At 42.5% G+C, this 60948-nt stretch overlaps 1 protein-coding gene across 2 annotated transcripts; it reads right to left on the bottom strand.

Moving 5' to 3' along the window:
• Positions 1-25035: 25035 nt before the first annotated feature.
• Positions 25036-56647, bottom strand: LOC137421946 (gap junction beta-2 protein). Of its 2 annotated transcripts, none has more exons than XM_068108546.2 (3): positions 56571-56647; positions 46360-46740; positions 25036-27085 (listed from the first exon to the last, which is right to left on the bottom strand). In XM_068108546.2, the coding sequence occupies exons 2-3, from the start codon at positions 46681-46683 to the stop codon at positions 26621-26623; spliced, it is 789 nt and encodes a 262-aa protein (XP_067964647.2). In that variant the 5' UTR covers positions 46684-46740; positions 56571-56647; the 3' UTR covers positions 25036-26620. The 2 variants fall into 2 exon arrangements, with proteins under 2 accessions (XP_067964647.2, XP_067964648.2); XM_068108547.2 differs by having other exon boundaries at positions 56537-56593.
• Positions 56648-60948: the final 4301 nt, after the last annotated feature.

The following is a 60948-nucleotide window of genomic DNA, read 5'->3' on the forward strand; positions in this document are numbered from 1 at the left end:
TTTTTCAAGTATATTGGTCGGTTGTGTTTGTGACTGTCTGTCTGTTTGTTTGTTTGCTTGTTTGTTTGTCACCGGCCTACAGGTTACAATTTTCAACCGATGTTCACCAAACTTCACCAAGTGGTAGAGTTGGTCAAATGCCAGAAGCCTATTGTTTTTGGGGTCAATAGGTCAAAACGTCAACATAGGCCAAAGATCACCAACTTTGCTAAATTTCTAAAATCCTCAATTTTCATCCGATTGACTTGAAATTTGAAGACCACTTGCATATCTGGTCATTGAATTCAACCACCAAGAATTTTTGAAGTCAACATAGGCCAAATGGTCAACATAGGCCAAATTTCTAAAATCCTCAATTTTCATCCAATTGACTTGAAATTTGGAGAGGACTTGCACATCAAGTCACTAAATAGGGAAACTAACTATTTTTGAGGTCAAAAGGTCAAAGGTCAACTCAAGGTCAACCTTCCAAGATCATTTTTCATCTGAAAAATCGTCAATTTTCATCCTGTTGACCCGAGCTTTGATCAAGATTGTAAATTTTAATCTTCATGAAATGGACAATTTGCTGTATCAATGGGAAACTTTTTGGGGGGGGGGGGGGCGGATTTTGCAAGTATCGTGCTACGCATGACGTCTTCTTGTTACTTGCAAAATCGAAGATTTTTCAAGTATATTGGTCGGTTGTGTTTGTGACTCTTTGTTTGTTTGCTTGTTTGTTTGTTTGTCACCGGCCTACAGGTCACAATTTTCAACCGATCTTCACCAAACTTCACCAAGTGGTAGAGTTGGTCAAATGCCAGAAGCCTATTGTTTTTGGGGTCAATAGGTCAAAAGGTCAACATAGGCCAAAGGTCACCAACTTTGCTAAATTTCTAAAATCCTCAATTTTCATCCGATTGACTTGAAATTTGAAGACCACCTGCATATCTGGTCACTGAATTCAACCACCAAGCATTTTTGAGGTCAACATAGGCCAAATGGTCAACATAGGCCAAATTTCTAAAATCCTCAATTTTCATCCAATTGACTTGAAATTTGGAGAGGACTTGCATTGAATTCAACCACCAAGTGTTCTTGAGGTCAACATAGGCCAAATGGTCAACATAGGCCAAATTTCTAAAATCCTCAATTTTCATCCAATTGACTTGAAATTTGAAGAGGACTTGCATATCTGGTCACTGAATTCAACCACCAAGTATCTTTGAGGTCAACATAGGTCAAAAGGTCAACATAGGCCAAATTTCTAAACTCCTCAATTTTCATCCAATTGACATGAAATTTGAAGAGGACTTGCATATCTGGTCACTGAATTCAACCACCAAGTATTTTTGAGGTCATCATAGGCCATCATGTCACATTGAAAACTTTTGGGGGAGGGCGTATTTTGCAAGTATCGTGCTACGCATGACGTTTTCTTGTTTGTTTGTTTGTTTGTCACCGGCCTACAGGTCACAATTTTCAACCGATCTTCACCAAACTTTACCAAGTTGTAGAGTTGGTCAAATGCCAGAAGCCTATTGTTTTTGGGGTCAATAGGTCAAAAGGTCAACATAGGCCAAAGGTCACCAACTTTGCTAAATTTCTAAAATCCTCAATTTTCATCCGATTCACTTGAAATTTGAAGACCACTTGCATATCTGGTCATTGAATTCAACCACCAAGAATTTTTGAGGTCAACATAGGCCAAATGGTCAACATAGGCCAAATTTCTAAAATCCTCAATTTTCATCCAATTGACATGAAATTTGGAGAGGACTTGCATTGAATTCAACCACCAAGTATTCTTGAGGTCAACATAGGCCAAATGGTCAACATAGGCCAAATTTCTAAAATCCTCAATTTTCATCCAATTGACTTGAAATTTGAAAAGGACTTGCATATCTCATCACTGAATTCAACCACAAATTATATTTTAGGTGAACATAGGTCAAAAGGTCAACATAGGCCAAATTTCTAAAACCTCAATTTTCATCCAATTGACTTGAAATTTGAAGAGGACTTGCATATCTGGTCACTGAATTCAACCACCAAGTATCTTTGAGGTCAACATAGGCCAAAAGGTCAACATAGGCCAAATTTCTAAAATCCTCAATTTTCATCCAATTGACATGAAATTTGAAGAGGACTTGCATATCTGGTCACGGAATTCAACCACCAAGTATTTTTGAGGTCACCATAGGCCATCATGTCACATTGAAAACTTTTGGGGGAGGGCGTATTTTGCAAGTATCGTGCTACGCATGACGTTTTCTTGTTTGTTTGTTTGTCACCGGCCTACAGGTCACAATTTTCAACCGATCTTCACCAAACTTCAACAAGTGGTAGAGTTGGTCAAATGCCAGAAGCCTATTGTTTTTGGGGTCAATAGGTCAAAAGGTCAACATAGGCCAAAGGTCACCAACTTTGCTAAATTTCTAAAATCCTCAATTTTCATCCGATTGACTTGAAATTTGAAGACCACTTGCATATCTGGTCGTTGAATTCAACCACCAAGAATTTTTGAGGTCAACATAGGCCAAATGGTCAACATAGGCCAAATTTCTAAAATCCTCAATTTTCATCCAATTGACTTGAAATTTGGAGAGGACTTGCACATCTGGTCACTGAATTCAACCACCAAGTATTCTTGAGGTCAACATAGGCCAAATGGTCAACATAGGCCAAATTTCTAAAATCCTCAAATTTCATCCAATTGACTTGAAATTTGAAAAGGACTTGCATATCTGGTCACTGAATTCAACCACCAAGTATTCTTGCTCAACTTAGGCCAAAAGGTCAACATAGGCCAAATTTCTAAAATCCTCAATTTTCATCCAATTGACTTGAAATTTGAAGACCACTTGCATATCTGGTCAGTGAATTCAACCACCAAGTATTTTTGCGGTCAACATAGGCCAAATTTCTAAAATCCTCAATTTTCATCCAATTGACTTGAAATTTGAAGAGGACTTGCATATCTGGTCACTGACTTCAACCACCACATGTTCTTGAGGTCAACATAGGCCAAAAGGTCAACATGGGCCAAATTTCTAAAATCGTCACTTTACATCCTGTTGACCCGAGCTTTGATCAAGATTGTAAATTTAAATCTTCATGAAATGGACAATTTGCTGTATCAATGGTAAACTTTTGGGGGAGGGCGTATTTTGCAAGTATCGTGCTACGCATGACGTTTTCTTGTTTGCTTGTTACTTGCAAAATCGAAGATTTTTCAAGTATATTGGTCGGTTGTGTTTGTGACTCTGTTAGTTTGTCACCGGCCTACAGGTCACAATTTTCAACCGATCTTCACCAAACTTCACCAAGTGGTAGAGTTGGTCAAATGCCAGAAGCCTATTGTTTTGGGGTCAATAGGTCAAAAGGTCAACATAGGCCAAAGGTCACCAACTTTGCTAAATTTCTAAAATCCTCAATTTTCATCCGATTGACTTGAAATTTGAAGACCACTTGCATATCTGGTCATTGAATTCAACCACCAAGAATTTTTGAAGTCAACATTGGCCAAATGGTCAACATAGGCCAAATTTCTAAAATCCTCAATTTTCATCCAATTGACTTGAAATTTGGAGAGGACTTGCACATCTGGTCACTGAATTCAACCACCAACTATTCTTGAGGTCAACATAGGCCAAATGGTCAACATAGGCCAAATTTCTAAAATCCTCAAATTTCATCCAATTGACTTGAAATTTGAAAAGGACGTGCATATCTCGTCACTGAATTCAACCACAAATTATATTTTAGGTGAACATAGGCCAAAAGGTCAACATAGGCCATATTTCTAAAATCCTCAATTTTCATCCAATTGACTTGAAATTTAAAGACGACTTGCATATCTGGTCACTGAATTCAACCACCAAGTACCTTTCAGGTCAACATAGGCCAAAAGGTCAACATAGGCCAAATTTCTAAAATCCTCAATTTTCATCCAATTGACTTGAAATTTGAAGAGGACTTGCATATCTGGTCACTGAATTCAACCACAAACTATATTTGATGTCAACATAGGCCAAAAGGTCAACATAGGCCAAATGGTCAACATTGGCCAAATTCTAAAATCCTCAATTTTCATCCGATTGACTTGAAATTTGAAGAGGACTTGCATATCTCGTCACTGAATTCAACCACCTAGTATATTTGAGGTCAGCATCGGAAGGTCAACATAGGCCACATTTCTAAAATCCTAAATTTTCATCTCATTGATGTGAAATTTGAAGAGGACTTGCATATCTGGTTGCTGAATTCAACCACCAAGTATTTTTGAGGTCAGCATAGGCCAAAAGGTCAACATAGGCCATCATGTATCATTGGAAAACTTTTGGGGGAGGGTGGATTTTGCAAGTATCGTGCTACGCATGACGTCTTCTTGTTTGTTTGTTTGTTTGTCACCGGCCTACAGGTCACAATTTTCAACCGATCTTCACCAAACTTCACAAAATGGTAGAGTTGGTCAAAAGCCAGAAGCCTATTGTTTTGGGGGTCAATAGGTCAAAAGGTCAACATAGGCCAAAGGTCACTAAATTTGCTAAATTTCTAAAAGCCTCAATTTTCATCCAATTGACTTGAAATTTGAAGAGGACTTGCATATCTGGTCACTGAATACAACCACCAATTATTTTTGAGGTCAACATAGGTCAAAAGGTGAACATAGGCCAAATTTATTAAATCCTCCATTTTCCTCTGATTGACTGGAAATTTGAAGAGCATTTGCATATCTGGTCACTGAGTTCGACCAACAAGTATTTTTTGAGGTCAACATTGGCCAAAAGGTCAACATAGGCCAGATTTCTAAAATCATCAATTTTCATCCGATTGACTTAAAATTCTAAGAGGATTTGCATATGTGGTCACTGAATTCAACCACCAGCTATTTTTGAGGTCAACATAGGCCAAAAGGTCAACATAGGCCAAGTTTCAAAAATCCTTAATTTTCATCCGATTGATTTGAAAATTGAACAGCATTTGCACATTGAGTCACTAAAAAGGGAAAGTAACTATTTGAGGTGAAAAGGTCAAAGGTCAATTCAAGGTCAACCTTTGAAAATCATCATTTTTCATCTGAAAAATCATCACTTTTCATCCGGTTGACCCAAGCTTTGATCAAGATCGTCAATTTTAATCTTGATGAAATGGACAATTTGCTGTATCAATGGAAAACTTTGGGGGGGGGGGGGTTGGGGGGGGTTGGGGGGGGGGAGTAGAAATTTATTGAGTATGATCTGTTTGTCTGTCTGTATGTCAGTCGCCTACAGGTCACAATTTTGAACCGATCTTCACGAAACTTCACCAAATGGGAGATTTGGTCATAAGCAACCTCAGAATCAGCTTCATCGTGGGAGATGCCAATGATTCTGAAAGCTTTTGTTTCTAAAGCGTGAAGCCGAGCTAGGTGTGAGGCAGCAGTACCAGCCCAGAGGGGACAGCAGTGTTCCATTGAGCTACGGATTAAAGCTTTGTATGTGTTGAGGAGCTCAGAAGTACCCAGAATGGGGTATTTTTATTGAGTGAGTAGCTGAGTACTCCTGTACATTTCTAATGATAATTATGACGTCATAGGTCACGTGGTAAGGCGCCATCTTGGAAAAATCGAAAAACGTTGCACCTCGATATATCTGAATCCGCTCCATGGAAAAAATTCAAACATGGCTCATTGTCAAGTACTCAGCATGGGGAATAAGTATGTTAATGATGATGTCATCAGTACCTTTATGGCTATTGAAGGTGGATGTTGGAAATTGGACAAGTTGGACAAGTACAACACTTGATTCAATCAGTATGAATTTTGTTTTCTCTGAAATTCTTGGTCCGATTGACACGAAACTTTCACCATAGAAGCGCTTCCTCCTGTAGAATATTTTAATGCTAATTATGACGTCATAGGTCACGTGGTAAAAGCCTGGCGTTGGCTTAATGGTTAGGGTGCTGGCTTGGGATCTTACAATCCTGAGTTCAAAATCCCGGTTGATCGCTGAATTAACGCCAGGGGGGTTGACTCAACCTGTCATCCTTCCGAGGTCGGCAAATTTGAGTACCAGCTTGCTGGGATGAATGATCCCGGTGTGTACCCCGATTTAGAATGGGTACACCGTATCCCTGCACATCATAAGAGGCGACCTAGGGTTGGCATTGTGGAAGTGTAACTCAGTGTAACTTATTAATTGGCACTGGTAACTTATTAATTAACCTGGTAACAAAGCAGATACATTTTACATGCAAACTCTGTGAAAGACGAGTTTGTAAATGAGTGTCAGGAATGCGCCCGAACATGATAATCTCTTGTCCACCTGGTCACAGCCCCTGGCTGAAGCACCCCCCTATCGTTTGGTAAACGGAACTCACAACAGGAGGGGAGCGAGCTGATACCAGGACTTGGTACATGCATGACCTCGGGGCATTAGCGGAGAGGGGATTAAGTCCAGTTTGTCCATATAAACGAGAGCAAACGTGGAGTCGACAGAACTTGCTACCAGAAGCTCTGACCAACGGGAGTGGCGGAGGAACATCAGCCGAACGAGAAGGACCATGCGAAAAGAGTTAACCTGATCCATTATATTATGCGGTATTATTTGGTAAATGGAATGAAGTGAATAACCAGTTAATAAACCAGACCTTTTGTAAACCTGTGTCCGGTCATTGGAGTCTTGAGTCCCCCACTACAAATTCCCCTACAATTTGGAGGCACCGCTGACATCAATTGTACGAACAAGTCTTTAAAAAAAGGTGAGTGTGTCTTGTTTTGTCCAATATGATTACGAACTTGGAAATAGTTTTGTACATACATGGGGAAGGAGGTGGTTCTGGGGGTTCCGTGCGCACCAATGCCGCGATAGGTGGCGTGAGCCATCACGAATGGTACTTCGATAAACGACTGTAGCAATTTATTCGTGTTTTTTTTTTTTTTTCTAAATGATTTCTGTAAATACGTATTTTTGCGCTGGTCATTAAGGGTCTTACTGTGACCTGGGAGCAAACGGAGCAAGCGTGCACCTTGCGACCATTTGCTTCCAGGACGTGTAAGGCCGGTACACTCGTTTACACACCCGTACACGTATAAAGTACTTCTTTTTTTTGCACTTGCTCAAAGCACTCGACTTGCTCGGCGAGCGACGGAACCGGGAAAGGGAATTATATTTTTATAAATATTTTTACCTCATTCCAATTTATGGTATTGCGACAAAAAGGCTTATATCTTTGGAACGACTGGTCGGATTTAGACAAATTAAAACTCGTTCGATCAACAAATAAATTCATGACAGACAATCCCACCTCATGCCGGTCCAGAATTACTGTGAAAGATGGCGATTGGATAAAAATTGCATACCAACACTCCCTCACTGTCCCTCATTGTCCCTCATGTCCATTCCGGCACCCTGTCTCTTCCTCCCGCTCCTTTTCCCTCCCTTTACTTCCCATTGGCGGACGTTTTGCGAGAAGCAAAGCGTTTTGCAGGACGCTTCCAGGAAATAAAACCAGTGCTGTTGTTTTTTTTTGACGAAATTTGCCAGATAAATAGCATGGGTGACACGACGAAATGATTGGATTTTGGTGAAGACCCAGGTGCGAATCCGGCTACGAGAATTGTTTAAAGTGATTCTTCACCATAAAGAGATCGGGTGAAAAGCGATATACATGATATTTAACATAATATACTTATTAATGTTATTATTTTAATATTATTCATATATAAAAATAAAAAAAAGTGACAAAAACACGCCGATTCCATTTTTGGTTCAGGTCCGAATCCAGATCCGGCCTATCAGTGGGATACAAAACATAAACTGTTCACCAAGGCGGAGATATAATAATAATAATAATTCTGTATTATTTAGTTAACCAGTTTGTGTGAAACCTCAACCTAAATATAAAAATTGATCTGCTTGGTGTTAGTTTAAGGGCTGTTCCAAATTTATCCTGATTATGAGAGATAATTACAGGAAATGTGTACTGTTCTTGTTTGGTGATTATGAGACAAAAACAGCAGAGTGGGAATCGGCAGACAATGGAACAGCTAGCGACGAGTGTTTGTGAGTAACAACCACCCTCTGGTCGAGGCTCATAGAAGGGGTGATGCTTACTGATTCGGCACGCTTACAATAGGTGTTAATGGTGGGATGTCAGAGGTTTTGGTGTGGGTTAATGTTCACACTGTTTTGGAAAATAATGCTCGATGCAACATGATCCTAAAAAGAACCCATCCCTACATCGAAAGATCAGGAAGGGAAGGAATGGAAAATTTGTTAAGGTTTGAAATTAATCGGACAAGTGGGTCCCAAGGTATGGTCACCGTACTCGCAAGCCGTTCGCTTTGGCTCTGCGAATGGACCAAACCATTTCATGTAAATAGAAGGGGGGGTTCTGTGGTCGTTCGCTTTGGCTTTGCGAATGGACCAAACCATTGCATGTAAATAGAAGGGGGGTTCTGTGGTCGTTACTGCCACGTGGTTTCAAAGTTTTTGTTGTTGCTTGCACGCATGTTTTTTTTTTTTGCAAGCACGTACGGGCAAGCACGTACGTGCGGGCACGCCCTAGTATATATAAATAGAGGTAATATTGAGTTATGGAATTAATTGCTTTCAACAATGCAAAGGGTGACAAGATATGGGATTTTAATGGGATTTTAATGGGATTTTAATGGGATTGCATTGTGATTCATTGGGATTATCCATTGGGATAATCCACAACGTTTCACTATCGTTGTTGCAACGTTTTGCTCCAACGTTTTGTAAACATTTAAATGTTGGGTTTTGCTGACGTTTCCACAACGTCGCTACAACGTTTTACTTTCGTTGTTGCAACGTTTTGCTCCAACGTTTTGGGAACATTCAAATGTTGGGTTGTGCTAACGTTTCCACAACGTCGCTACAACGTTTCACTTTCGTTGTTGCAACGTTTTGCTCCAACGTTTTGGGGACACTCAAATATTAAATAAATTGGATAAGAATTCACGAGTTATTTAATTATGAGCGATTAATGAAGTACTTATTTAATTAATTACATTTCTTATTAAATTACAGTAATTACAGTTCCGGTAATTACAGTAATTACAGTAATCATTACTCAGGCACCTTTTGAGTAAGGAAGCTGATATTTGGACATGACACTGACCAAGTGATGTGGCTGTCAAGGAAAATATTGATTTATTGATTAATCATTTAATAAATTAACTCGTTGATTTATAAATGACTTATTTAATTAAAAGTCCTCAGAAATACATCTTCGGATGAAATACTTACAGATTGGTTATGCTATGAGCCAATTGATTAAGGAAAATATTTTGTGATGGCCATATTGGCAATTTCGTGGCCATATTCGTGGCAACTCAGTTAGTGCCACTGCACCTTTAAAATGCATCCCTGCGTTCATTTTTCGATCGATTGAGTTGAAATTTTGAACAATCGGATCTGGACTGTCGCTGTTAACGACTCTAGCATGCACTCGTCCAATCAGGATGGAGCGGTATGGTCCCCGGATTATCACTGCTCGCAGTTTTAATTAATTTTACTTTTTCTCTTGGTCATATAATTTTGAAGACATGCATGTCATGATAGAGGAAATGTTTGTTCTGTTAAACGGAATAAATGTTGTTTATTTGTGTGGGTGTGTATTTTTGTGTATTTGGATATATTTTCACGACTAATTCCAGTTATCGTCCTGCAAAATGTCTGCTCGTTCTTTTTCCTTTGAGTCGTAAATTCCTGTTGAATTCTCATTAAAATGCGGAATTAAGTACGCTGTGTGATGATAGAGATCCTTGATGACGAATCAGGAATAGTGAATGAGCAAACAAATATCACGGATGGTACGCCGGATAGGGAAAATGTAGATGAAACCCCTTTTGCTCAGGTGCTGTGCAGCGCTGCACAAAGATCCATATGAGCGGGGCCTGGGTGCTGTGTAATTAGTACACAAAGAACCAATTACTAGGGTGCTGAATAAACACAAAGATCCATTTTTGGAGCTGGTTCTCCCGGTGCTGTGATTTATTCAAAGAACCAAATCTTGTAAGAATTAAGATATGATTTGTCGACATTATAAATACTTTAATATATGTAACGATTTTGTAACGATCATCCTGCAAAAGGTCTGCTCGTTCTTTTTCCTTTGAGTCGTAAATTCCTGTTGAATTCTCATTAAAATGCGGAATTAAGTACGCTGTGTGATGATAGAGATCCTTGATGACGAATCAGGAATAGTGAATGAGCAAACAAAATAACGAATGCTGCGGCTGGAGCAGTGGAAGCGATTTTTGAATTGTTCAATGATTATTCGATATTGTTATGACTTATTGTCAATAGGTATACTAAGTGGCCATGAGGTAGCCTGTTGCTATGTACAGTTTTATTCTATTGTTGATTATACCACATAGCTGTGGTGATAAAGGAAATGTTCGTTTTAAATAGATGATTATGATAGGACCATGACTATAAAATCATGATGATTATTATGAATGATATCATAGGGTTCAAATGCAGAATGCTGCATGAACTTGGGAAAGAACTTTCAAGCCCTATGGGATAAATTGGGTGTTACAAGCGATGGAGTTTCAAAATTTAGCAAGATTGAAGGAATTTTACAGTCTTATTTCAGGAGTTTTACGAAATTTATATTGCCAAGAGATTTGGGTACTATTAAAAGAAAAATGATGAGATATTTTTCCCAAAGAACTTTAATATCTGCCATCCATTTTGGCTGTCTCACGAATGAAGGATGAGTTGCCTTTAGTGGTTGCAAAGAAAATTTGTGGAGACCAGGCAAAATGGGGAAATATGTCAGATATGACCCTAGGACAGGACGGTGATTCATCAATTAACATGAGGTACGAACCAGAGGTGACGGTCAATGGATGGACCTGTCCTGACATCATTGGGGAAAGGGCTTATGCAAGGAGTCATCCAAAATGATTAATTTGATTTATTGATGAATAGTGATGAATTAATTGAAATTGAATAATTGATTGAATTATTAATTGATTGAATCTAATTGATTGAATTTAATTGAATAAATTTAACTGAATAAATTGAACTGAATAAATTGAATTGAATATATTGATTGTTTGATTGATGAAAATGCGGTCTCAAGAAAGAAGCTTTGATATCTTTGCGAGATATTAACAATGTGGAGACAACCTGGGAAAATTGAGCAAGGTGGTGAGTTTATATACAGATATATATGTGCGGTTACCATTGTGTGATTTCCCCGTCAACAGAGCGGACACCTGAGGATTCACCCATTTCATACTGACCCTCCGGCTCATCTGCAAATACTGATCTGTGAGATTGGATTGTGCAAAAGCCACGGCTGAGGGAGATTCTCTGAAAATCACCGTGTGAACAGGTGGAGAGACCCTTCCTGGAGGTACGAGTGAAGCTTTAGAGGAACAAACTACAACACATCCAACGCTACTTTGATAAAAGGCAGAATGGGAAATGGAGCCTGCAAGAATACACAAGGACAACCAGAGATTCCACAAAAAGGTACTTGTACACATCATATGTACGACTGTTATGGTGCAGAAGCTATAAGGCAGGTCGAGAATTGGTATTTGTGGACAAAGGGACATGATGAGGAGTTTCCAAGAGATGGTACATTTGAGCGAAGTCGATTGGAAAGATTGGAACAAAGATTGAAAGCCAGGAAGAGACAGAATCTAACGGTAGACTGGCTTGCATTCCATCTTTGGGATGGTGAATCCAGACAACGGGAACAGCAAGAACGGATAACGGATCTAGAACTTAAAATAAAAAGGATACAGGATACAGTGGAGGAGACAAATGCACAACTGCCCTCGAAATTAGGAATGAAAGTGACGGTTGTCCCATCTGATTTCCAGTTGTCTCCCCAAAAAGGACGGTACAGAGAATTTTTTCGTGTTTCAGGAGACAACGAGAGATTGCAGTGGCAACTCAGGGATGTAGAGATGCAGCCCAGCAATACAAATGCACAGGTGGACAGAGCAGGTAACGACAGAAGCCGGTGCTTCAACTGTGGAGAGATGGGACACTGGATAAGGAGATGCCCATATCTGAGCAGAAGACAATTTCGACAGGGAAACCAAGGACAAAGAAACCAAGGACAAAGAAACCAAGATCAAGGGTACCAGTGCGTACCGGTACCTCAGACAATGATTAGGCCTTCATTGCTGCAAATCCCAAATGATGATTGGCCTCAACAGATTCGATTACTGGACAAACAAGAATAACTGTCGATGATTCTTGGGTCTGAAAAGTTTTCGGAGCAAGAATTATTCATTTTTCTTTTGCTTGTAAGCAAATTAGTAATTAATTGATCACATGCCGAAATTGGATCTTTTATGTTGGGCACACAATTTTAAATTTACAAAGTTGGAACAATTGCTTTGCAAATTTTAAACCAAGGGACAAGGGTCACATGATGATCAGGTGGGAATTTCGGACTATTGTTCCACACGATTGATAAGTCAGTGGTCGACTGACATGTAAATGGATGTGTAGTCAAATTTGGATAAAATATTGTGGGAACTGAAAGGGTAATTTCAATGTGACATCATAGGGGTTTTCTAAGAATAAACTTTTTGGTCCATTTGTGTATTAGCATTTATAAAAAAAAAAATTGAAGGACAAATTTTATGAAATTGAAATAAAATTGACACCCATCTTGATCTGTAAATAATAGTTCCAACGCAAACAAATACGCATAATGCATGTGTGTGTGTATTTTTTGTGTGTCAATGTTAGTGTTTTTTATTGTTTTGTGTATCAATCTTACAAGATTGTTGACACCGACAGTGTGCCTGTCTGGAAATGGATAGTTTTATGTGGATGGGATTGAATATGCAGAGAATCCGTAAAATAAAATAGAAATAAAATTTGATTATGAACATTATCTCTTTTGTCAAGGGAGATGGAATATAAAGATTTGATGTGCTGGGTTATGAGCAGCCATTAATTAATAGTAAAATTGTGAGTAATTTGGGGATTCCATTTTTGATAGAATTTATATGAGAATAACAGCTATTTATGGATATGAGCTTCATAAAAAGAAATGAGGGAGTACAAAATTATCCAAATTTGGGAGAGGTCTTACACTGACTTCCCAGAATACTCTGCTCATGGATTTATATATATATATATAAACTTGAATTTTATCAGCATATAAATTGTGCTGCATGTATGGATGTGTATTAGGCATAGATGATATGGGAAAATAGTAAAGAAAATCTTGCTGATTTGAACTATTGTGAGTTTTAAAACGGAATGCATTGTGCATCTTAAACCAAGGGGCAGACATGAACGCGCTGTTACGTTATTTATACTCAGAACGCGCTGTTACGTGTACCTGCAACATATTTGTTAATCTCGCACACCTATATTGGCATACTGGTGTCAGTAGTACTCACTGGGTGCATAGAAATGGATGAGCAACAGTTAAGGGGGTGTAAAAAAAACACTTACTTGGATATTTTCTACAAAAGTAGGGGTTTCAATAAGTGGTACCATACACATGGGATTCATCAAATTAAGTTTTGGAGTTCAAACAAAGTCACTGGTTAACAGATGGGAATGGATAGTAAATAAATTCTTCGATGCTGGGTAAATGAAGTGAGATATTACAAAGACTTATTAGAGCTATTGTTCTTCCTTGCAGCAGTGGGAGAAAATTTAGATCCAACATAATGAATCTATAAATGAATGTGATAGGGATAATATCCTCAATTTGTACTAATTATTTGATTGTGGGTAAAGGAATTAATTAATCGTAGTGGATTGTTAACAAGCAGCCTGAAATGTCCTGAGAGTGTGCATCCATGTAATCAGAAATCCCAGATTTGTTTTTACAAACAACATTTTGGTAGAGATCTTATGTGGACGAATACTTGCTTGGTAGATAAAAACGGTACTGCATGTTGGCAGCCACTTCAGTGGCCATTTAGGCCGAACAAATAGGGAAAAACTGTAATTGAATATGTAATTTACAGATGAGTATTTGGGAAGTAAAAAGGGAATTTATTGATTTGGGAGACATTTTTCGAAGGTTTATTAAAGTGTTGCAATATGACATTTGGCAAGGAAATTTATTGGATGGGAAAATTAGATCTGTTTATAAAATGAGTTTGTTGACCCATTGAAGTTAATTCTTTGAATTGTTGTTTAATTAGCATTTTGAGTTCAAATTGGAAATAGTTTGGTAGAGCTTTGGTTAAAACCTTTGGTTGCAGTGTTTTGGAACAAATTGATAAACCGTAGGAGGTTGATAAGAATATAAACAAATATGGACCTAAAATAGAAAGATTGTTATGATGATATGAATAAATACTGAGATTAAAAGATTAAATCAAGTGATGTTGCAAATGAAACAGTAGAATTAAGATAATGGCATAACGACAATGTTATGAGTTGCGTCAATTACAATATCAGTGAACTCATATCACCACGAGTGACACACTGTTAGGAAAAAGAGGGAAAAGAAAAAGTGGAGAGGAATTATGGTAATAATACATTATGTTTAATTTGTTGGTTTGGAAAAATTGTTGTTGGGAATTAGGTATTCCCGTTTGTGATTGTAATCATATACAATGCTATTCTTAGTTTAGTAATAAAATACATACCTGATTGAATATTATTTGTGTGACGCATATAAATGAATATAACTTTTGTGTTAAGGAAAAACAACAAATTGTTGAATGTGAAACTGTCGGAAGATATACATGATTATGCTGATTTCATGGTAAGATGTACCCTATCTGATCCAGTGTGTGCGGAAAGCAGATTCAGATGTGACTGAGCATAAGGATAAGACGAGATCACATTTTGGAGGGATTGCTAACGGAATTGGGAAGAAGTTCGAGAAAGAAAATTTGTGGCTAAAAAATGAAGTTAATCGTGGCATACACCCTCTTTCTCAAAGAATGATGAAGACATTCTCCCGTGTAACTTGGAGATGAATGCTTACCTTCACCAAGGAAATTTATGTGACCATTTGCCTGGATCACACTGCAACATATGAAAGAAAGGCGATCACTTACTCTTGTTCGAAGGCTTCGAACATTCACCACATCAGAAGTTGCAGGACAACGACATTTTACCTGCAACCTCTGTGAAATGCGGGGACATATGTTATTACTTCACCAATGTCCGGGGAACCAGCATGGAGCTGCAAAAAACGGCTGTGCCCTTGTCACAACAGCTGTGCACGATTCTGCTGGTTGCTCCTGGTAAGGACCATGAATGACCTGAACACCATGGTCCCAACATCAGTGTGGATGCATCCGGCATCCCTGTTCCACATCTTGCTGGCCAATCAACGTCACACCAATACTTGCTGCCCACTCACAATGAGGGAGGAGGCAAGTCGACTACAACTGGGTGAAGGCCTTGTTCAGGAATTACTATGGTTTACAGCAAAAAGTGGCAAGAATGCTACAAGGAGAGCAGGGTCAGTCTATGACTCCGAAATGTTACCACAACAGCGAAATCCTACACGTAGTAGTGCAGGAGCTATGAAGACATTAGGAGAAAATGTTTCATACCAGGATTCAAACACAAGTGATCAGCCCTTCCTTTCAAACAAAGTCAACATTTGTGTGGAGGCAAACGTTTTTTGCCAGATGGTGCAGATGCTTTATAAAACTTGAAAATGAAGTGAAATTGTTGTATCTTGGTGATGGTGAAGTGTTGTTTTGAAAATATATTTGAGATGCAAATGCAATAGATTGAACGATATGGAAGGAGTCAATGACCAACGAAATGTTTTGTGATTCTTGCAGGATGACGGTGTATGCCCAAGGGAATTTGATTACCAAAGTGATTGATTATTTACTTATACTTGTAATGATGTTTACTTGTAGTGATTGATTGTTTACTTATATTGATGTTTAGATTAATGGTTAATATAAACAAAAAACAAAAAGATGAGGGAATTGTGGAAGTGTAACTCAGTGTAACTTATTAATTGGCACTGGTAACTTATTAATTAACCTGGTAACAAAGCAGATACATTTTACATGCAAACTCTGTGAAAGACGAGTTTGTAAATGAGTGTCAGGAATGCGCCCGAACATGATAATCTCTTGTCCACCTGGTCACAGCCCCTGGCTGAAGCACCCCCCTATCGTTTGGTAAACGGAACTCACAACAGGAGGGGAGCGAGCTGATACCAGGACTTGGTACATGCATGACCTCGGGGCATTAGCGGAGAGGGGATTAAGTCCAGTTTGTCCATATAAACGAGAGCAAACGTGGAGTCGACAGAACTTGCTACCAGAAGCTCTGACCAACGGGAGTGGCGGAGGAACATCAGCCGAACGAGAAGGACCATGCGAAAAGAGTTAACCTGATCCATTATATTATGCGGTATTATTTGGTAAATGGAATGAAGTGAATAACCAGTTAATAAACCAGACCTTTTGTAAACCTGTGTCCGGTCATTGGAGTCTTGAGTCCCCCACTACAAATTCCCCTACAGCATCAAGAAGGGCATCCGGCCATAAAAACGTGTCCTCAAACAGGGAACCATGATTGTCATGGGGTCCACAAGGCTAACCCCTGCTCTAGCGGGGAAAAATGGCCTCAAAATGATCATTCATTCATTCATAGGTCACGTGGTAAGGCGCCATCTTGGAAAAACCGAAAAAAGTTGCACCTCTATTTCTCCAAAACTGCTTCTTGGACAAAATTTAAACATGGCTCATTGTAAAGAACTCCGCATGGGGAATAGGTGTTGTTAACGATGACATCATAATTCGACAGGGAAAACGCTTAGTCTGATCAGTTTGAAATTTATTGAGTATGATCTATGCAACAATTATATTAGAGACTAGAACGGCACTCGGTAGAGTGCATACCTCCGCCAGGCTGAACAGTTTGTTTTGTATCACAAAGATAGGCAGGATCTGGATTCGGACCTGAACCAAAATCGAATCGGCTTGTTATTGTCACCTAACCAACTCATCCACCTAGTTTAGTCATAAGTCATCCGTAACCTTTTTAAAATATCATGTTATATATCGCTTTTCGCCCAATCCCACAATGGTGAAGAATCACTTATGAAATTAAATAATTCTCTATCCGAATCCATATTCAGATCTTAACCAAAATCGTGTCGATTAGTCCTTGTCACACACACAACCTTCCCACCAAGTTTCGTCTAAATCCGTCCACAACTTTTTGAGATATCCTGCTATGTATTGTTTTTGGCCCTATCTTCCAATGGTGAAGAATCACTTTTAAAAAACTAGATGGTATTCATAGAATACTTACCCTGCGCAGTCAACTTGGTGTGAGCTAACTCTTCTGTTTTTGAACGTTTCTTTTTTTTTGATCCAATATGGCTGCCAGACCACGTGAGCGATGACATCATAAATTTATTTTTCCTGTACAATAATTGCGTAGATCATGCTCAATAAATTTCAAACTGATCAGACTAAGCATTGTCCCTGTCGAATTATGACGTCATAATTATGGCACCAATGACGTCATTGTTAACAACACCAATTCCCCATATGGAGTTATTTACAATGAGCCACGTTTCAATTTTTTCCATAGAGTGGTTTTGCAGATATAGAGGTGCAACTTTTTTCGGTTTTTCCAAGATGGCGCCTGTAACACATGACCTATGACGTCATGATTGTCATTAAAATATTCTAAAGGAGGAGGCGCTCCTATTGTGAAAATTTCGTGTCCATCAGATCAACTGTTGCTGAAATTTTTAAAATAATGATTGGATGGATGTGTTGTTTTTGTAGAATTATGACGTCATAACGAAGGCACCGATGACATCATCATAACATATCTTAATCCCCATGGGGAGTTGGTGACAATGAGCCAGGTCTCAATTTTTTCCATGGAGTGGTTTCAGAGATATAGAGGTGCGAAGTTTTTCCAAGATGGCGCCTGTACCACGTGACCTATGACGTCATAATTATCATTGAAATATTCTACAGGAGGAGGCCCTCCTATGGTGAAAAGTTCGTGTCAATCGGACCAAGAATTGCAGAGAAAAAAAATTCATACTGATCGAATCAAGCGTTGTACTTGTCGAATTATGATGTCATAATTAAAGTACCGATGACATCATTAACATATCTTATTCCCCAAGCGGAGTACTTGACAATGAGCCATTTTTCAGTTTTTTTCCATGGAGCGGTTTTGGAGATATAGAGGTGCTACCTTTTTCGATTTTTCCAAGTTGATGCCTGTACCACGTGACATATGACGTCATAATTATCATTTTAAAAATTGCACAGGAGAAGCCGCTCAAATTCTGAAAATTTCGTGCCAATCGGTCTAACAGTTGCAGAGGAATTATTTTTTTTCATACTGATCAGATCAAGTGTTGTACTTGTCGAGTTATGACGTCATAATTAAGGCACCGATTACATCATCATCAACATATCTTATTACCCATGGTGAGTATGAGCCATGTTGACATGTTGACAATGAGCCATGTTTGCATGAGCCATGTTGACAATGAGCCATGTTTGCATTTTTTCCATTGAGCAGTTTGGGAGATATAGAGGTGTAACGTTTTTCCAAGAGGGCGCCTGTACCACGTGAGCTATGACGTCATAATCTATATATATAAAACACAGTTTGTGTCAGACAGGTGTGTGTGTGTGTGTGTGTGTGTGTGTGTGTGTGTGTGTGTGTGTGTGTGTGTGTGTGTGTGTGTGTGTGTGTGTGTGTAATGTTACCGATAGACTCATAAACGGAGAGGCTTACGTGCTTGATATTTGGCATACACATGGCCATTGAGCCTGGGACGAACATGGCCGAACTCAAAATATTTGACGATCCATATTTTTTATTCATATTTACCTCAGCGCATTTCAGCGCACGGAATCAACGGAATCAGAGCAGGTGGGCGCTGATTCGCTCAGAGCGATCACGTGATGACGCTATGACGCTATGAACGCTATGACGCTATGACGCTATGAAAAAAAAAATCGCTATGACCCGCTATGCGCTATGAAACGCTATGAACGCTATGACGCTATGAACGCTATGACGCTATGAAACTATGAAAAAAACAATCGCTATGACGCTATGAGGCTATGAAAAAAAAAATCGCTATGACGCTATGAACGCTATGAACGCTATGACGCTATGAAAAAAAAAATCGCTATGACCCGCTATGCGCTATGAACGCTATGACGCTATGAACGCTATGAACGATATGACGCTATGACGCTATGAAACTATGAAAAAAACAATCGCTATGACGCTATGAACGCTATGAACGCTATGACGCTATGAAAAAAAAAATCGCTATGACGCTATGAACGCTATGAAAAAAAAAATCGCTCGCTTTACCAAGGGGCTCGCTCTCCCCCCGTTCCCCTCCCCTCCCCTTCCCCCTCCCCCTCCCCTCCCCTGCCCGGCAATGCCGGGTACTGCTGCTAGCTGAGAGTATTCACTAAAATATTCTACAGGAGGTGGTCTTCCTAAGGTGAAAATTTCATGTCAATCGGACCAACGTTTGCCGAGAAAATGAATTTTTAAAATGCAGACACGGCACTCACTTTACTTTACTGAAATGCAGACACGTGCGTAGGTAAATGAATGCTGAACCCCGCTTTTCGCTGCGCGAGCGCAGGGTAAAAATAATAAATCTTCATATCAGAATACATATTCAGATCTTCACCACAATCGTGTCCATTAGTCCTTGTCACACACACAACCTGCCCAGCAAGTTTCGTCCAAATCCGTCGACAACTTTTTGAGATATCCTGCTCTGTATCGTTTTTGGCCCTATCTCCCAATGGTGAAGAATCACTTAAAAAAATTATTCTACCCGGAACCGAATCCGGATCTTCACCAAAATCGAATCATTTCGTCCGTATCACATACACCACATCTCTGCCAAATTTCGTCCGAATCCGTCCACAACTTTTTGAGATATCTTGTTCACAGGCAGACAGGCAAACAAACAGACAGACTGGTGAAAACAACCTCCATTCACTTTTGGTGGCGGAGGTAAATATAAAAGTAAGATGTAATCGCTTACGTGGTCTGGCAACCATATTGGATCAAAGAAAAAACAAAAAGTTCAAAAACAGAAGAGTTGGCTCGCAACAAGTTGACTGCGCAGGGTAAGTATTCTATGAATACCATATATTTCTTTATAAGCAGTTTCCAATCATCAAACAACTTCTCAAGCTTTAGCTGGCAGTGTTGGATTGCTCTTGTTGGGATTCTTGCTTTTTCCCAACCTTCTATAACTTTGCCGATCACGAAAGTCGATGCTTCTCTCCTTGTTTTCTTCATATCGAGGTGTTGATAGACGAACAGTCAAAGAGACTGCCTGGATGATGGCAGCTTTGAGCCTGTAATCTCGGAGATCTCACGATCCAGCAAATAGAGTTTAGTTGTATGAGCACGAGTGTGAGTTATCATGAGAAATATAATATATCTCAAACGAGGTACACAATAATATTAAATTACCAATAAAATATAATAACATTTAATAAAGTACTTTTGACACTTTTAAAATATATAAAACAATTAAAGAAAACTACCATACATGTGAATTTGTGTTAATTTTCAGTTTTAGGTTAAACTTTGAGGCTGTTGATCAACCTCTAAATTTTGAGCATATTAATTTTTATTTTACACACATTGTTTTTACACAAAACCTAACTAAATTGAGGGGTGAGAGATAGACATTTTAAAACTTTGAAAATATGTGTCATCCTAAGACCTAAGATATATATATATATATATATATATATATATATATATATATATATATATATATATATATATACTGTATATATATATATATATATATATATATATATATATATATATATATATATATATATATATATACATACATACATACATACATACATACATACAATCATCTACTCTGACATGCACTGTCAACTGTGGGACCTAAAATAGAAAGGTGTGTTTGTTTCTCAATCATGTGCAATCAATTTAATTGGCCACAGGTGCACTCCATTCAAGTTGTAGAGACATCTCAAGGATGATCAAAGGATATTGGATGCACCTGAGCTCAATTTGGAGTGTCATAGCAAAGGGCTTGAATACTTATCGATTCGAGACATTTCAGCTTCACATTTTTCATTATTTGTACAAAATTCAAAAAAGAAATTACACTTTGACATTGTGGGGTATTATGTGTAGATCCATTTTAAATTCAGGCTGTAACACAACAAAATGTGAAAAAGTCAAGGGGTGTGAATACTTTCTGAAGGCACTGTATGTGTGTGCACACAATCATGACTCGTGTGTGTGTGTGTGTGTGTGTGTGTGTGTTTTGTCATCTTGTGGCCCTATCCGGAGTTGCCATCTCCACACACGGGCCCCAAGGCTAAACATAGCCTTCCCAAGCACCCATCTCCACCCCAGCAAGGAGCCATGCATGACTCATGGACCAAGCCGAATTATGTCGAATTATGACGTCATAATTAAGGCACCTATGACAGTATGACATCATCATTAACATATCTTATTCCCCATGGGGTGGACTTGACAATGAGCCATGTTTCAATTTTTGCCATTAAGCGGTTTGGGAGATATAGAGGTGTAACATTTTTCCAAGATGGCGTCCGTACCACGTGACCTATGACGTCATAATTATCAGCAAAAAAAATCTACAGGCAGAGGCGATCCTACGGTAAAAATTCATATCAATCGGACCAACGGTTGCTGAGAAAATGGATTTTTAAAATGCAGACACGGCACACGTGTGGCACATGCACGCACACGATTTAGGCTATGAGCCAAGGGGGTTGGTCGGTACCATACAGATGGAGTAAGGCTCATTGTGATTTTTAGCAAGATATATGTCCCTAGATATGAAAAAAAAGTGATAGCAGTGTATAACTCTCGGCCATCTCTGTGTTATCACCCGAAATATTATTATAGGCTATGAGCCAAGGGGGTTGCCCGGTACCATACAGATGGAGTAAGGCTCATTGTGATTTTTAGCAAGATATATGTCCCTAGATATGAAAAAAAAGTGATAGCAGTGTATAACTCTCGGCCATCTCTGTGTTATCACCCGAAATATTATTATACGCCCGCTTCGCTTCGCCAAAAAATGTGATATTTGCTAAAATTGGAATAAATATGTTTTTAAGGACCACAGAAGTGCCAATAATTTGCATACTGGATGCCAACTAATATAGTAATATAAATATAGAACATTTGTGGGGGTTATTTATCAAAATTTTGATATAATGACAAAAAATATGTTAAATTTAGTGAAAAAGTGGTCGAAATCGCTTCGAGTTCAGAATTCACATTGTACATTTTTGTCAATATTTCAAAAATGAAAACTCCCAGAGTAACATTTGACCCCTCAAAATCTTCGCAAGGAACCACTGCATTGGAATATATCATTACTTTGTAATATGGTGGTTGTTTGGGGCACATATTTTGGCAAAGTTCAAAATATGTTCAACCGTACCCCCTAATTTTGATATTTTGGAACGAAACATAGCTTTTGAACATTTTAGGTTTATTCGTCTACTACTTTTGGTATCTCAGTGTAATTTTTGGTATTAGCTAGTATCCTAAAGTAGGTTTGTAACATCAGCTACATTATATTTCACAATGCATGCAAACTTGCTCCACACTCTAGGTTTATCATGATCTCTCGAACAAATACGATCTCGATCTCGATCTCGGCACTCTGTGGTCCTTAAAAACATATTTATTCCAATTTTAGCAAATATCACATTTTTTGGCGAAGCGAAGCGGGCGTATAATAATATTTCGGGTGATAACACAGAGATGGCCGAGAGTTATACACTGCTATCACTTTTTTTTTCATATCTAGGGACATATATCTTGCTAAAAATCACAATGAGCCTTACTCAATCTGTATGGTTACCGACCGGTCAATTTGGGGGGTCTGGCTCATAGCCTAATTGCTGAACCCCGCTTTTTACTTCGTGAGCGCAGGGTAAGTAAATCACCAGCACGATTTAATAAATAATTATAGAAATGAATGAATCAGGGATTCAGAATGAAGGAAGTGAATAATGCATGTCATGTAAAATCACCGACATGTAAAGCTTCTTTGTTATTTAAATGCTTGTGATTATGTTTGATCCGCATTGGAAAATCACTCTTTGGTGATTGGCGATTAACTTTGAACGGATGATCATCGCACGATTAGTGATTGTACACATGTCTAACTCTTAAACGCCTTTCCAAAATTCGGCCCACGATCTTCTCATCATGCCACTCAAATACAAAAATGGAAATAGTTTATTTACCATCGAAGCAACAATGAATTTGAATTGAAACAAAAAAACATGGGGGCAATACCCCTGGCGCTCACCTGGTAGAATAAACAGTATACTGCACTGACTAAATGTAGTTTTAAACCAATTCCAATGGTTCCTAGAAGACAGGGCAGCATGTAGAATCATACATAATCATAAGACTATCATACATATCATACATAATCATACATAATTATCATAATCATAAGACAAAGAAATAAAAAAAATACCCTATTTTGGGGGCAATCTCCCCGCCTCCCCCAAACTCCAATACATCCTCAGACCCCAATTTTCTTAGTGCAGTGAACAAACATTGGTCCATCACGGGTGATGAAGGTTGTGGTCAAGTTTTCATCAAAATCGTGCGTACTTTCTGAGAAAAAAAGCAAATACCTATTTTTGGGGTGTCAAACCTGACCCCACTCTGACCCCCTCACCCCCCCCCCCCCCCCCCCCACCCTGTCAACCCCCTTAGACTTAGATTTTCTTAGTGCAGTGAACAAACTTAGGTACATCACGGGTGATGAAGGTTGTGGTCAAGTTTCATCAAAATCGTGCGTACTTTCTGAGAAAAAAAGCAAATACCTATTTTTGGGGTGTCAAACCTGGACCCACTCTGACCCCCCCTCACACCCCCCCCCCCCCCCCCACCCTGTCAACCCCCTTAGACTTAGATTTTCTTAGTGCAGTGAACAAACTTAGGTACATCACGGGTGATGAAGGTTGTGGTCAAGTTTCATCAAAATCGTGCGTAGTTTCTGAGAAAAAAAGCAAATACCTATTTTTGGGGGGTCAAACCTGGACCAACTCTGACCCCCCCCCCTACCCCCCGTCAACCCCCTTAGACTTAGATTTCCTTAGTGCAGTGAACAAACTTTGGTACATCATGGGTGATGAAGATTGTGGTGAAGTTTCATCAAAATCGTGCGTAGTTTCAGAGGAAAAAGCAAAAATCCTATTTTGGGGGGGTCATACCTGGACACACTCTGACCCCAGTAAACCCCTTTAGACCCCGATTTTTTTTAATGCCGCAAACAAACTTTAGTCACAACACAACAAATATAATTTGTGCCAAGTTTGGTCACAATCTCTTGAGCGGTTTCGGAGAAGTCACAAGTGTTTATGGACGGACTGACGGATTGACGGACAGACGACGCGCCATCGCATAAGCTCACCTGAACTTCGTTCCAGGTGAGCTAATAATGATTGAAACATTTGGATGATGTTTCACCCCTCTGTCTGTCTGTTTGTGAACAAAAATATCTACAAAATATCTATAATATCTCAAAACGTTGTGGACGGATTCGGATTAAATTTGGCAGAGATATAGCATATGTGACAAGGACGAAATGATTCGATTTTGGTGAAGACCCGGATTCGGATCCGGCTACGAGAATTATTAAAGTGATTCTTCACCATTGGGAGATAGGGCCAAAAACGATACATAGCAGGATATCTCAAAAAGTTATGGATGGATTTGGACAAAACTTGTTGGACAGGTTGGGTGTGGACAAGGAAGAATTGATTCAATTTTGGTGAAGATCCGGATCCGGCTCGTAGAAGTTTTAAAGTGATTCTTCACCATTTGAGGGATGTGGCTAAAACGAGGGGATACATCAGGTTATGAAAGACTGGACCTATGGTGATTCCTGTGATTGATTTTGATTAATTGTGATTCTGTATTGTGATTTTCTGGTCTACTCTGATATACAAAACGTAAACTGTTCACCAGGTGGAGGTATGCTCTCAACTGAGTGTCGTTCTAGTTTGAACTTGAATCGGAAAACGTTGAATCGAAACTGAATTTTTTATTATAATATCGAGGATCATGTAATTGTAAAAACGAGGTGACAGAGGGTAAAAAAAAAAAGCAGTGTGCAGGTCGTGGTACAACAGGTGGATGCATGAAGCAAGGAAATGTTCTTCTGCTTTCGTGTATGCAGCAGAAGGCAACGAGTAGCATTATTGGCTCGGGGTGCAACTGTGCCGCTGATGCAGTGGCCCCCTGTAGGTTGGAGCAAGCATTTGTAATTTGTTCATGGTGCCGGCGATAGCTCGCCTACTCTTCGCGAAGCACACCATGGGATTTTTAACGTCCACCAACTGATGCCGGACAGACGGGACGCCCAGTCGTCCAATGGGGAGACGCCGAACACCTTGATGAATCACCGTGCATGTGAAACACATTGGATGGTGCGGGAGGGGTTCACATTAGAAGGTGCTGTATCACCTTCTTCCCGTGAATGAAAGGTATAATCGATATTATAAAAGGAGCCGTGTCTGTCTGTCTGTCTGTCTGTCTGTCTGTTTGTCGTGTTATAACTTGAGAACGGATTAACGGATTTCAATAAATCCAACTTCGGTGGATTCGGGTAACTCCCGGGAATGTTTGTGATCCCAAAAATATATATTATAAAAGGAGCCGTGTCTGTCTGTCGGTCTGTCTGTCTGTTTGTTTGTTTGTTTGTCGTGTTATAACTTGAGAACGGATTAACGGATTTCAATAAATCCAACTTCGGTGGATTCGGGTAACTCCCGGGAATGTTTGTGATCCCAAAAATATATATTATAAAAGGAGCAGTGTCTGTCTGTCTGTTTGTTTGTTTGTTTGTCGTGTTATAACTTGAGAACGGATTAACGGATTTCAATAAATCCAACTTCGGTGGATTCGGGTAACTCCCGGGAATGTTTGTGATCCCAAAAATATATATTATAAAAGGAGCAGTGTCTGTCTGTCTGTTTGTTTGTTTGTTTGTCGTGTTATAACTTGAGAACGGATTAACGGATTTCAATAAATCCAACTTCGGTGGATTCGGGTAACTCCCGGGAATGTTTGTGATCCCAAAAATATATATTATAAAAGGAGCCGTGTCTGTCTGTCTGTTCGTTTGTCGTTTTATAACTTGAGAACGGATTAAAGGATTTCAATGAATCCAACTACGGAAATACATAAAACAATTATGATGCAATAAAGGTTTAAAACAAACTCGAGAGAAGAAAATGTGTTTCATGGAAAAACTCTCAGAATCAAGAGTTGTGTGATTTGAAGGATCGATGATGTGTAAAGACATTAGGCCTTTATAAAACAACAAGGAGCTGATACTCTAGGTCCCCCGCCTTTTGGGTCGTTCAGTCGGTCTGTCGGTTAGTCGGTTGGACAGAGCTCATTTTAATGTCCCCTATATCCGACCTTGTCGGAGCGGCGGGGGACAACTACAGAGTTCATAGAACACCTTACCCTGCGCAATCTTTTCAACTCTTTCTTTGTGTTTCTAAGCACAATCTACATTTCCTAGGAGCTGCAATTTCGTCTGAATCCCGCTGTCCCCCAACACTTGGAGTGACAATTGTTGTCACTTGTCTTGCGACAATGGATCCAACTTAGAGATTGTCTAGTCTGCAAATCGAGTTTAACCTGTTCTGACGAGAGGTTGTCATGAAAGTATCGATATCTTCTAAACCGCGAAAGAAACACCGCTTAATAAACAAGTAGAGGAACTCTATTAGATTGAGGAAAAGGCAAATGGCCGAAGATGAAAGCATGAAAACTGACAATATGGTTTTCTCCGTCGGCCTAGCGACAAAACACTCGACGACTTGCGGGCATGGTGAAACGTCACACTCGAGCTTCCTTGGCATGTGATGACTGTGGTAGAGTGCATAGTAGACATAAATGAAAACAACTTCAAGAGCCATTCGGACCGTGATACTAAGTAGATAGGTTAAGAGCAGGCCTCCGTAGATACGACCCAACTTCTTCTTTTCGCTCTCCCCACAGAGATTGGTCATGTCCACCTCTTTGGAGTTAGTCACTTCTGCATTTCTCTTGTGCCAGTAGCTCACAAACTACGGGAGAAAGAGGTGTGCACAAGATTAGAAAGGTCGCTAAAAGCCCACTTCAAATGTACATAACATGCAATTATTGTGAAAACTTGTATTCAATATGGAGGAAATGATTGAACCGAAACTGAAAACCAAGACCACCATGCTTCAGTCATTTCAACAGCAACAATGGCTTCTGTGTGGCAGGCATTCAACATCTACTTATTAGCCCATCCCCTGTGCAGCAGGAGACGGGGTTTTGCAATTACTTACGTGTGTCTGTCTGTGTGTGTGTCTGTCCGGGGTGTAACTTTATTACCATTTGAGCTGTCATCAAATTTCCAACAAAGCTTTATTATTTTCAACAAAGCAAGCACATCCGTAAAGTAAATAACTAAATAAACCTAAATTGATATCTAGCAGCAGGTCAGTAATGTTTACATATAATCATCAAGCTTCTATTTATTATGTACCTACTACGAAGCAATGTGTGTGTAAGCATATCCTAAGTAAGCACATGTAAGCATATTGGGTTATGTGTAAGCACGTGTAAGCTTATTTTAGGTGTGTAAGCACATGTACCCTTATGTATGTAAGCATGGGTAAGCTTATGTTTATGTGTGTAAACACGTGGAAACTTATGTTTGTGTGTAAGCACTTGTGAGCTTATGTGTATGTGTGTAAGCACACGCAAGCCTATGTTTGTGTATAAGCACATGTAAGCTTATGTTGGTGTGTGTAAGCACATGTAAGGTTATGTGTATGTGTGTAAGCACTTGCAAGACTATACTTATGTAAATACATGTAAGCACACATGTGTACGCATGTGTAAGGTTATGTTTATTTGTGCAAGCACATGTAAGCTTATGGTTGTGTAAGCACATGCAAGCTTATGTTTATGTGTGTAAGCACATGTTTGTGTAAGCACATGAACACCTGTGTTTGTGTGTGTAAGCACATGCAAGCTCATGTTTGTGTAAACATGTGTAAGCCTATGTTGTGTGTGTAAGCACGTGCAAGCTTATGTTTGTGTAAGCACATTGTGTATTGTGTACTTCACACATTGTGTATACGTATATATATAACGTGTATATATATATATAGTATATAATATATATATATATATATATATATATATATATATATACATATATATATATATATATATATATACATACATATATATATATATATACATATATATATATATATATATATACATACATATATATATATATATATATATATATATATATATATATATATATATATATATATATATATATACAGACTTGGCATTTAATATGGAATATTTTTTTTTGGGGATGAACTTACTTTTCAAGATGTCTTAGAACCAAAAGTTCATTGGAATTATGTTGAAATTATTCTAGATTTTGTTAATGTTACATTTAAAAGAAACAAAAACCATATTTGACATTTCGAAACAAATAAGTTGATCCTTGAAAATGATGTAAACTGATATCGAACTCAATTCATGGACAGTACAGTGTTAAACTTCTGTACGTTTTCCAGAAGTATCTCTTTATTTTTCACATTAGCCAAAAAAAAATTTCACAAAAACAAAAGTGAAATTACGTCTGGGATTACAGACAGTAAACTTACAGTTCAGTACTTCGTGTAACCCCCACGAACATTCAGGAGAGCACGTACACGTTGAGGCATGCTGTTCACGAGATTTGCCTTGGTTTGGACAGGAATCGCTTGCCATGCAGTGACAATAGCCTGCTGCAATTCACGCACAGAGGTCGGCTGCTGGTCCAAGTGGTCGATTTGACGTGATAATTCTGCCCACAAGTTCTCTATCGGATTCATATCCAGGCACATAGCCGGCCACTCTATATGCTCTACACCACGGTCAGCAAGAAAGTGTTGGATCATGCGAGCACGATGAGGCCGTGCATTGTCATCTTGGAAGACAAAGTTTCCTCGAAAGGCTGCACGAGCAAATGGAAACAATATTTCTTCCAGAATGGCCCTGTACTTGAACTGGTTCAGGTTTCCATTCAGAACAACCAGGTCAGTTTTGCCCCCTGCATGAAAAGCAGCCCAAACGGTCACCCCACCACCTCCAGCCTGGACTCTTGGCACTATACAATCTTTGTTGTAGGCTTCATGCACTTGTCTGCGCACTCGGACGTGGCCATCTTGATGATAGACCAGAAATCTAGACTCGTCACTGAATATCACGTGATTCCAGTGTCCTGGCTGCCATTGACGGTGCTCTCTGGCCCACTGCAATCGGCGCTAGCGGTGTTGTCTGGTCAGGCGTGGCTTTCTCAGGGGATGCCTGGCACAATAGCCTGCTTGAACCAGTTGTTGGTTGACTAGCCTTCTGGATACAGGCACATTTGTCAGTTGCTGCCACTCAGCCCGAAGTCGATTAGCTGACTTGGTACGGTCATTGCGGACTAACCGGTGCAGCTGGCGATCATCCCTCCTTATGGTTCTGCGGGGACGTCCTGGCCTCGGTATTGGAGTAGGGACACCCCTCTGAGCATTTCGTTTCAGGATCTTTGACACCTGACCTTGAGTGATGCCATACTGCCGAGCAATAGCACGCTGTTTCATGCCGTAATTTCGCAAAGCCACCACTCCATGACAAACAGCATTGTCGAGTTGACGGACCATCTCCAGAGGAAGCGGCAATAACTTTTGGAGACGTGCAGCAGTTGTTTTCCACTAATACAGAACGCAACAACCCTTGTATACTCGACTGTGAAGCCAATCATCAAATGCACCTGTCCGTACATTTTGCCACGCCACCTGTGATATAATCCTGTTGTTGACTTCTTGCTGCGACAGACAATCATTGACATGGTTCTTTTAACAAATAAATCACCAAAGTGTAAAAGAAACTCACCAGATTGATATACTGAGTTAAGAAAGTAAACCCAAGTCAAGAAAAAATATATATTCCATATTAAATGCCAAGTCTGTATATATATATATATATATATATATATATATATATATATATATATATATATATATATATATATATATATATACAGTGAAACCTTGACTTACGAGTTTAATTCGTTCTGTGACCGAGCTCGTAACTCAATTTGCTCGTTTCTCAAATTAAATTTCCCCATTAAAAGGCATTGAAATGCTATTAATCCGTTCCAGCCCCCAAAAAACCACACCAATTTTTTTTGTTACGTGTTTTTAAATAACAAAAATGTACTTTATAAAAAACAAATAATGTATAAACAAGCACGACCTCGTATATACTGTTCATAATAAAAGAGAATGTTGTAGCGACCCATGGGTCCCCCAAGCAAGACCGGCATCAGAATCTCCTTGCTCCAGCCGGTAACGTCACCGGTCACGTGACCGCCAAAGCGTCCCGCGCGTGCGGGTATAATGAGCTACACCTGTGGATCACGTGACCACCGAAGCACGCCTCGCTTGAGAGGCGTGGCTTTCGGTTTCGGTTTGGGTTTTTGGTTTTGCTTTATAAGGCAGCCCGATAAACTGGCTTTTTAGTGTTCCCGAGTTGGTTTTACGAATAAACATCTTCTCGGACGAGTTTGTGCCTTGCCAACCTTTTATCCGTATTCTGCTGGAGTCCAGATTCCTTCAATGTAAAGAAATAAACTGGTTTTATTAAGTGTTGTGGCGGACACGAAAGCACTGACGTGGTGACATCACCCCACACACCAAGTGGGGGTGGGCCACGCCGGGCAGAGAGGCGTGGCCTCAGGATATAGACGGGGCGCGCAGCCTTGAGCAGCTTAGTGCTGCAGTTTGAATAAAGACTTGTATGAACCGCGTTGTCCGCTTGCTCCTTGCGTAAGCATTAGCGCGCGCAGCATCGCGCTACAGTGTATTTACCTTGAAGATCAGACGAAGATGCTGGCGGAGGTGGAGGAGATAACTTTTGCCCTTTTCGCCACACTTTCCTCGCTTTCACTTGCAGGGCGTTTCAATAAAAACCTGTCCAACGAGGTTTGTTTCTTCCTCCCTTTCAAAATGTTTCGAAAATTCTCCATCTCTTCATGGATAGAGGTCCGGAGCTTTGAAATAATCGTAACGCCCTTGGCTGGCGTTATAGCCTTTATCGACTCCTTCTGCTTCAAAATCGTACATATCGTAGAAGTACTACGATCGTACTGCCTCGCCAAGTCGACAACACGCACACCTCGCTCATATTTTTCGACGATTGCGTGTTTTATATCCAAGCACATCATCCTCTTCTTCTTCTCAGTACTGCCCTTGGCACTCAATGTCTTAGGACCCATGGTTAAAACTAAGAAATTTTCCAAAATAACCAACATGCGAAAACAAAGCAGCAGCGATATACGGCAGAGATGCTTGCACGGCAAGATAACCACGTGACCGGAACGCTCGTTGGGCCACCTAGTGGCGGGTGGCGTAAGCTCGTAACTCAGATCTCGGCTCGCATCTCAAAGCAAAAAACCGCCCGAGCGACGGCTCGTATCTCGGAAAACTCGTAAGTTGGTGCACTCGTAAGTCAAGGTTTCACTGTACATATATATAAATATATATATATACAAATACATAAATATATATATCATACAGTATATATATATACAGCATAACATACAGTATAGGGTGCCGGCTTAGGATCCTAGGATCCTGGGTTCGAATCCCAGTAGATCGCTGAATTAACGCCAGGGGGGTTGACTCAGCCTGTCATTCCTTCCGAGGTCGGCTAATTGAGTACCAGTTCACTGGTAATTCCCTGGTTGTCGTTAAAGGCGGCAAAAAGGGTTGGCGTCAGGAAGGGCATCCGGCCGTAAAACATTGCTTCAAAAAGGGGCCCAAAAAACAACAACAACCACGGTTCCCGAAAAAGGCCAACCCCCGCTTTGCGGGGTAAAATGGCCTCTAAAGGTGGTTATATATATATAATATATAATATATTTTATATATATATATGTATATAATATATAATATATAATATATAATATATTTTATATATATATATTGTAATATAATATATATATATATATATATATATATTTATATATATATATATATATATATATATATATTGTTGCGGATCTCCCGAAGCCCGTTCCACATTAGAAAGGGGGGATTAAACCCCTTTTTCCCCTTGGGTCTTCATGTCCACGAGGCTGAATCGCCACTTCCGCAGCAAGCGTGAAAAAGGGTATCGGGTCGACGCCGCTCGTACCTTTGACTCACGCTGCCACAAAAGCAGGGACCGGACCTTGCACAAGCCACGCTTAAGCGAGTACGCCTGAGCGGTATGTGTATCATGTGACTCGTGTCGTTACTTTTATGGAACCCGATTCGAGCGGTTCTATTCGTACCATGCGAGGCCAATTAATGGAAGGGACGGGAACGTTGGTGTTGGGCTAGCCCTGGTACAACACCTACCCTGGTGTTGGGCTAGCGGCTAGGGTGCCGGCTTAGGATCCTAGGATCCTGGGTTCGAATCCCGGTCGATCGCTGAATTAACGCCAGGGTGGTTGACTCAGCCTGTCATCCTTCCGAGGTCGGCTAATTGAGTACCAGTTCACTGGTAATTCCCTGTTTGTCGTTAAAGGCGGCAAAAAGGGTTGGTGTCAGGAAGGGCATCCGGCCATAAAACATTGCTTCAAAAAGGGGACCGAAAAACAACAACAACCACGGTTCCCGAAAAAGGCCAACCCCCGCTTTGCGGGGGAAAAATGGCCTCTAAAGGTGGTTTTTTTTTTTTTTTTTACGGGAACGGTCAAATAAGAGTGATCAGGATAAGGAAAGGGGACACAGAGCAGGCACTTAAACAATGTTAACTTAAACCCGAGACACAGGGCCCACTCACGCACACGGGGAGAAGAAGAAAGGAAGTTCGCGCGCCAAACGCGCTTTGCCGTCGGCCGCTCCGGGACAGCTCGCCCGGCGTGGCCCTCTGGCGGTCACGGCACGTATGCAGGAAAAGGCATGCAGGAGGAGATTGCGCGTCTATGGCCCGGAACGGGTCGTCTTCTCGAACGCAATGAATACAGCGCAGCAGAGCGCAGGGCACGGGGCACGAGGAAAGTTCGTTTATAACAGGCAATTCAATTCACTCGTTCTGCAGCTCAACTCGCGTTCTCAAGCTCAACTCGTACTCCAGCTCCACTGATCTGAACTCGGAACTGTGCACATGGCTCAACTCAGGCTCAACTGAGGCGGGGGGCTCGGAGCAGGGTTTATGGCTCCGCCCCGGCCCTACCCGAATGTTTCATGCTCCGCCTCCCGTTGCCGTGGTTAGCCACTCCCCTCGAGCTCTGATTGGCGGCTCACGCTTACCGGCCACTCCCCCTGCAGCTCCTCCCTTCGGCCTTGCCAGACTTGTTGAAGGCCTACCACGTGGCATTTCCAGTCCAAAAGAACACCCTACTCACTGGCCCACTCATCGCAAAACTAACACAGGAAAGGAGACTACCTTACATTTACTAAGAAATAACTATACTATCGCGAGGCTACATGTTGTGGTGCGTCTACCTACGAGGGGGGTTATCCTTTATTCCAAAACCACAACAATATATATATATATATATATATATATATATATATATATATATATATAGGGGTATGCTGAACCAATATATATATATGTTGTGTATACTGTATGTACAAAATACATATATATATATCAGTTATTATGGCACTTCATACCATCAGTGGGGAACCGCCAGTAAGGTGTCCCATTCAGCTGTTGCTGCACTGATGAAGCCCCAATAAGGGCGAAACCAGGTCGTTAACTGTGAGTTTTGCATACACTTGTGACAGTATCTGAATTTAACATCCATAATGACGCACTGCTCCCTCCGGAGCTTGGCAGGCAATGCGGACATGGGTGGCGATGACGTCATGACGTACGCTCATTAGGTTGGAGCGCCAAATTACAGATACTAATATATATGTATATGTGTATATATATATTGTAACGATTTTGAGAAGTGTGTAACGATTTTGGGAAGTGTGTAACGAATTTGAGAAGTGTAACGGTTTTTTGAGAAGTGTAACAATTTTGGAGGAAGTGTAACGAATGTGAAAACGTTACAATGTGAACGTTACAAACGTACGGTACCACCCTGTTAATGTAAATAATGGTCGCAGTCAGCGTCCTAGTTAATTGCATGGAATATACACGCAGGTCACGATATATCTTTTAAATAGTGTATTTCCTTATTCCATGTAGGCTAAGTATGTGTTTTCCCACTAGATTGACTTTGCATTGTATCAAACAAAATAAGCGTAGGCCCTTCCAATTTCCCCAAAACCTCCCTTCCATTTGCCTTCCGCATTTTGGTCGGTTTTTCTCTTCAACCACCATTGGCCACGAGGTAAGGTTGGAGAAGAAAGGCGTGTCTCCACCTCGTCAGAAGAGGGAAGGAGTGAACCGGCCCTAACAGCCAATCAACACCGCGGTGATCGACCCGGTAGGCGTGCCCCCGGAGCCGGCGGCTTGATTTCGGCCGAGGTGATAAAAGCGACTGTAAGGGACTGCTTTGCGAGATGACTGGAGATGAGCTGGAGAGGAGCAACGAGGCTGCACCAAAGAGAGGCGGTGAGATGCGAAACGCTCCAAGCCAAAGAGGAGAGGTACTCGGCAAGGAGACCAGCTTTGGAGAGACGTGCTGAAAGGAGGGAGACGGCCCCGCCCCAAGAAGAGGAGCAGGTGTGCCGAACCAGCGCGTGGCGTCTCCCGCAGTGGATACGGACGGAGGGTTTCCCGCCAAAACCGCGAGGAATTGCGACCGGCGGCCTCCCGACCTTGCCTCCATCTCAAGCCTTAGTCCTTACCTGCCTGCATTATCCCCTGAGTAAGTGTGAACGTCCTGTCCTGCTCGTTTGTCTTGGGGCTAAGTAAAAACGAATAGTGTAAGTTAAGGATTCGCTGTGTCACTGTTTCTTCCATCCTTTGCTTGTGTGTGTATAATAAATCTGTTCTTCCTCCGTATTCTTCTTCTTCTTTTTCATTCTCTTGCGATCGCTTTAGAGATTTCCCGATTGAATATCCGTGGGGCGATCTGGTCAACGTCGGGTGAAATCGGGTTTTAATCGGGGAGTAACTGTTCGGACGCGGTTAAATACACCACCGCTCGGTCAATATAACATCTAAAAGCCGCGTCTGTAACAATATATTGTCGCGATCCCGGCTGTTAAAGGCTTCCAGCCCGGAATACTGACGTTAATGTCCGGGCTTCAAGTAGTCCACGGGGTGGACAAAGAGAACTCAATAAACACAACTGTGTTTTAACCGGCCTCTAGGGGTAGGCACGATGATTTATTGGCTCGATCTCAAAAACAATGGATGGTAACAGAGTGGAATACACAGCACAAAGCCTGCAGGAACTGTCGGCACCAGAAGCTCCAAACACGACACAGGCAATATGACTCACAGTTCCAATCTACGATATCCGGGAATCACTCGTTCTCTTCCGGAGTTACTCACTCTTAAAATACAGAACTATAAACGATCAGCACAACTCGGCTGTCGTGAGGCTTAAAAAATCCCCGTTTTTTCTATTTTCCACTCGACGCCTTCGAGCCACGTCCGTCGCACAAGATGGCGGCCGGCTCTCTCTCCCTCCACCAATCGCGTGCCGAATCGCCACCCAATCGCGTGAGGCTGAAAGGAGGTCACGTGACGTGGTGGGCGGGGCACTAATTTGGTGAGAACAAGGTTGTTTCTCACAGTCCTCCCCACCTAAGTAAAAAACCCGTCGGATAGACGGCGTTTTGAAACCAGTATTTGTGGTAGGTGCAAATCACATGGCAATATGATGGCGGTAATCGTTAACAGGCTTATACAATGAACCAGGTTTATCCACAACACAATATTAAACACAATACACCGCATTAATATCTACCCCACAAGAGTTACACTTCACACAAAGCACAATAGAGAGACAAGGGGGCCAAACTCAAGTTGGGGAAAGCGTTTACAGGAGGGAAAACGGACCGAGGAGCAAGTCTCTTTCGGGAGGAATAAAGGAAATATTGTCATGGGCCAATTGCATGACTGACTGACGATGCCTCCCCGGTACGACAACTCGGTGTCGAACCTTCCACGTCTGGGTGGAGGACATGTTCTTTGGGGAATACTTATGCATCAGCACACCTGCACCATTCACATAGTAGCCTGTTCGTCCCGGCTCGGAGTCTTCTCCCATTTCCCAGAGGATGGCAAGGGTGGGATCGAAGTGCTGATCCTCCACTAAACTGGTTACCGCAGACAATGCGGGAGTGACTTCCGGCCCAGAACTGAGGTCGCTAACCGCCTCGGAGGACTGATCCTCCTCCCCGGATTCGCCGACCGGCGAACACGTAGCTGGGGTCCCCGTGTTACAGGCGGGAGCGGTCCCTGAGGAGCACGGCACCTGAGGTTGGCTTGACGGGAGGCTCGGGTGGACTTCAAGTGACGCAACGTCACCGTCGGGAACTGGAGTCGAGGCGCTAGGCTCCTCGGGCCAGAGTGAAGATATGTCTGACTCCGCCACTCTCTCCGCCTGTTTACTCTGGGATCTAGTGACCACCCCACAGGTCAGAGTCAATGACTCCTCCCTGGCCATGGCATCATTGCCAATCAGCAAGGAGACCCCGGGTACCGGGTAGTAGGGTACCACCGCACAGGTCATTGGACCCGTAAAAATGTCACTCCGGACCTCGAGGAGGGCAAGGGGATACCGGCCAGGAACCTGGTTAATGCCCCGAAGGATGATATACTCGCCGGTATAACGCATCTGAGAGGCCGGAACTACCCCCGCCCGGAGAACACACAGTGTCGCCCCAGTATCCCGAAGGTATTGGGCCTCAAACTTCAGCACCGAATCAGGGCCACCCACTAAGGCTGTCCCTGAATAATCCTGATACAGAGGATGAATGGAATTAGCCTCGGTGGCAGTGACCTCTGTCACCGATGCCACCGTCGTGTGCGAGGGCCCAGTTGATGACCTCCACTGACCTCCCTCCGATTTAACAGCAGGGTTGCCTCGGTAGGCCGGACTAGCTGGGTTAGAGAAGCAGCGGTCTCCACCGTGCCCCACGCGTTTGCAGAAATCGCACCAGGGCCGTGCCCTGGCCTGCAGCTCGCGACCGCCACCAGTGGAGGGCATCGGAGAACCCTTCCCCTCGATCCAGCCGCCGGGCAGACGGGGGGCGGTCTTGATCGCAGAATCCTCCGTCTTACGACGCGACTGCGTGACTTGCAACATTTTGCACGCCAAAACATGTTTATCAATAAGGTTGACGCAGTCTGACAAGGAAACAGTGTCTTTGTCGACAAGAAACAACGCTAAGTCAGGCGGAAGCTGTTGATCGATACGGTAACGCACCAGGAGTTCCGCAACCGCTTGAGGTAACTCAACCTTGCTCCCCTTGAACCATCTCTGCAGCTGTTCCAACAAGACCCGCGAATGTTCCTCATAGGTTTGACTGGACTGACGAGTCCAACTGAAAAAATTACGCCTATAAATACACGCGGACACCGCATAGGCGTTCAAAATCTCGGCCTTCAATTTCCTGTATTTGTTTGCGTCCTCGGTTGCCATCCTCGCATATACCTCCCTCGCCTTCTCAGATAGATGGCTAACAAGATGGCCGACCCACAAGCTCTCATCAATGCCACCGGAAGCCAACAACTTCTCCGCCATCTCCAGATACGCTTCTGGCTTCGTGTCTCCCGTCCAGTCCGGCAAACGAACATGAACAGTTTCCGGGACGCTTGCAGCAGACACCTCTGCCCGCAGTCGTTCAGTCAACATTCGCAACTCATGCTCTCTGACGCGTTCAGCTTCCGCTGCCGCATGCTCTCTCTCTGCTGCCGCATGCTCTCTCTCTGCTGCCGCATGCTCTCTCTCTGCTGCCGCATGCTCTCGGTCTTCTCGCTTAATACGCTCTGCCTCTGCCCTGTCATTCTCCCTGTTATACATGTCGAGTTGTTGAACCGGAGTCAGCCCGGTCCAGAAGGTCGAACGCATGCATTTAGTCATGATGGGATCGCTTCCTAACATATCGGGTTTAGTGACCGGGTCAAGGCTGATTGCGTCGCTCACATCGCCACCCACGTGACTGTCAACATGATCAGGTTGAACTCTCACTTCTCTGGTCGACATAGCTTGGCTACGAGTTATCATAAGACAAGGCACAAAACACTGAGTCTAAAAGGAGGCTGGATCGAAATATTTCAGCAATATCTTTCACCACATGGGACGGCAATTCACCCAGGGGAGGCAAACAATATTGGGGTGGTACACGTAATTCAAACACAACGCTCTGTTGGGGAAATACGACACGAACTACACAATATCACCAACGCACATCAAATTGCCAATGAGAAAAATGCAACGTACAAATAACACGTTTTTTTTTGTTTTTTTTTTGATGTCGGTTTGTTTGGAGGGATCCGGAAACTATTCACTTATCCGGTAGTGAAGTACCACACAAGATAGCGTCCTATGGTGAGAAAGTTCCTCCAAGATGGCGTCTGCTGGTGAGAAGGTTCCTCCAAGATGGCGTCTGCTGGTGAGAAGGTTCCTCCAAGATGGCGTCTGCTGGTGAGAAGGTTCCTCCAAGATGGCGTCTGCTGGTGAGAAGGTTCCTCCAAGATGGCGTCTGCCGGTGAGAGGGTTCCTCCAAGATGGCGTCTGCTGGTGAGAAAGTTCCTCCAAGATGGCGTCTGCTGGTGAGGAAACGATGAGCAGATGCAGGAAGATGTCGTCCACTGCAGAATTCCCGTCTCAGTTCGAATGTCTCTTACTTGAATAATCCTTGGACGAGCAACCCATTTGTCGCGATCCCGGCTGTTAAAGGCTTCCAGCCCGGAATACTGACGTTAATGTCCGGGCTTCAAGTAGTCCACGGGGTGGACAAAGAGAACTCAATAAACACAACTGTGTTTTAACCGGCCTCTAGGGGTAGGCACGATGATTTATTGGCTCGATCTCAAAAACAATGGATGGTAACAGAGTGGAATACACAGCACAAAGCCTGCAGGAACTGTCGGCACCAGAAGCTCCAAACACGACACAGGCAATATGACTCACAGTTCCAATCTACGATATCCGGGAATCACTCGTTCTCTTCCGGAGTTACTCACTCTTAAAATACAGAACTATAAACGATCAGCACAACTCGGCTGTTGTGAGGCTTAAAAAATCCCCGTTTTTTCTATTTTCCACTCGACGCCTTCGAGCCACGTCCGTCGCACAAGATGGCGGCCGGCTCTCTCTCCCTCCACCAATCGCGTGCCGAATCGCCACCCAATCGCGTGAGGCTGAAAGGAGGTCACGTGACGTGGTGGGCGGGGCACTAATTTGGTGAGAACAAGGTTGTTTCTCACAATATATATATATATATATATATATATATATATATATATATATATATATATATATATATATATATATATATATATATCTGTCTATATTATAATAGCCGTAGATGCTTCTGTCTGTCTGTCTGTCTGTCTGTTGGGTGTCTGTCCGGGGTGTGGCTTACTCGGTTTGCAGAGTAGCTCCACCCATAGCTCCACCCATTCTGGGAGAGGCTTCATATAATTATAAACAATATCCACCATTTTATTAACTCGCATAGCTTTGAGGCCTGTTTTGTAGGCCTGTGGTGTCTTGCTCTCTCTCCCAGTTTTATTTCAAATCAAATTCGATATATCATTTCATTTTTCACAGTCGCTAACATAGTTTTAGACTCGGTTGAAAAAAAACGGGAAGAAAATCCGATGAAAGTTGCCCTTTATAGAACGAAATGAATTCTCAAACGCCTGTAACTTCAAGGCCATTGAGTCTCTCTCACGCCTTTATCTCCAATCTAACTCACCATATGATTTCATTTTTATCGATGGTTTTAGACTTGAGAACATTCCACACACGCGGGAAAATGCAGAGATATATTTTTTAAAATCGCGTCATGGTGTATCATACACCGCCCAACATGACACCGACGGCAACGTGTCGATATATATTAAAAATTCGCTTTTGCTTTTCCGTTAATATATATTACTTTTTCGTTTGATGACAGTCGTCACAAAAACGTCAACAGTGATGCCGACATATATTTCTTCGTTTTTATTTCATTCAACATTATTAGCCGGAAGTAAAATATGTTTCAGGAAATTACCGAGAGATATTTCTTCGTTTTTTAAAATTAGTTATGTGCGCATACACTTTAAATAGGTTTATTTGAAATCTTTAATTTTCCACAATATAATTTACTTGCCATTTATCATTTGATGATTACGAGATACTTCCTCTTGAGGATCGCGACAATTCATGCGCTGCGTGGAAACTTCTATTTCCAAAATGAATGAGACGATCGATGAAGAACGCAGACTTGAACAGGATGCAGCAAGAAAGCGAATGAGACGGGCGAACGAGTCCGTCGACGAACGTCAATGCAAACTTGCGGGGTCACCCGTGGGAATCCCACGGGCATGGATGTGTGTGACATTTAGACATATTGAGTTAGATGCTGCACATTCATTTTTACAAAATGGTTACTGGCAAGTCATCAGATCCAGAAATGGTGTAATGAACACAATTTATTTACGCGCAAGCAAGAAAGCAAGACGGGCCGATTTCCGATTCCGACGGGCCGACGGGCGAGACGGGCCGATTTGGAGCAAGAAAAAGAACGAGACGGGAGAAAAACGAGAGAAACGAGACGGGGAAAGCTGATTGGAGAGGCGAGTGAGGAGCGATTGGAGAGGCGAGTGAGGAGCGATTGGAGAGGAGAGTGAGGAGCGATTGGAGAGGCGAGTGAGGAGCGATTGGAGAGGCGAGTGAGGAGCGATTGGAGAGGCGAGTGAGGCGCGATTGGAGAGGCGAGTGAGGAGCGATTGGAGAGGCGAGTGAGGAGCGATTGGGGAGGCGAGTGAGGCGCGATTGGAGAGGCGAGTGAGGAGCGATTGGAGAGGCGAGTGAGGAGCGATTGGAGAGGAGAGTGAGGAGTGATTGGAGGGGAGTGTGAGGCGCGATTGGAGAGGAGTGTGAGGCGCGATTGGAGGAGTGTGAGGTGCGATTGGAGAGGAGTGTGAGGCGCGATTGGAGAGGAGTGTGAGGCGCGATTGGAGAGGAGTGTGAGGCGCGATTGGAGAGGAGTGTGAGGCGCGATTGGAGAGAAGTGTGAGGCGCGATTGGAGAGGAGTGTGAGGCACGATTGTGGAGGAGTGTGAGGCGCGATTGGAGAGGAGTGTGAGGCGCGATTGGAGAGGAGTGTGAGGTGCGATTGGAGAGGCGTGTGAGGGATTGGAGAGGAGAGGAGTGTGAGGGATTGGAGAGGTGAGGGATTGGAGAGGAGAGGAATGTGAGGGATTGGAGAGGAGAGGAGTGCTAGGTGGAGAGAGGAGAGTGTCAGGTGGAGAGAGGAGAGTGTCAGGTAGAGAGGAGTGAGGGGTCACATATTATGTGAAATAAGTAAATTGTGTTCATTACACCATTTCTGGATCTGATGACTTGCCAGTAACCATTTTGTAAAAATGAATGTGCAGCATCTAACTCAATATGTCGAAATGTCACACACATCCATGCCCGTGGGATTCCCATGGGTGACCCCGCTAGTATATATATAATATACATAAACATCTACAGTGCCTTCAGAAAGTATTGACACCCCTTGACCTTTTTCACATTTTCTTGTGTTACAGCCTGAATTTAAAATGGATTAAATTACGTTTTTTTTGTCACTGATCAACACATAATACCCCATAATGTCAAAGTGGAATTTAATTTTTTAGAAATTAATTTTTTTTTTTAATGTAAAGCTAAAATGTCTCGGGTCAATAAGTATTCATCCCCTTTGCTATGACACTGCAAATTGAGCTCAGGTGGGATTTCCTTTGATTTTCCTCGAGATGCCTTTTACAACTTGATTGGAGTCCACCTGTGACCAATACAATTGATTGGACATGATTTCGAAAGAAACAGACCATTCTATGAAAGGTCCCACAGTTGACAGTGCATGTCAGAGCAGAAACTCTTCCATGAAGTCCAAGGAACTCTCCATAGAACTCCAAGATAGAATTGTGAGGAGGCGGATACATCTCGGGAAGGTATAAAACAATTTCTGGAGTGTTTAAAGTTTCCAAGAGCACAGTGAGCTCCATCATTAGGAAATATAAACAACTAGATGGTATTCATAGAATACTCACCCTGCGCAGTCAACTTGTTGCTAGCCAACTCTTCTGTTTTTAAATATTTTTTTCTTTGATCCAATATGGCTGCCAAACCACGTGAGCGATGACATCATAAATTTATATTCTCTAATATAATTGTTGCATAGGTCATGCTCAATACATTTCAAACTGGTCAGACTAAGCATTGTCCCTGTCGAATTATGACGTCACAATTATGGCACCAATGACGTTATTGTTAACAACACCTATTCCCCATATGGAGTTCTTTACAAGAGCCATGTTTCAATTTTTTCCATGCAGTGGTTTTGGAGATAGAGAGGTGCAACATTTTTCGGTTTTTCCAAGATGGCGCCTATACCACATGACATATGACGTCATGATTATCATTAAAATATTCTAAAGGAGGAGGCGCTCCTATGGTGAAAATTTCATGTCCATCAGACCAACAGTTGCTGAATTTTTTTAAATAATGAGCGGATAAGTGTTGTACTTGTCGAATTATGAGGTCATAATGAAAGCACCGATGACATCATCATTAACATATCTTATTCCCCCTGGGGAGTAGTTGATAATGAGCCAGGTCTCAATTTTTTCCATAGAGCGGTTTTGCAGATATAGAGGTGCAACATTTTTCGGTTTTTCCAAGATGGCACCTGTACCATGTGACCTATGACATCATAATAATCATTAAAATATTCTGCAGGAGGAGGCCCTCCTATGGTGAAAATTTCATGTCAATCGGACCAACGGTTGTTGAGAAAATGAATTTTTTAAATGCAGACATGGCACACGGCACACGTACGGCACATGGCACACACATGGCACACATATGGCACATGGCACACGGCGCGCGTACGGCACACGGCACACACACGGCTCACACATGGCACACGTATGGCACATGGCACGCGTACGGCACACGGCACACGTATTCAAGTGAATGCTTAACCCCGCCCGATTTTTGCTTCATGAGCGCAGGGTAACTAGCAGGAGTACCCGGCGTTGCCGGGTGAGGGGGGGAGGCTGGAGAGGGAGGGTTGAGGAAAGGGAGTGGGGTGAGTGGAAAGAGGTGGGGTGTGGAAGGGAGTGGGAGAGAAAAGATATACTACATATACATCTTTTTGGGGGGTGGGGAGGGGGGGGTTTGACAGGCTCCTCTGTTTATGGGGGAGGCGGGAAGGGAGGAGGAAAAATTTACTCGTGCAAAGAGTGCTTCAACCTCAGTGTTGCCCAGGTAAAAAAAGGAAATTGTAATACCCTCTGCCACCATCACCAGGTGGTGCTACACCATACACATTTACATAGAGAATGTACGCTCCTCTCCCGTTCCCCCACACCCTCGAATGAGGCTAGCCTAATGGCGCCATTCCATTGCACAGAACGGTACGGTACGGCACTGTACAGTATGGTTTGGTACGGTACGGTAATCACTGTGTCGTTTTTCCATCGCATAACAGAACCGTGAAAATAGGTGGAGTTATCTGAAGTGATGGAAAAAAAAACGTGACCTCTGTGGTGACGTCATTTCTCATGCAACACTAAACTGTAAACAGCTCCGCAACTATGGAGGAACTTGAATATGTGTTTTACCTCTTTGTTGGGTTTTGGTTTTATCTGAACATGAGTTTTTTTGGGGAAATGTAAAAAGAGAGAGGACGTGTTTGAGAAGGAAGTGTTTGAGAAGAAGCTGAAAGACGCCAGAAAGAGGACAGCTAAAAAGAGAAAGAAACTTTTGCAGACAATTATGAAGACCGACAACGAAGATTTGGGCCTTGTTCGTCGGCGCAAACAAAGAATGAACATACCGTGATGGTTCTGTGACGATTGCGATTGAGCAATCAACGGTCTGCAGTATTGCTAGCTCCACCCATTGGTCCGGGTTTGGGTCACTTGGTACCTATCCATAGCAGGAACCAGATTTAGCACAGGTACCTAGGTAAAGTACGCTTCGCTTAGCAATGGAAAAACGAAAAAACGGATTTTGGTTACAGTACGGTACGGTACGGTACCGCGGTGGAAAAGCGCCATATGTTACCCCCCAGCCAAAGTTTTATTTGTATTTGTACCATGAGTAAAGTATAAAGGTGTTTATAGCTGGAGTACCTGACGTTGCTCAAGCGAAAAAGAAACATTAACATTTGAAATGAGGGCAAATATAATGGAAAAGCAATTACATGCAAATCAGAATCCATCACAAATGTCAAATCATTTTACCTTTTCACTGAATATATGCTGCTGAATGTGCCGTTCATCACGTTTCTGAGATAAGTATGATGATGTTCAGGAAGAAGAAGAAGAAGAAGAAGAAGAAGCAGTACTACCAACTTCGTACACTTCCGGAATTGTTTGATTTTTTTTGTTCAAATGTTTCTTTTGTATTTATTTATGTGAATGTGTACTTGTATATAATTATAACTGTCATTAATCAAAAAGGCTTCGGCACTATAGAGAGATTTTTAATCCCCAAAAAACGAACCTTTTTTTTTTCAAAAATTTTTTTTTGCATAAAACACTCCCAGGCACTCACTGATGAACCTCTGAAACTGTGACGAACATCCGATTCAGCCATCTCTGAGAAAAATGGTGACACACGCACAGACAGACAGACAGACCAACGGCTCTCTTATATAGTACATATGGAACTACCCAGGCTCATCCTCGAGCTGGTCGTCCAACCAAATTGAGCAACCAGGCAAGAAGGACCTTGGTTAGGAAGGTGACCAAGAACTCAATGACCTCTCTGACAGCCAAGGAACTCTGTAGTTCTGAGATGGGAGAACCTGCCAGAAGCAGGTGGGAGCAGAAGCAGAAGTGGGAGAACCTGTCTCTGCAGCACTTCACAAATCTAGGCTGAATGGGAAAGTGGCCAGACGGAAGCTACTCCTGAGAAAAAGGCACACGATAGCACGCCTGGAATTTGTAAAACAGCACATGAAAGACAGAGCATGAGGCAAAAGATTATATGGACTGATGAGACGAAAATTGAACTCTTTGGCCTGAATACAAAGTGCTCCGTCTGGTGGAAACCGAGCCAGCTCATTGCCCATCTAACATCATCCCTACCGTGAAGCATGGTGGTGGCAGCATCATGCTATGGGGATGCTTTTCAGTGGCAGAGACTGGGAGACTTGTAAGGACAGAGGGAACAATGAATATAGCCAAATACAGGCAAATCCTTGAGGATAACCTGTTTCAGAATGCAAAAAAAACTTAGACTGCAGCGAAGATTTACGTTCCAACAGGACAATGACCCGAGCATACAGCCAAAGCAACACTGGAATGGCTTCAGAACCAGAATGTGAAAGTCCTTGAATGGCCGAGCCAAAGGCCAGACTTGAATCCAATTGATAATAATCTGTGGAAAGACTTGAAGAATACTGTTCACCGACACTCCCCATCCAACTTGACAGAGTTTGAGCAAATCTGCAAAGATGAATGAGAGAAACACTCCAAATCCAGATGTGCAAAGCTGATACAGACATAGCCGAGAAGACTCGAAGCTGTAATTGCTGCCAAAGGCGCTTCTACGAAGTATTGACTCATGGGGTTGAATGCTATTGTAAATTAGTTATTTCTGTATTTCATTTTTAATGGTTTGTAAAAATTGCACTTGGACATTATGGAGTATTATGTGTAGATCAGTGACAAAAAATCTCATTTTAATCCATTTTAAATTCAGGCTGTAACACAACAAAATATGAAAAAGTCGAGGGGTGTGAATACTTTCTGAAGGAACTGTATATGAGTCGTAAAGTAGAGTGAAAGAGGAGAAGGGGAGAAGAAAAGTTAGTCATCAGTTGCTTTGTTGTACACAACACTGCACGACAGGTGTTATTTTTGTGTTGCTTGTCGTTTAAATAAACGCGAGTTTGGACTGGACCTGCTGTTGGTTAGATTTTGGTCGATTAAAGATCCTAAGGCTTTTATGACAATGGATCCCAATTGTTGTGGCAAGTCCTTGAGGTCCACCTTTTCTTTTGATGCATTCATAAATGCTCCGTCTTCAGTCATTTGTGAAAATTAGACAAATTACAATGGCTTGGGGACTGTCCTATCTTGGGCAACTTTCCACAACTTAACTTCAACATTGTCATGCTCATCACAAACCCCCAGAATTAATAACGACATTAAAATTGAATTTTGTTCAAAGCTTCATCCTCACTTTGATGGCTTTCTTCTTCACCCGCCGGTAGCGTGAACTGACGTGCATCCCCACCAGCATTGTTGGCGTGGCGACAAAGATGAGCTGCAGCGCCCACAGACGGACGTGGGAAATAGGGAAAAAGTGGTCATAGCACACGTTGGTGCACCCGGGTTGCCGTGTGTTGCACTCGAAGTCCGACTGGTCACCTCCCCAAATCGACTCTCCAACAATCACCAGCACGAGGACTCGGAACAGGAAGATCACGAAGAGCCAGATACGTCCGATGGCCGTTGAGTATTGGGAGATGCCATTGATTGCGTCAAAAAGACCACCCCAATCCATGGAGTACTCTTTTGCTTGTCTTCTTCCTTGTCGTCTTCTTCTTCTCTTCAGCTATACCTTGGGGAAGACATAAAACCGATGTTAAAACTTTTGTTTTGAACTCACTAATTATTATCAAAGATTACTACTTACAAATACTCTCAATTTATTGTTAGTTTTTGCCTTAAATTACTTGTTCATTTATTGTACTTTTTATTAAAGCTAAATTTAATTCTAAAAGACATTCAATTGTTCATTATCTAAAAACTGGTCATTATCAAAAAAAAAATCACTCTTAATACTTTACACAACATTAACCCTTTGAGTACGGATGACGTCCAGTGCCGCAAACCCGCAAAAAGGTTTTGTGTACGGATGACGTTACTACACGTCATCGACTATACCTATAAATAGATCGTCAGTACGTGGTTGCATTCCCGTATCAAAAATGCCAAATTGATCCCGTACTGGGGGTATTTTTATCAAAAAAAATTCTCGTACTCAAAGGGTTAACCAGCATTTGTGGTAAATATCGCTGTCCCTCTGATTCAATTACAATTTGTGGCCTGCAGGCATGATTACAAGATTACAATTTGTGGCAATTACAATTTGTGCCCTGTGTGATTTGCGTTTTCATGGCTTTCGGGGGCACGAATTTTCGCCACACTGTAAGCGAGCGTTGCAGGATGTGTAAACCAGATGTGTAAACATGTCAACTCCGCGAATAATGCAAACGCTTCATTAAATCTATTATTGAAATTAGCAGATAGGCTCAATACGGCATCATCCAATAACATCCCCCACAAAAAATGGGCAGAGTTCCTCCCGCAGATACCCACAATGCTCGCAACCCTACATATACAGATTGTGCCCTGGATCTCGATCATTGTTCTCGTCCCATTGCTTTGACCTGTGTTTTTGACTCGCTCTGCTCATCGTTCAGTCATGGCTCCCAAGCGCAAGACCAGTGCCGGATATGCTTTGACTACCAAGAAGCAGAAGAAAGTGATGTGCCTGAGCCAGAAAGTGGAGCTGCTCAACCGGCTTTTGAGAGGGGAGATTGCGGCCTCTGTTGGCAGGCATTACGGCATCAATGAATCCACAGTTCATTACATACAGAAGAAGGAGAAGGCGATTCGTGAGAAACTTTCAGCAAGCGCTGTATTGAGTACGAAGGTGGTCACCCATGTCCGGAATGTCCACATGGAATGGATGGAGAAGACTCTCAGAATATGGATCAAGGACAACACGCAGACGAGGGACTTTATGCTGAAAACGATGATGCTGAACCATTCCCTAAACATGCTCATCGAGGACGAGTAGGACGCCATTCCAAAAGTTTCCAAGGAGGAGGAGGTAGAGGCAGGCAGTAATGAGGAAAGAGGTGCCGCGGTCCAACCTCATAGACTAGTTCCTGGGCGAGTTGCTGCATGGCATGCAGGCACTTGCGGAGAGGGTGCAAGACCTGAACCAGTCGTGGAGAGAGGTACCTCAAGTTCAAGAGGGGCTTGGATGATGGGCCGCTCCCGTACAAAGGGCTGCATCGAAATGTCATCAGTCATCACCCTGCACTCAGCCCATCACCCATTTCTTCAGCCCTGCTCCCTCCACCTCAAGACCACCTTCCTCTCAGTGGCCTCACCAGCATTCTCACCAGCGTCCTCACCTTCTACCTCTCCTGGCTCTTCCTTAGTGCACGATTTTGCTGCATCATCATTTGGGTCGCCCTCAAAGTTCGAGGAATCCATGGGATTTTAATTAATCACCATCATCATCATCATTATTTGATAGTTGCGTGTGTTTCTAAAATAAAAATTTTCAACGGGATATGATGGTGTTCTTTTTTTTTTACTTTCACGGTACGGTATGGTTAAGCTGGTTAAGGACTTTTAATAAACTGTAAGCACATTCCTTCAATAAATTGGAAATGGTACCTGGTGTTGTCGTTTTTACCTCCGTCACCAAAGGTGGATGGAGATAATGTTTTCACCCCTATCTGTCTGTCTGTCCGTTTGTGAACAAAAGATCTCAAAAAGCTGTGGACGGATTCGGACTAAATTTGGCAGAGGTAGTGTATGTGACAAGGACGAAATGATTAGATTTTGGTGAAGATCCGGAGTCGGATCCAGCTACAGAGGTTTTTAAGTGATTCTTCATCATTGGGAGATAGGGCCAAAAACCGACATATAGCAGGATATCTCAAAAAGTTGTGACGGATTCGGACGAAACTTGGTGGACTCGTTGTGTGTGTGTGACACGAACTAATTGATTAGATTTTGGTGAAGATCTGAATATGGATTCGGATACGGGAGTTACTTAATTTTTCAAGTGATTCTTCACCATTGAGAGATCGGGCAAAAAGCGATACATAACATGATATTTAAAAACGTTATGGACGAGTTATGAATAAACTTGGTGGATGAATTGGGTAGGTGACAAGAAGAAGCCGATACAATTTTGGTTCAGGTCCGAGTCCAGATCCGACCTTGTGGATACAAAATATAAACTGTTTGGTCTGTCGCAGGTATGCTCTCTATACCGAGTGCTGATCATTTTTTTTAAAGGTACAACATGTATGAATCAGGAGTGTCAAGGTTACGGATTAAATGTTCCTAAAAAATGGCCCTAAATGGCCCTAAAATTAATGGCCCTAAATGTTAATGGCAAAACTGGCACCCATTTTTTTCTTAATCAGTGATGTTTCTAGATGTGTTTAAACATGAATAATGAATATGATGATGATGAATATAATGATGAATATAATATATAATATAATGAATATATATAATATAATAATGAATATGATGAATATAATATATGATGAATATGATGAATATAAATGAATATGATGAATATATATGATGAATATATATGAATAATATATGATGAATATATTGTTACGTGCTCCTCCCTGACCCCCTGGTCACGGTGTACCTCCGAGCCCCGAGAGGAGTCATGGCAGAAAAATGTGTTATTCTGTATGTCAAAGATCAATGGAGAAGCCACCCCAATTGTTACTCACAAACAAATATTGTATTAAGATCACACAAGAATAACGGTACCATCAGAGGACATATTGATTGTACTATTGAATACTATTATTGTTGTACTATCAGTTTTGTAATATAGAACTCACTGTGCTCCAAATGAGTGAAGCAAGAACATCCCCAATGTCTCTTGTTCCCGGCTTCAAGCCAAAGTTGTTTCGCTCCAGCGATCGACAGAACGCTGTCCGATCGAGACCAGAATCCCGTTCGGATGGCAAGTACAGTCACACAGCCACAGCTGCACCAAGGCGCCCTCAAGGCGACTGGGAAATCCAAAGGCCCTCCAGGTGACTGGGAAATCACACCCTCGGGTATGCACTTTCACGGCTCACAGTCGGCGAACCGCAAATTAATCTTCAAGCCACGGTGCACATACACACGCCAGATACGTCTGAAAGCGGTGAAAACGGCTGACGAAGCAAAGACCTTGCTCGACGTGCGAAGCGCGCGAGTCAAAATGGCCGACAACCCGTTCTTGAGACGTAACGGCCCGACGATAATTCTCATCGGAATCCACCACCAAAACCCTGACACACAGGTTGATCGGTCACAGCGATGACAACTCTGTCGCAGGAATCCCTTTCCCGGGAACCCAAAAGTTCACTTGTGACTCTTGCTCGCCAACATTCGCTCCAGACCGCAAGTAGCTCGGCTCCTTCTTGTCCGACTCACTCGCTCCGCCATTTTTTCTCCTCTTCCTCTTTGTCGTCCGGTTCCCGATCCGGTTTCCTGTTTCTTTTAACATTAACTTTTTTACCTTTTGAAAACAGTTCATGAACAATAAACCTTTCGAAAATAATAATAATAATACATGGATTCAGAAATATTTACAGTGGATGCAAACCACCACAACGGAAGTGAAGAATCCGTAACACTTCCCCCCCCTCAAGAAATAAAGTTTGAACATAGTGAAAACTTTATTTGTAGGCAAAACTCTCCCAACAAACAAAAGTAAACTCACACCCAAATCATCAATCCCCGTGAGCAACGATAATCAATATTTCCCAAAATAAAGCAACAAAACGTCAAACAACCTACAGAGATTTCCAAAGTTAGTTCACACTGGACAAAGCATCAGCAACGACATTGTCCCTGCCCTTTGCATGCTCAATTTCCAAGTTGAACTCCTGCAAAGCCAAACTCCATCTCATCAACCTCTGATTTTTATTTTTCATTTTTTGAATGAAGGTTAAGGAGTTGTGATCAAAAATCCAAAGTCAAGCAAATCTATAGCACTTTTTTAGGGAGCTGAGAGCCAGGTTTCATGGTGGTTGGGTGGTGAGGCCTGGAAGTATTCACTACATGGATGCCTTTAGGAACGTGGAGTTCACGGTTAATCCGTGTAGGAATCTTGGCTCGGCTGCTCCGCAGCATTCAGTGCTTCAAACTCTTCCTAACTTTCATAATAATCACGGTTGGAGCGCTTGTTGCTGTAGTCACGTGAATAGCGGTCTCCTTCTCGGCCACTACCCTGATAATCATCCCTTCGGGAGCTGCCGTAACTCTGGGAGCCTCCATAATAATCTCGACTGCGGCCACCACCAAAACTACTACTTCCACCCTGGGAGCCATAGCCACCCCTGAAACTACCTCCACATTTTCCTCCTCTGTAGCCCCCTCGATGCCCATGGCCTGCCTTCTCTACTATTAAGGTCCGACCATCCAAATCCTTGCCATTCAAATCCTTTTCTGCATCTTTGGCATCCTTTGTGTTTTCAAACGTGACAAAGCCAAACCCTCTTGACTTTTGCGTCTCCCTGTCTTTTATCAGCCGCACTTCCAAGAGTGGTCCATATTGGCCGAAGACAGAGTCCAGAACAACTTCCCTTGTTATGAAGTTCAGTCCACCTACAAAGAGCTTGCCAACATTGCCTCCATCCATGACTTGTGTGTGCTGACACTTAGTTTTTGGGTACCTGACAAGACGTGCCTGTGCAAAGCGTGACGTCAGTACCTGCCTCTTCTCTACAGAGCGCTTCCTACCCATAGCACGAGTCGCGGCACAGGATGGAAAAATACCCGGAATCTTCTGCTCTAACTGTGCAGTGTTATTTTCCATGCTAGGCTTTTCAACAAACACAGGGTTACCAGAGACTTGACCACCGGCCAAATCATTCCCGATAACAAAAGATATTCCCTCTACAGGTAGAGTGGCTTGTAACCCTACGGTGACCGGTCCTGACACCAAATCAGACTTCAAATGGTTGACATGAAGTGGGGCTTTAACACAGCCACCAACCCCCTGTAAAAGAACACTAACACCAGTTGCCGTCTTCTCTGACAATGGCAAAATGCCCTCAAGCATCAAAGATTGATGTGCTCCTGTGTCCCTCAATACCCTAACAGGTCTTTGGTTAGTCAAGTTTCCATCCAGTGACACAAACCCTTCTGAAATAAAAGGTTTGTAACCCTCTTGAACAAGGTCGTTTTGTGATGCCGTAACTTTGGCATGGGAACCTTCACAAGGCACTGTCCTCCAAGGACGATTTCTCGCATTTGCCAATGCATTCGGAGTTGTACTAGTCTGACTCCGCTCCTGATTTTTCCTTTTCAGGGCATAACATTGGGACATCAAATGTCCAGGTTTCTTGCAAAAAGCGCAAGTAGGCCCGGAGGAAAAACTTGTCGTCTGCCTCGAGCCCCACAGAAGATAAGTCTGTCTTGGAACTGTAGTCTTCTGATCCCGATAAGTCGCGGTATCAGATTTGTCCTCATAGTCATCTCTAGGCCGCCTCCATGAATCTTCGTTCTCCGCACCGGATGTACCATAACTCCCCTGGCGAACTCTAGGCGGGAAGTTAGGTTTGTGGAACCCCATCCTGTGTGTCAAGGCATAGTCATCTGCCACGGTTGCTGCCTCATACAACTCTGGTACCTTCTTTTCCTCCAGATGTACTTTAATGTCCTCGTGGACACACAGTTTGAATTCCTCCACCAAGATCAATTGTCGCAACAGTCTGAAGTCTTTCCCAATCCCCTTCGAATCACACCACCGATCAAACATGGTTTCCTTCATTCTGGCAAACTCCACATGTGTCTCACTCTCCCACTTCCTGGCATTCCGGAATTTTTGCCGGTAAGCTTCAGGGACCAATTCATAGGCTTTGAGAATGGCTTTCTTCACTTCCTCATAATCTGTACATTTGTCAATCGGTAAAGCCGAAAATATATCTTGAGCTTTACCCACCAAAACACTTTGCACTAACATAGTCCAGGACCCCACAGGCCATTTTAGCATTTCAGCCACTTTCTCAAAGTGTAAAAAAAACTTGGCTACCTCCTTTTCATTGAAGGGTGGAACCAGCCTCACATGTTTACCAACATCCCAGGTGTTCTGACTAGTTGGCGAACCAGCCGGCATGGATGCTACCAGCCGGCATTCTCCCATTAATTCCAGCTCCTTGAGTTTAACGTCCTTCTGATACTCCATGTCACGTTCCTTTAACTCCCTTTCGGCTCTCCTCTCCTCTGCTCTTTCCTTTTCTCTTCTTTCTTCGAGTTCACTTTCAGTTCTCCTTTCCTCGAGTTCCTTTTCAGCTCTCCTCTCCTCTGTTCTTTCCTCTGCTCTTCTTTTTTCTTCAGCTCTCCTTTCCTCTGCTCTTCTCTCCTCGAGTTCTCTTGCAGCTCTCCTTTCCTCTGTTTTTAACCTTTCCTGGCTCTGCAGTTGCATCTCCATTTTCCGGAGCTCCACATTTTCTTTTTCCTCGGGTAACCAATCCAAGGCTACCTCTGTCCATGTTCCCTGTCCCACCAGAAATTCTACCACCAATGTCTGCATCTCTGCTTTCTTCATATTAACTCGGACCTCCAAGTTAAAATGTCTGGCCAATATCAAGAGTTCCGATTTTTTTAACGCTTGGAACTGCACCTCATTAGGGGACGCCGCAAACTGTTCTGCGTCAAACACCATGGTGACTATCAGTTAACACCTGTTAACCTTCACACAATTTTTTTTCCATTTTTTTTGAAAAATTTGGGAATGTTAGAAAAAAATTCCAAATTTGGGAATTTTGGGAATGTTAGGGAATTCTATCCCAAACTAATGTTAGGGAATTTAATCCCAGATGAGGATCCCAATTTCGAGCCCCCGAGCCAATTTGACGAGCCCCTAATTTCTGTTACGTGCTCCTCCCCGACCCCCTGGTCACGGTGTACCTCCGAGCCCCGAGAGGAGTCACGGCAGAAAAATGTGTTATTCTGTATGTCAAAGATCAATGGAGAAGCCACCCCAATTGTTACTCACAAACAAATATTGTATTAACATCACACAAGAATAACAGTACAACAATAATAGTATTCAATAGTACAATCAATATGTCCTATGATGGTACCATCAGTTTTGTAATATAGAACTCACTGTGCTCCAAGTGAGTGAAACAAGAACATCCCCAATGTCTCTTATTCTCGGCTTCAAGCCAAAGTTGATTCGCTCCAGCGATCGACAGAACGATGTCCGATCGAGACCAGAATCCCGTTCGGATGGCAAGTACTTGTAAGTACAAGTACAAGTACAAGTACAAGTACAAGTAACAAATCAAAGTCACACAGCCACAGCTGCACCAAGGCGCCCTCAAGGCGACTGGGAAATCCAAAGGCCCTCCAGGCGACTGGGAAATCACACCCTCGGGTATGGACTTTCACGGCTCACAGTCGGCGAACCACAAATTAATCTTCAAGCCACGGTGCACACACACACGCCAGATACGTCTGAAAGCGGTGGAAACGGCTGACGAAGCAAAGACCTTGCTTGACGCGCGAAGCGCATGAGTCGAAATGGCCGACAACCCGTTCTTGAGACTTAATGGCCCGACGATATTTCTCCTCGGAATCCACCGCCAAAACCCTGACACACAGGTTGATCGGTCACAGCGATGACAACTCTGTCGCAGGAATCCCTTTCCCGGGAACCCAAAAGTTCACTCGTGACTCTTGCTCGCCAACGTTCCCTCCAGACCGCAAGTAGCTCGGCTCCTTCTTGTCCGACTCACTCGCTCCGCCCTTTTTTCTCCTCTTCCTCTTCGTCGTCCGGTTCCCGATCCGGTTTCCTGTTTCTTTTAACATTAACTTTTTTACCTTTTGAAAACAGTTCATGAACAATAAACCTTTTGAAAACAATAATAGTACATGGAATCAGAAATATTTACAGTGGATGCAAACCACCACAACGGAAGTGACGAATCCGTAACAATATGATGAATATGATGAATGTAATATAATGAGTATGATGACATTCTAGATGTGTTTAAACATGAATACCAAGAATCTACCCAAAATTTTGCTTTTTTTTACATAAGCTCACAGACTATAAGGTAAGGATCCTTGGTCCACTTGTGCCTCATTCACCACAGCATTTTCACTGAGGCCATATTTGAATCTACCTCATTCTCCTAAACTATGCCTCCATTGTGGTTGTGGTGACGCGAAAATGCAGCTGACAGGCCGCGCAAAAATTATCCTTCACCTGTATTCTGTATTCTATATAACAACCTGCATCATCATATTCCAGCTATGTCAACTGACTTCATGATGTTCTACTCCCTCCATCTTGGTTCCTCCCTCCATCTTGGTTCGTTCCTCCATCTTGGTTCCTCCCTCCATCTTGGTTCCTCCCTCCATCTTGGTTCCTCCCTCCATTGCTGCATTTTACTTGATCAGATATTTACGTCCGCCATCCAAAGTGTACAGAGGCGGTGTATTCACCTCTGTTTGTCTGCTGTGAGCACGATATCTCAAAAAGTTGTGGACGGATTCGGACGAAATTTGGTGGACAGGTTGTGTATGTGACGAATTGATTCAATTTTGGTGAAAATTTGAATCCGCATCCGGACACGAGAATTTTTATGCCTCAGCCGACAAAGTCGCCGGAGGCATTATGTTTTTGGGTTGTCTGTCTGTCCGTCTGTACGGGCTAAACCTCGTTTTTCTCAGCAACCATATGTCCGATTGAGACGAAACTTTCAGGTAGGAATGACACCCATGCAGAATGTTTTTTGAAAATTGTGATGTCATAGGTCACGTGGTATGGCAGCCATCTTGGATTAAAAGCAAATAATAAAAATATTATTTCTCGGAAACCACTTCATGGAAAGATTTGAAACTTGGCACATTGTCAAGTACTCCGAATGGGGGGAACAAAATCATAATAATGCTGACATCATAGGTGAAGTGGTATAGCAGCCAAAAATGTTTATTTAGAAAAATCCCTTCTCTGAAACTGCTTCACCGATCGATGTGAAACCTGTCATATGCTGGTGAAAATGTGATACTTGAAAATTGGTGAAGGGATTTAAATCAAAGTTGTTTGTTTTTAGGACAGTGAACGAGGACATCTACCTGTTGTGGGACTATGTGGAGGCATATTGGCGACACAGTCGCATTGTTCTCGTTTTCTTTTTTATCTATAGCAAAATCTCTCAAAACGTTATGGACAAGTTATGGCAAATATGAGTTGGTGGATGAGTGGATGAGTTGAGTTGGATAGGTGACAAGAATAAGCCGATTACAGTTTGGTTAAGCTAAAGCCCGGAACCAGATCCGGCTTATCAGTACGATACAAAACGTAAACTATTCAACCTGATGGAGGTATGCTCTCTACCGAGTGTTGTTCTAGTTACAGGTAGCCTATAGTGTCTATCCTCAAACATAAAATCCTTAATAATAGGCAATGAATAAGGAATCGTAGACTGATTTCAGGTATGACAGGAGGGCCGCTCAAAATGTTCTCGGAACGAGTTACACATCTTGGACTATGAAGAATCTCTTTTTCTAGTACAACATAAACCTATATCTAGCTAGATATGCAAGAGGATCACACAGCAACTACATACCAGGACAACACAAAAGTGCAAACTTTCTCGGTACCTTTGCCTCGTACTCCAACTGTGGTGCGCGAGCTGCAGATATACCTCCGAGTGTGTAAAACCTACTTTCGTCACACCCAGAATGACGTATGCACTATGCAGTGTTCTTCACAAATGCTTTCATTCCTCCCACGATACCTGAGTTTGCTTGTCGGCACAAGCTCTGCACAAGTCAGGTGAACATTCCACAGACCAAATAGTTAAATCAGGGAGATACAGTGCAGATTACGCTGTACTTTCCATAAAGGTCATCTTGTTTGTCTGTTTGTCAACAGGAATCTCAAAAAGTTGTGGACGGATTCGGATGAAATTTGGTGGAGAGGTTGGTTGTCAGATAAGGAAGCCGTGATTAGATTTTAGTGAAAATCCGGATCTGGATCCGAGAAGTTTTTAAGTGATTATTCCCCCTTGGAGATAGGGCCAAAAACGACATGTAGCATGATATATCTCAAAATGTTGTGGACGAGTTATGAATAAACTTGCTAGATGAATTGGGCAGCTGACAAGAACAAGCCGATTCGATTTTGGTTCAGGACCGAATCCAGATCTGGCCTATCAATGGGATACAAACCGTAAACTGTTTAGCCAGGTGGAGGTGTGCTCTCTACCGAGTGCCGTTCTAGTCGTCGCAGTTCCGGTCATGCCCATGCTCTTTCCATTTTGTCGGCACTGCTGAAATAATCACAGTTAGGCAGATAATGCACGACATGGTTTGCCATTGCTTAAGTCAGCGAAGGTTTGGGCAGGAAGTTGTTTAGGGTATTGGCACATAATGGTCTTCAATTTCCGGAACGTGGGATTTATTCTGTCGTGGTACACCAGGGAATGCTAGCAGACAGGCCATGTCCGGATTGGTGTCCCTGCGAAGGATGATGCTTCTCTTGTATACAGCACATTGCTGCGGGGTAGCATTATTGGCTGAGTGTGCAGCTGTGTGAAACTGATGCAATGCCCTCTGTAGGTTGCATCAGGAATTTGTAATTTTGCCATGGTGCTGACGACAGCTCGCTGACTCTTCGAGAAGGACACCTGGGGGTCTTTAACATCCACCAACTAATGCTGGCAGACAGAACACCCGGCTTAACATCCATCCTATTGAGGATTCACTGCCTGCTAAACACTGGAATGACCTTTAATTACCTTCGCAAAAGCGGAAGGTTATGTTTTGATCGCTGTGTATTTATTTGTATGTCTGTGTGTGTGTGTGTGTGTATGTTATTCGCATAACTCAAAAAGTATTCAACCGAATTGCATGAAATTTGGTGGGATGATTGGTTATTATACGGGACACATTTGATTAGATTTTGGGAGCAATCGGGTCAAAGGTCAAGGTCAAGGTCACGAAAAGGTCAAAATCGTATTTTTACCATAGCGCGGTCAATTTTTATCCAATTGGCATGCAACTAATGCCAAAATGTTCAGAATTCAATGCCCGATCTTGTGATATACGACATGACCCAGTGAAGACATTACCCTTGTTAGCGGTTGGGGGTCAAAGGTCAGGGGGGTCACGACCTTGCAAAATGTGCGTTTTTTGTCATAACTCGGTCAATTCTTATCCGATTTGCATGAAATCAGCACCAAACTGTTCACTGTTCTGTTCCCTACACTCCCATGCCAAGTACAGAACAGTAGCTGCGGCGAAGGTATGCGCTCTACCGAGTGCCCGTTCTAGTTTGTTCTTAATTTGTTCAATACATGTATGCTTACCTAAAATGGGGGGAGTGAACATAAAAATGCTATTGTTCTACAATGGCAAAACATATATCCATGGAAATATCAATAAATAAAAGCTGACCTACTGTAATCTTGCCTCATATTCATCTTTTCATCTCAAATCCAAATTTCTTGAGTATGTAGCGATAATAACAAATTCGGCTTCACTGTTCCAATACTTATGGAGAGCACTGTATACTGTATCTGTATGTATGTATGTATGTATGTATGTATGTATGTGTATATATATATATATATATATATATACAGTATATATATATATATATATATATATATATATATATATATATATATATATATGTATGATGTATGTATGTATGTATATATATATATATATATATATATATATATATATATATATATATATATATATATATTGTTACAGACACGACTTTGATGTTAAGATGGGCCGAGCGGAATGGCCGTCGTGTCCGCACAAATTACCCGATTGTACTCGAACGTTGACGAAGCCGCGCCACGCTGGCTCAATAAGGAAAAAGAAGACACACGGCTGGATTATAATGACAGACACCAATGTTTCGATTCTCAAGTATATTCGTACGGAAAGGTTAGATTACAGGGGCTAGAGGTATATCACAGGAAGACAGGCACTTAGACACACTCTTATATTGACCCCGGACAGACGACAGATAAACGGGACAACGGCTGACTCACACGGGGGTTGATGGCAGGGAAAGGCAGGTATCGGTGGCTCCAGGTGCACCTGGGCTCGGGGCAGAATCAACACGGTTCGGTCCGGTCCAAAGATGCGGGGAGGTCACAGCGCTCGGAGGTAACGTTCTTTCACAGGCGGGTTCTCTTCCTCTCAGCGATCGCAGGCAACGTTCTTTCTCAGGCGGGGCGCATCTGACTCAGCGCGCGCAGGTACTTCTTTCTCCAGCTGGGGGCGCATCTCACGTCACGTCCGCTAAGTCGCCACGTATATCCGGCGGGGAGTGACATGCCCTCGGCTCGTTAGCTCCGCCCCAGATGGAATTGGTCCGCCCTTCTGATTGGGTGCGGGGGGGTTACCAGGCTCCGCCCTTGACGAGGAGCTGACAGCCAGCCCCTCCGTGGTAACCCCGTGGAGCGCGTGGTCAATGGCGCTAATCGAGCCGGTGTGAGGACGCATCCTCCCCCGCGCCGCCGCCATCTCCTCTGTTGTTGTTGTAATTGTTGGGGAAGAAGATGGAAGGAGGTATGGGACAGGTCCTAAACTCACTACTGGTGCCATATAATCACATTCTGGTGCAACGAAGAGTCATAATTAATGGAAACGAGGCCTTAACTGACATAGACTAAGAATAACTAGCAAGATGTCCGAAAGTTGTCTACGTGTGGTGCGGTGGACCTGGGCACGACATTTAATGGGGGAATAAGGGGAAGGTCGGCTCTACTGATTGTTGTTTACAGACAATGGGACTAGGGAATGGGGGATTGGGGATAGTTGGGGAGTATTGGGGAAAATAGGGGAATATTTACAAGCGGATATGGAGGCCAAATTCCATATTCGCAACATTGCACCCTTCTCTACCCTCGGGGCGTCCCGACCCGATAAATTTTTACCTAGTTTAGTGTGGCACTCAGATGTAGTCCCTCTACTATTAACTCTACCCTGAGTGCGACAGTTTTACAGATGTTCACAAATGAGTAAATATGTCCCCCTGCGACGTTGCACCCTTCTCCTCACAGAAACACACCCACAGGATAACCGAATCCGGAAAGAATTCTCAAACTACACATACAGCCGGTAGGGAGCATTATTTACAAGACTACGCTGCTATTTACACTACGATCCAGGACCTGTTTTTGGAGGAACACATGCAGATGTTATGCATAGAGAGAGCGCGCTTGCCAACATCGATACACCAACCCACGAGTGCTCTGTGGCCGACGGCCTTTAATAACGTGCAGAGCACCCTTCCCGAGCATCAAAAGCACCACCCCACCACCAATCGGTGCAGTCACCATTGTTCATTGGAATAAAAATAAATTCGACAACCCCTAACCCTGCAGGTGTCTCTTGCTCTTCTTGTGGTGCACTTGGTGTTAACTAAAAGTGGTTCACCTGTATGGCATAGGTGCCACGTTGACCCATAGGTCCATCCCCGGGTGGTGCTTGGCCGCAAACGAACTGCGGTCCATTGTGGGTGGCCACAAACATTGCGGTCCATATGGTGTATCGATCCCGGCAGCAAACAGCGAAAGTGCAGGCCCACAACTGCGCAGCCAGCACCTCTCTCTCCTCTCTCTCTACCCCAAAGCCAGATCCTCGGAGGTGGGAGACAAAAGAAGAAACAAGTGAGTAAGGTGGTAAGGGCGCAAAAGTGCACGCAATATAAGGTAACGCACACTGGGGGCACATGGGAACCAGGTGAGACAGGTACGTTCCTATCGTACGCCCCCCCCCACCAGGTAACCTACATGGCCCCTCCCTTACCCCTTACTGTATCCACACAACACAACACTACCCATAAGCATCTACTTTACAAATCGACAAACATCCCTACTGTCTTCCCCGTTCCTCCCATAAACCAAATTCGTCTTCTCTCCCTCCTAACCAATCAAATTTGCCATTTTCAACTCTCATCAAAATTTGCCATCTCCAACTGAACATCAAAATTTGCCATTACCAATTCATC

The sequence above is a fragment of the Myxine glutinosa genome, chromosome 2, assembly GCF_964187855.1.
Source record: "Myxine glutinosa chromosome 2, kmMyxGlut1.1, whole genome shotgun sequence".
NCBI classification, from domain to species: Eukaryota; Metazoa; Chordata; class Myxini; order Myxiniformes; family Myxinidae; genus Myxine; species Myxine glutinosa.

Coding starts and splice junctions, on each gene's coding strand:
- LOC137421946 (XM_068108546.2), bottom strand. CDS start 46,683: ATGGATTGGGGTGGTCTTTTTGACGCAATCAATGGCATCTCCCAATAC. Junction 27,086..46,359: donor TGAAGAAGAAAGCCATCAAA/GTGAGGATGAAG, acceptor TTTCTCCCGTAG/TTTGTGAGCTACTGGCACAA.